Below are 72,089 nucleotides of genomic sequence, written 5' to 3'. Positions count from 1 at the left end.
CTAGCAATGGCTTTTTCTTTATCTTAACTAAAACTCAAGCTCCTTATCATGGCCCCTAAGTCCCTGCATGTTGGAGTCACTCCCCTGCCCTTCACCCTCCATTGGTACCATTTCTGGCACTTCCCTCCTTCCACCATGGACTTTTTGGTCCTCAATGGCACCCACTGCTTCCCCACCACAGGATTGTGTATTTGCTGTTCTTTCTGCTTAGAGCATTACTCCCACAACTGACATCTCAATTTTGATGGCCGCTCCTCAGCAAGGCCTTCACTGATTCAGTCAACAACAGCAGACCCCACTCCGTCATGTCCCATTAGGATGTGGCTCAGCTCATGGGTCATGTCCATCTTAATACAGATTAAACTAAAACAGTTGTTGGTGATGCTATTGCTTCCTTTTTTTTTTTTTTTTTTTTTTTTGAGATGGAATCTCGCTCTGTCACCTAGGCTGGAGGGCAGTGGTGCGATCTCAGCTCACTGAAACCTCTGCCTCCCGGGTTCAAGCAATTCCCCTGTTTCAGCCTCCTGATTAGCTGGGACTACAGGCACCTGCCACCACATCTGGCTAATTTTTTTTTTTTTTTTAGTAGAGACGGGGTTTCACCATGTTGGCCAGGATGGTCTCGATCCCCTGACCTCGTGATCTGCCTGCCTTGGCCTCCCAAAGTGCTGGGATTACAAGGGTGAGCCACCGCACCCAGCCTGCTTCTTCTAATATATACTTTCTACAGACTTTGAGACCCACAAGCACACTGATGTGTCTGCATAGGGACACAGTTGCAACCCAGGTGTCTGCGACGTCCCTGGCATTCAGTAGGCACGCGGTGTTTGTTGAGTGAGTGAATGGGCCTAAGACCTTATTGGTGCATGTTGAGAGTGGATAAAAACAAAGACAAATTGGCCTCTCTGGTAAGAAATGGATTTTTAGCACCAAGTAAAGGCCTGGGCATTGGCCCTTGTCATACGGGCAAGCTGTCATAAGTCTTTAAGAAATAGAGGATTGTCACCCGTGGGTGTCCACGGGTGGGAGCAGTAGAGAGAAGAAATACAGTCTCATGTCCAAATATCTCAACAGCCTCTGATCCACATCTAGAATGGAGAGGTAAGAGGCAGGGATGGGGTCAGCCAGCATGGAAACTGCTTTTTGCCATTTCAAAAATTCAAACTTCATTCCTCTGAGAAACCTCAAAAGACCCTTCCTGAATACAAACATGTCCTGATTTTGGTCAAAGGTGCTGACAACTTGCCCAACTTGAAGGCTCAGTGCTCTATCCTTTATGGGACGATGATGAAGGGCAAAAGGGACAGGAACAAAAATGCTTCCGCAAAGTAGGCATACTCTTTATATAAGACTGCCTTGTCCTGGCCAGGCACGGTGGCTCACACCTGTAATCCCAGCACTTTGGGAGGCTGGGTGGGTGGATCACCTGAGGTCAGGAGTTTGAGACCAGCCTGACCAACATGGAGAAACCCCATCTCTACTAAAAATACAAAATTAGCCGGGCATGATGGCGCACATCTGTAATCCCAGCTACTTGGGAAGCTGAGGCAGGAGAATCACTTGAACCCGGGTGGCAGAGGTTGCGGTGAGCTGAGATTGAGCCATTGCACTCCAACCTGGGTGACAAGAGTGAAGCTCCATCTCAAAAAAAAAAAAACTGCCTTGTCCATGAAATCAATATTTTCCTCATATAAGTCTTATTTAAAGAGCTGTTCATGATCCATTTCTCAAAATTAGATAGGAAAAAGTTCATGAAATGTATGCAGACCACCCGTGCTTGGTAAGACCATGGATGTGTGATCCTGAGCTTGTCTTGCCCACACCTTGGAATTCTCAGCTATGTTAGAAAGTAGGAGGGTTTAAAACAAAAATAAAAACATTCTTATCGAGTTATCGTGATGACAGACTGAGATAAATGTGCAATATGTGGTCATTTATGAAGAGTTATGTGTATATTCGTAACAGATCTCAGCTGAAACCAAACTGGGATTTCCACTCTGGCCAATGAAGGAGGGAGTGAGCAGGTGTCCCTGCGCAGGGTTTGGTTTTGTTTATTGTCTGGTGGAAAGAAGAAGGGATTTTGTAGCAAGTACCTGGAGGAGAGAGATGTCAAAATGAGGGTATAGCTCCCGACTTCTGCAGGGCAGATGAGCAGAGGTCCAGAGCAACAGCAACATTCTCTATGAAAATGTCTGGCAGCCCTGGGGACCACGTAACAAAACAGACAAGTATCGTGGAAAAGGCACTCCCCATACCCTCCATTTCAGCCAGAATTTCTACATTTAGGTCAGAGGTGTGCAGGGGATCCTAGGACCTGAAATGTCTGCTGCTTAGGGACACCAGGGCAGGAGCAGGAGTGGGGCCTGTGGACACCCACGGGTGGGAATGCTGATGGAGGTGAGGCTGGCAGGAGACAGGCCAAGTGCACCCTTAAAGCTCAATGAGACAGCATCCGACGAGCTGCAGAACTGGGAGTTTCATGTTATTTTTGTTTTGTAAGCATAGAGAAAGCTGCTTTGGGGAAGAAACAAAACACTCCTTAACCTGAATCCTGGCTAATCCAAAATCAATACATGTTGCACTATTACCCAACTCCAGATGACCCAGCAGCCTCAGAGCCTTGTTGTTATTGCCTCAGTGATAAAATTGACCAGGAAAACATGGTCATCTTTACCTTGTCCGTAGTACCCCCTCCCACTCCACTGCCCCAAGTCATTCAGGCATGTGCTCGCCTCTCTCAAACCCATGACAGACCCCCATGGTGAGCTTCCCCAACTTCAGACGCCACTGCTCCCGGAGACTTGTCCAGCCATCTCCAGCTGGGAAGTGATTTCTCCAGAAATATGTTGGCTCTTTGAATTCAACATGAAACAACTGGATATCTGTAAAGCCTCATGCATTCAGGCATAAATAGGATTTATTTCCTGAGGGACTCTATGGCAATGGAACTACTTGTGGTTCTGTCAGTGGTTGTCCACCACTGTTTTGCTATGTCTGTCTTGTCTGTCATTCCAGTGACCGGCTCCTGGAGCAATGGTAACCTGAGACACAGCTCTTGGTCCCTCTTCCAGCGTCATCATAGCTTGGGGGCACAGGAAGGATAAATAATAATTACAGCGCCACTATGTCAACAGGACGGTATTTTGTCTTGCTTGGTTTGTGTTTTGCTCATTCGCTGCTGAACCATCATTGGTTACTTGGGTGCACGAGGGAATGGAGGAACTGATGAACAGGAAAACAACAGGAACTGTCACTCAAGCAAAGCCTTCTGTACTGCTCTAAGAGCTGGAAACCTAAGGGAAGGCTTTGAGGGTAGAGAATCAAGAGTTGGATTTTTAACTAATGGCAGACATCGGCCCCAAATGAAAACTGACCAAGATCTTGCAAAGGGCATGCTTGATCTTAGGACAGATTTCAAGGCCAATGAGTTACAGAGAGGATCTTGAAGCCACAAAGCATCCCAAAGGGTCCTTTGTACTTCTGGGTAACAGGTATGAATATCTTCCAAACGAAATAAAATCCTCTAGATTTGTGATAGCTAATAAATGAATATTTCCAACATTTCTCAGTATTTCCATTGATTATGAAGCAAAATAGCTTATTTGCAATTATTAACATTTTATTCATTCAAAAAAAGTTTTTGTGTTACTATTGCACTTGATTCTGCCCATATTTTTCATTATTTACTATGTTGGATAAATTACTGATTTTCAGTTAATAAAAACTGCCCTAGACCTTCTGTAAAGCATAAAATAATCTCTGATTCCTAAATGCTTTGGGTATCAAAGCAGCCAGAATTCATCCTCCCTGGGAGACGTGGTGATGACAGAGGACGCTTCGGTTTCTGCCCTTGCCCTCATGGCCAGATGAGAATTTGCTTCCATTCTTAGCAGCCCGTTGGGCATGCACAACCCATGCCTGCTGCTCTTCCTCATCCCCCCAAGCCTTTCCTCAGATCTGATACAGACTTCCTGAGCTAGACCCTCTCCCAGGAAAGGGTCCCATCTCCTCTTCCCCTTCCCTGGTCATATGGAAACCTGAAGTCCCGCACTTCCAATGAGAGTAGTCCTGACTTGACACAATATTATTTTTTCATTAAAAATGAATTTTGGCCGGGCACAGTGGTGGCTGATGCCTGCAATCTCAGCACTTTGGGAAGCTGAGGTGGGCTGATCACCTGAGGTCGGGAGTTCAAGACCAGCCTGACCAACATGGAGAAACCCCGTCTCTACTAAAAATATAAAATTAGCCGGGCATGGTGGTGCATGCCTGTAATCCCAGCTACTTGGGAGGCTGAGGCAGGAGAATCACTTGAACCTGGGAAGCAGAGGTCACAGTGAGCCGAGATGGCACCCTTGCACTCCAGCCTGGGCAACAAGAGTGAAACTCAGTCTCAAAAAACAAAAAAAAAAAAGACTTTTAATCCTATTTTTTGAAAGCCACACTAGGGACACTGCATGTAAGAAAGAGCTCCGTTGTGAAAATGTCCTATCACCTCGTAACCTTGGCGAGCACACACTCCTACAGTCCTTCCTGTGGAAACGCAGGGGACACGGCATGGAGCCCTGGCTGGCTGCTCAGCTCAAGTGTCCCAGCCCAACCCCACCACACAGCAACTCTGCCGGCCGCTCCCCAGGAAGCTCTCCAGGTGTGACTGTTGGCTGTGCAGCACCGCTTGGGAGAAAATACCTTACACGTATAACCAAGTGAGAGTTAATTTTAGAATCATTTAAGAACGTTTACATTGGAACAGTTGTGTCTTGACCTGGGAACTAGAAAATGAGGCTGTCAGGCGCATGCTCCTCCGCAGGCCGTGTCACCAGCAAGGGTGTGGACACATCCTCCTCGCTAGACCATCAGCCACCTATGGCCGAGAGGTGGGTCTAACCTTCCCCACGTGTGGCCAAGACGATGTCACGTGTCCCTCCAGCCCTGGAGACCATATTTCCCAGCCTCCTGGGCGGCCGGGGGTCGGGGGAGTCCTGGGAAAGCTCTAGGAAATTGAACGTGAGCGGAAGTGACGCGCATCTCACTCAAGCCTGGCCCCAAAGCCTCCCGTGGAATCCTCCACACTGTTTTTCTCCTCTTCCACCTCCTGGATTCACAGAATCCAACTGAGAAACCCAGGGCCCGGGAGGATGGCAGGGCCACCTGATGGAAGGGCCGCAGATCTCTGAGTGATGGTGTAGGGTGCAGCACCCCACCTTGCCCGGCAGCCAGCCCTCATGGATGGGGATGCCAGCAAGAAAGAGCTTTGGGGCTGCAGGTGGAAGCTGATTTCCTGGACCAACACATCATAGCACCTGCCAAGCCCCTGCCAAGGACTCCAAAAACCTGTGTTGAATGAACAAAATCACCAAGTGAGGAGAACACGGAAAGATTTCCTGACAAAAGAGTTGAGAACTAAATGGCTCTGTGCCCAGATGTGGGTCCATAGGGCAAATGACCTCACTTAAGGTGTCAGGTATACAGCTCAGTTCCTGAAGCTGGATTGGTGACCAGGGGACCCAGCTACAGTCCCAGCAGGACCTGCTTCCACTAATCCCAGACACAAGAGACCTGGCGGACATTCTCAACCGTAAGCAAACAATGAAGTGGCCTGGAACCATGTGCCTCGCTCTGTGCTCACTCCACCCCGCCTGACCAGGGGGAGACGCAGACAGGAAGGCACAGGCTCACCTGCGGTCTTGCAAGAGCCAACCATAGGCTCTTTCCTCAGGGAGCAGGGCCCAGCAAGGGCGTGGCACTAAGCTTGCTCTAGTTGGCAAAACTCCACCAACCTTCAACACACACTGTCCTCACCTCACCTCCAGCCCAGTCAGCATAACCTTTAAACCACAAACTTTGTCAGAGGTTACACACACAGCACACAGGCCTGGCTTGCCAGGAAGGGACAGGCAGCAAGCCAGTGGCTTTTGCCAGCAGTCCCAGCCAAACCTTTGTGACAGGACACTGTAGAAAGTGACTCCTGGGACACAATAGATAGTATGGTAAGGGTACAAGTGAATTGATGCATTGAAGGGCTATTTTGAGTCCTGGGGGTGCAGAGATGGAGAGACCCCCTGAGAAGCTTGCAGCCGAGAGGGAAAACCTCACCAACAGACCATTGCAACTGGCACCAGTGAGCACCACCAGGCATGCATGTGCCCTGGGACATCAGAGCACAGAGGAAAGAACACACATAAGGTGGTCAGGGGAGGCTTCTGGAGAAGGTGCGGTTTGCACTGTGGGTGCCCTGCTAGCCTGACCTTGGGTCTCTGTTTTCCCACACAGCTGCAGGCTCTACCGCAATGCCGGGCTCTGCCTGAGAACGCTCCCTGCACACTCCACTCAGCCTAATCTCAGGGTGGGTTTGGGAATTGATTGAGAGCCACCCTGGGCAACAGAGCTAGTGATGGGGGGCGCTGCGGAGGTCAGAGGGTAATCTCCCCAGCTTCTTAGCCTCCAGAGGGGACAACACCAAAGCCGGTTCTGCACTTGCCCCCGAGGTCTCCAGGGACTGTGCCCCAGTGTCCAGTGGTGACAGCTCATCACATACAGCATGTACTTCCTACAATTGCCAGCACTTCCCGGAATAACTTCAAGAGGAAACCCTTGGAATCAAATGAAACCCTTGAATGGAACTTGTTGCAGGAACACAGGTTACGGAGGAGGGAACCCCCAGAAGAGAGTGAGAGTGTCAGATGTGGGTGGAGCCCCAGCGTACACAGTCCTCGCATATGGAACAGCATCTGGTATATGAGAAACAGCTCAGGGCTTCTCCACAGCCGGGGCTGTGTGGCTGAGAAGTAGGCAAAGGGCACGTCACAAAGAGGCTGGTGTGCACGCTGCCATTTCACCCATGTGTATTACGAAAGCATCCATCCAAAGATGTGTGCAAGGAGGCACATAGCAGCTTTGTTACTCACGATTGCCAGCTGGAAAGCATCCAGGCATCCATCAACAGCGCGGCACCCCCTCTGTATGCTGGAACACTCCTCAGCAATTAAAAGGAACCAACTGCAGATGCATGCAATCGGCCACACAGATGAATCGAGAAACCGGAAGCGTGCATACTCCACGATTCCGTTTATACGAATTCCCAGAAAAGGCAAAGCTAAGCTATGTTGATAAAATGCTGCCAGTGTTACCTTTGGGGAGTTGAAGGTGGGGATTAGCTGGGAAGGGGCAGAAGGGAACTTTCTAGGGCAATGGTGATGCTCTATATCTCTACAGAATTTGGATTATGGAAGCGGATGCATTTGCCTAAATACATCGGATTGTTCTGTTAATGTATGTTCATGTCATTGAATGACAATCTGACCCCTTCTCCCAAAAAAAGAACTATTAACAGATTCTGAAATCTAGTCAATAACATTCATGCTAAAGTGTTGGGGTGGCGTGTATTGATATCTGAAACTTCCATGCAATGCATTAAAAAAATGAGATGGACACGGGTGATAGGGTGGAGAGATGGAGAGGTGTGGCAGAGCAAAGATAGTAAAAGGTTAATCATGGGATCCAGGTGTCAGGAGGATGGGTGTTCACTGTACAATTATGTCAGCTTTTCTGCATGTTGTAAAGTGTTTACAATAAAATGTTGAGAGAAAAAAGGAAATAAGGTGCCGTGCCAATATCAAGACTGACACACATTGCAGCAGAGGCACGGGGGCTCCTAAGGGTGGGTGACACCATTACACGGATGTTGAGAAGGGCTAGGGAGGAACCAGATTGGTGTCATGCAAAATGGTTACGAACACAACAGTTAGCAAGCTGCCTTGCACTTCACTGAGGAGGAGCGTCAGTGAGATAGGTGTGGCTTCTGGAGACTCCCAAAATGCAGGGGTGCCAGGACCCAGGGGCGAGGAGTCAGGGTGACACCTGGTTCCTGGCTTGAGTTGCCCGTGGATGTGGCCTAGATCCTGAGCTTTAGATGGCGCAGCTCTGGGCGTCTACAGGACAGGGTGGCCTGCCCCTGAGCCTTCAGCCTCTGTTAGTGACTGTCCACTGGAAGTGCTTAAATACCCAGAACTTCGGAACTTAAATACCCAACACTCAGAGCCAAGCGCATGTCTTCTCCCTGACAGTCCCAGGAACGGCCTGGTGAGAAGGAGGTGGGGGGAGGGAGAACTGGTTGCCTACCTGTTGTACTGAGCTTGCCTTGCCCAGAGCTCCTCTGCAATGCCCTTGCCCTCCCACCAGCAGCACCCACTTTTCCTAAAGACCAGCTTCAACTGAGGACCTTACAAGTCTCGTGTCCACGCTCTGTGCTCCCCTTTCCTGTGGGTGGGGATTCCCTGAGGATGGGATGCTGCCCATCCTCAGTTAGGCCTCCATTATTACTTCAGGGGAGTCAGGCAGGCCACCAGCCACGGCTCATTCCAATGGGAGAACCTGGCCACCTACCCAAAGGTGCACCCACTAGCAGGCGGGCAGGCTGGAATCCAAGGCCAGTGTAGGTGGACTGTAGAACTTGGACTTTTTCTGCTACTTCCTTGTGATGGCAAGCAGTGGGAGGAAGAGGAAATACACGGCAATTTATTACTTGCAAATGAGAACTTCCCCAGGATACTGAAACCCAGGACAAGGGTGTGGTTTCAGATGCTCTGGGTGTTTTGTCATCTGTGTGATTTTTCCCTTTCACTGGCAAAGGTGAGAATGTGTCAATCAATTATACAATGCAAAAAAGAGTCACTGGGAGAATAAGACCCTTTTAAAAAACAATGGATTCGCATACTGGCACGATTTTCCAAAGTGGTATATTCAATTCTTTTAACATAAATGTTTTTCCAGCTCTCAGTGTGGAGGGCACCAGCTGCCCACGACCAAATGACTTCCCAAGTATACTCTGGTGAAATGCCTGCTGGACTCTCTGTCCCGGCTGACCCACACCGGAGCCTCCGCCCTGGCCAGTTGAAAGAATGTGCTGGAAGGAGCCATCAGACCGACCCACAGAACAGCTTGAACCTAGAGACTACATGTAGCAGGGGTTAGGGAAATCCCCAGCTTTAACAAAAGAAACTGAAGACAGTGAGCTACTCGAGGGCCCTGCAGAAGGATCACAGGCTGTGTCTGAAGACGGACATGCCTGAAAGGACCCTGGATGTCCCCATTCTGCTCAAGGAGACAACATGGCCCAACGCATGGATGCCTGGCTTCTGAATCCAGGCACTCTGGGTCCAGGTTTCAGTTCCCCGCCCTTACCAGCTCTGTGAGCACACCTCAGTTACCTCATCTGTGCCATGGGGACAGTAACTGCACTCCCCTGTGTGGTGGTAGAGACCCAGTGGACCCTACACATAAGGTGTGCTGCACGCAGCCTACTCTGAGACAGCGCCCAATGCATGCTGGTACCACTGTCCATGTCCCCACAGATGCGAAGCCATAGAGTCACAAAGCCAACAGGAATCCAATCCAAGTCTCTGGGGATATCCAAGCCTACAATTGTTCTAGCTTCATAATTGCCAAAACTGTTCCCATCCACGTTCTCTACTGCCTGTGAAAGAGGCCCCAGGGCAGCTATGAATATTGGCAGAAAAAAAAACCAACACATCACCAATTATAACCCTAATGACTTCTCTAAATAAACGAGGGGCTCAGTAATCCAGGGGTTGCAATACGGGTGTCCAAAAGAATGCAACCTTTGATTTTCATAGACGTGATGCTGTGCTCAAGGAGCCAGACTCAAACAGATGCACCCTGCATGTTGCAATGATATACCTTCTAAGATAGACCAAAGTCAGCTACGGTTTCAGAGATAAGGATGGTGACCAGGCTTGGAGGGTTAGCACCCAGAGGGAGCCTCTGGGGGCTGATATTGTCATTTCTTGGGCTGACAACACGTGGGTTCACCTTGGGAAAATTCACCATGTTGTTCTATCCTGGTGTGTGCCTTTTCCATGCGGAAGAGGTATTTCAATAAAAAGAGTTCCCCTAAAATGCAATGATCCCCATGTCATCACCTGGAGAAATACCCAGGAATGATCAGAGAGTAGAAACAGTGTATCACAAACAACAAGAAAAACATAATTAGTGCAAAAATTCTGTGGGCTAGTGCTGGAACAGCTATGCATATCATTTCAAATATCATTTCAAACATCAAAGAGCAGTGGGAAATGGCTCTCTGTCACTTTTATTAGGCAGCCTATGCACTTCCGAGCTGGCTCCCAATGCCCCTTCTCTGGGTTGCCAGCCCACACACTCCTTTCCCAGCCTCACCCCTCTACCCAAAAAAGGGGACACATGGTCCAGCCCCCTCAGTGCCTAGACTGCCTCCATGCCCATGTGACTGGTACCCCGCCTTGATGGTGGCAATATTTTTAAAAGAATTTAAAAGATTAAAATCTAGGTTTTGAAAACAAACAATTCACATGAAGCTATTAACTGTGGTTGCCACCAGGGTCAGCCTGGCGGAGATAAGAAGGAATGTTGACTTCTTCAATTAAAACAAAAAAGAGAGCCGAGGCGGGTGGATCACCTGAGGTTGGGAGTTCGCAACCAGCCTGACCAACATAGAGAAACCCCATCTCTACTAAAAATACAAAATTAGCCAGGCATGGTGCCACATGCCTGTAATCCCAGCTACTCAGGAGGCTGAGGTAGGAGAATCCCTTGAACCCAGGAGGTGGAGGTTGTGGTGAGCCAAGACCATGCCACTGCACTCCAGCCTGGACAACAAGAGCAAAACCCCCTGTCAAAAAAAAAAAAAAAAAAGAGAGAGAGGGAGAGAAAGAGATTTTTTTTAACTTTGTTTTTGCTATTTTTTTAACTACAGAAAAAGTCACTCATTACTTTAAATCGTATATACAGTGTGGATACATTTAAAAACTCAATGGTAACAGACTAATCAGAGCAACTCTGGAGAAATAGCTGGTTGTCCTGGCTTTTCAGTCAAGGACAAAACTTCTCCCATGGAACCTGGAGGGGCCACTCAGGGCAGAGCTCCAGGGGCTGCACAATTTCATAACTGAGCTCATCTTACATTAGTGCAATTCTCATTGTCTCAAAATGTTATGCGGGTGTTTCAGCATATTTGTTTATGTTTACATGGTCTTCCTCCAACTTGTTTGTAAGTTCCTGAGGCCAGATCCCAGGAGATGGTCTTTCCCAAGGGATCTCTGCTCTCTTGGATTCTCCCAACTTGTGACTACATTTCAGAAGGACCTTTAGCAAGAGTGTTGTAGGATAGAGACCCTAGACAAAGCTCTGTCTCTCTATGAAAACTGTCACAGGAACACTGGGGAGGCTGCTATTTTTCAGAGATGGCCATGCCTGTGTGTATATGTCTGGGTATATGTGCATATCTTATACCACATGCTCCCCTCACAATGTGACCAACACTCCTCCCCCTAGGGGGTCTTTGTCCCCACTCTTAAATCTGGGTAGTATATACGCACGAGGAGAGCCTGGCAGTGGAGATGCTGTGGGGAGGCCAAGGTGAGGTCATAAATAGCATGTAGCTTCCTTCAGGCTCTTTGAGGACTCATCCTGGGAACCCAGCCACCATGCTGTGAGGAAGTCCAACTAGCCATCCGGAGAGGAACTGAGGACCCAGTTGACAACCCACATACCTGTCAAGATGTAAGAATGAATTACCACCAGTCAGATGTCCCAGCTTGGGCCTCAGACATGGTAGAGCAAAGAGGAGCCATCCCCACCATGCAGTCTCCAAATTCCTGACCCACAGGATCCACTAGTAGTTTCTCACACTAAGTTTCCAGGTAGCTCACCACCAACCCAGTTACCAACAGCTCTTGTCACAGAAGGGAGGAAGCAGAGAGACGGCATCCTTGGAAAGACCTGTTTTTGACATTGACAGGCCTGAAACTTCCTCCCTGCACCCTGGCAATCCCTACTGGTGAGCAACATTGTGAGATTCAGGCAAATTTCAGCCAGTAGCTTTGATAATCTCTGGTTTACCCCACTAGTTCCTGAGAACTGTGCTGAAGTGTGATGGAAATTTGTTGCATTCTCAGTCCTCACAACCACCCCGAGAGCTGAGTACAACTCTCTCTGAAGAGAACAGTGTCCTAGAGAGTCCAGGTGACTGGTCCGCAATTACCAGCTCCCCTGGCAGAGGCCAGCTTCTGGGACTGCGGCATTGGCATAATCCCTCCTCCCAGAGCCTAGCCAGCTTCTTTAATGACTCTCTGCTGCCAGCTCCCACACACAGTCCTATTGTGGCCCAGGGACCAGGCAGCCCGGCCAGCTGAGAGCGGCAGCTGTTTCCCAGCTGTGGGCAGTAATGAAGTGTTGTACAACCTACATCTCCCCACTCCATAAAGCACATCTGGGGCCCACCCTTCTTTCAGGGACCCCCCTTGACACAGCTGCCTGGGAAATGGGGTCCAGCCACCCTGCCTGAGCAGATGGCCACAAGACGGGTGACGGGAAGGCTCTTTCCCAGAGCTGGTCTGGGCAGGCTCCGCCTTGTGGCTCAGCATCCCACGGGACTCTGGAGCTCAGATGGGGCCATGAGCTGCGCAGGTCACTCTGTACTACACAGCTTTGTCCAGTCCACACCCATCGAAGCCCATGTCCTCCTTGTCCTCAGCACACTGGGTTTAGCAGTCCCCTGGGCCAAGGGCAGGATCATGGGGAGGATGCAGGCTTTGAAACCTGATCACCTGGTTTGGAGTCCTGGATGCCATCCTCACTGTGTGACCTCAGTAATGCAACCTCACTGAGCTTCATTTTCCTATAAAGTGTAGCCAGTCTGTTCACCTGCAAGATGGATCTTCTGAAGCCTGTCCATGGGGCCACCAGAAGATTCAAGTGGACATTTATGTGGATTGCCCAGCACCCTTTCCAGTCTTGGGATGAGCACCTGTGTGCATGCCTGCGGTTGTGTGTGTGTGCATGCCTGCGGTTGTGTGTGTGTGCATGCCTGCGGTTGTGTGTGTATGCATGCCTGTGGTTTTGTGTGTGTGTGTGTGTGTGTGTGGTTTCTGTGTGTATGTGTTTTTGTGTGTTCATGTGTGTGCGTGTGCACGACTGTGGTTTGTGTGTGTGTTTGACATGTGTGTGTCAAATAGACCTGGTTTGTGTGTGTGTGCATGCCTGTGGTTTTGTGTATGTGTTTGTGTGTGTGTTTGTGTGTGTTTGTGTGTGTGTGCATGCCTGTGGTGGTTTTGTGTATGTGTTTGTGTGTGTGTTTGTGTGTGTGCATGACTGGTTTTGTGTGTGTGTGTCTGCATGCCTGTGGTTGTGTGCATGTGTTTGTGCAGTGTGCATGCACACACTGGGAGAGATGTGCTGCTATGACTCGGTGCCAATCATGAGTGTGGGCCTCTGCAAGACAGGGGTCCCCAGGTCCTACTGCCCCATGCTGGGCCCCAGGACACCCATTGCTCCTTTCTACCCAGCCCTAGGAAGACCACCAGCTACTTGGTTGGGCAGGGACTTTTAATGACTCTCTGTTTGAAGGAATTTTCCAGAGTCCCTCCTGACCTCCCCAGTGGCTAGGGGCCAAGACACCAGAGCTCCCAGTGACAAGGCACAGTCCTAGCCCATGTGGCCATAAGCCTCTGACTCTCTAGGGACCAAGGGGCTCTCCAGGGGATAGTGTCAACACCAGACGTGACTGTGAAGGTTTTCTTGGAGGCTGGGGCAGAGGAACAACCCTGGCATCTGAAGTTTGAGACATGCTTCTCTGAGTTTCCTGCAGCTGAAATTCCCATCTGTTCTCTGCTCAAGCCAATGGGGGAGGCCTGGGGAGATGGCACCGTACCTCCCAGGACTGTAGGTCAGTTCCTTTCCAGAGGGCGCCGCTCAGCCGTAGCACAGGTTTACGGAGTGACCAGTGGGGAATGGCTCTCTGTCACTTTAATTAGGCAGTCTTTGAGACCTTTTATTTCCTTCCTGTGGTTTCCTTTTCCTTTTTGCAGCTTTTTAAATGCCCACTTTTCTTTTAAAACCGGTTCTCTGAGCCCTGGAAACTGTAGAGATGGTTCCGAGAGTCAAGAACTCCTGGGACGTGGCACAACAGCATTTGCACACGTGTAAATGTGCATGTGTGCAGTTGTTTGTGTGTACATGTGTCTACTTGTGTGCATGTGTGTGCATATGTGTGTGCCTGTGTGTAGTTTTCTTGTGTGTGTATGTACACATAAGCATGTGTATATGTCCTGTGTTCATGGGCATGCATTTGTACATTTGTGCATGTGTGCGAATGTGCCCAGTGGTTGCACATGTATGAACATGTGTAATTGTTCATTCATGCATGTATGCGTGTGTATGTGTTTACAGTTGGCCATGTGTTTATGTTTGCACACCCACGTGCATCTCCTGGGAACAGAGCCCACAGCTTTCGTCACTTTCTCAAAGGAGCCGTGACCTTAGAGAAGGTTCTGCCCACTCTTCAAGAGTTGTTTACCTCAGTTAGTTATCTCTCTGTTCATCTTTTTACTTTTCCATGGGAAACAGGCAGCCCTGCGCCTTCAACAAAAATGATGCCGTTCAACTCCTTCTTCCCCCTCCAGACCCTTCCAGGACCCTTCTGGCCTTTGTCCTGGTTTAGCAGAGCCCTGGATTCCAAGGCGGCCAGCAGAAGCAGGTCAGCTGCTTCCGCCACCAACGCCTATCCAGAAAGCAACAAGCAGTGCCCAGGAGGTTGCCCCAGAAACCAGCTCGGGGACCCCGCATCCCTGCTGTCTTCAGGACGATTCCACACAATGCTCTGGAGGCAGCCATCCTCCTGTCCCATGCTGCCATGGCTGCTGGCTGCTGAGGAGGCCATGCCGGCACATCTCCAGCCCTGGCCCCTGGGGGCTCAGCTCTGCACAGAACGCCCTCCACAGACCACGTGGAGAGAGGCTCCACAGAGGCCAGCAGCAAATGGCCGGGACAGCAAAGACACAGCCAGTGTTTCTGGCCATGGTAGCAAACTGTGTTCTCAAACTATCTGTAGTGAAGGACTGGGAACTTTTTATCATTCTAGCCAATTCATTGCCAATGGTCACTTTTGCGAAATACATTTGGTGAAATGAATTGCTAGAAAAATGACCATGCGCTTGGATGTTGCTTCTACAACCTAGTGCTGTAAAAGTTTCTGCTCACTCTCGATTTCTGTGCTTACCTTAACATGGCCCAATAACAGTGGGCAGGCCTGCACCTGCCCACATGCCAGGCTTTGTGGAGTCCTCGTGTGAAACTCATGTGCCTCCCCAGACCCTAGGACTGGCAGAGTTGGGGTATTCACACTCCACTCTGAGAAACATCAGTTGAAGAATTCCTGAGTTAACTCCTGGCACTTCTGCCTGTTGTGGGCTCAAACCAAGTAAGTGTGATGGTGAATTTTGTCAACTTGCCTGTGCTAAGGAATGCCCATACAGCTGGTAAAACAAATATTTCTGGGTGTATCTGTTTGAAAATTTCCAGAAGAGATTAGCATTTGAATCAGTAGACTGACTAAAGAAGTGAGCCAATGCAGGTGGGCACCATCCAGTCTATGGAGGGCCCAGACAGAACAAAAGGCAGAGTACACTTAATGTGCTCTCTCTGCTTAAGCTGGGATATGCAGCTTCTCCTGCCCTTGGACGCCGTCACTGCCAGTTCTCAGGCCTGCAAACTTAGACTGGAATTACATCATCAGCTGGCCTGGACGTCTGGCTTGCAGATGGCAGATTGCGAGACTTCTCAGCCTCTATAATCACATAAGCCAATTCCCATGAGAAATCTCTGTATGTATGCACACACGGACATCAGATGGCCAAGGCCCACAGTGGGGGAGCAGGGCCCTGCCCAGTATCTGAGCCAGCAATGAGCCCTCCTGGGACAGGCTTCGGGGAGGGATTGCTCAGGTGTTGTGGTGGAGAAACGGTTTGTTGGGGGGAATTCCGGGAGTCAGCACATGCAGAGACCTGGAAGTACAAAAGGTCAAATCGTGTTAGGAAAGGTCAGGGCCCCAACACTGCTGCATCTTATGTGCGGTGCAGAGAAGGATTCTGGAGGTCCAGTGGGCAGCACAGCAGCCCCATGGGCTTGGAGTGAGTGGCCAGTCTGTTCTCTGCTCCCTCCAACAGCAAGAGAGGCCCGTGCAGTCAGCCCAGCCGGTCAGCTCTCTGCTGAAGACTGGGAAAGCAGGTGGTACCAAACCTACAATCTTGCCCTCTGAAGGGTCCCAGCCTCCCTCAGTTCTCGGATGAGGGGCCTGAGGCTGGCTGGCAAAACCCTGCCTTGTCTTCTCCCAAAGCCACATCTCCCAGTGCCTGTGGCATCCACAGCCTCTTCCCAAGCAAACCACCGAGAAAACAATAAAATCACATTGGCATTGGAAGCGAGCCAGACATCTGATTGCACGGGTGGCTCCCTCTCCCACTTGTAGCTGCAGATCCTGTATCTGTCAGGCTGGACCTGGGAGGGGCTGGCAGCCGGTCTGACCGTGACGGGCAGCTAGCCTTCCTCATGTGGCACCGAGACGGGGCCCTGCACCCCTGCAGCACTGAGTCTCTCTGATCAGACCCTGGGACTTCTTTGAGGTGACTGAGAAGCCCACAGGACAGGCATTGGTTCTCCATCCTTGGGAGTCAGGATGCTCCTCTGGCTGTGGCCTCCAGGCAGCGTGTCTCTTGCTCCATGACGGAACCAGCTCTTTGGGTGCATGCCGCCCTCCCATTCTCTCCTCTCCGTGATCCAGAGAGGTCTCACTGCCACCCTCCCCCGCTCTCATGGTGAAGCACCATGAGGACCAGACAAATCCTGGAGCTGTGTCCTTGGCCCAGGGCCACATAGCCCATTGGTTTGGCAGGGCCAGGGCTGGGGCCTCACCCGTGTTGAGAAGAGCTGTTTCTCCATCCCAGCTGAAAGAACCCAGGCTGACATTCATGTCACAGTTGAATGAAGCCTAGAGTGACTCTCCCCAGCAGCAACTTTCCATCGGTGCAGCTGACTCCACCCAGGCTCCCCACAATCCTTACACCTAGATCAGTGTGGACATGAGACAGAGGGTGCCCAGAGCCCCCATGTCCCCCAGGGGAGTGGACTGGTGTGAGACAGGCCTCACCTCCTCCCTAAGCACTTTCTCTGCAGGCAGTACATTAAACTACCATGATGGCACCCTCACTACTGAGATAAGGAAACTGAGGCTGAGCGTGTTTGTGGCCTACCACACTCCATTAACTTCCCGGGGTTCTGACACCAGGACTCAAGTTTCCTGATTTGCGTTTAAGTTGTCTATCCACAACTCAAGGGTGTATTTCTAGGAGTAAAAATAAAATAAATATAAATGTTTTCCTCTTGGGATAAGCACACATGTCAACGTGGTGTCCGGCCCTTCCCCCCTGAGACTGGGGTCTATATGCTTTCCCTGGAATCTGGGATGGCCTGCTGCTTCCACCAAGGGCATATGATAAAAACAATCCTTGGAGATTGGCCAAGGTAGAAAGGTAGAAGTTGGGCTTTTGTGCAGCGTCCCAGGGGCCACACGGCTTCCACCTTTTCCACCAACACCCATTCTGAAGTTCTGGGCCTCCAGAGAAGAAGTCTGCCTTGAGGCCCCCATGCTGTAAGGAAGCTCAAGCCACACAGAGGTGCTCCAGGCAGCTGCCCAGCTGAGCCCAGCCTTGCAGAGCTTCCAGCCCAGCCCTGAGCCTGCAGATAGAACACATCCAGGTGTTTGCATGCCCCAGCTATGGAGTCACCCTTCTGAGTGAGCTTTCCAGCAGCCCTGCCTGAATGCCGTGAAGCATGGGCTGGATAGTGACACTGGAACAGTGGATCCATCCTCAGCAGGGAGATTCAGGCCTGCATTTCTCCAGCAGGTGTGATCCACCATCACACACTCTCAGCAGCCAGGCCTAAGCTGAGGTGTGTAAGGGACTGTCCTGGGTGACGACTGAGGAGCGAGGGGATGATTCCAAACCTACCCCACTTCCTGCAAGGAGGCTAGAGTTGAGAAGATGGAAGCAAATTGATAAATCACCTGTCACCCCACCAGAGCCCCCAACCATGAAACTTTGGAATGAGACACATGGGTGGTGATCCTCATGCCCAGGACCAGGCTGGCCATGGTCAGTGAGCTTAGCCCCCGGTCAGCCCATACCCCGGCCCCACCCCGTGGTGGATGCCAGGAGCCTAGAGCTGGAGTCAAAGACACCAGAACAGCAGAGCTGGCGCCATTCCCGGGACAGGAGTAGGGCTATTTGTGGTGAGTCCCACAAATCGTGGTCCCCCTGAGGCTCTTAGACCACAGCAGAAGTAGAAGCCCTGCCAGGCCACTCTCTCCAAGGACACCAAAATTATCCTGTCACTCCTGGAGCTGCTGTAAACACTGTGAACCAGGGGAGAATCTCTTTGAAGTTCAAACCTTGCCTGCCCACAGAAAGGGACTCTCCAGCCAGGCAGCTCTTCTCAGGGCAATTAAGATGTTGTCTCCAGGTATCTGGGCAATTTGCAGGGTTCGCTGTGGCTTTTCCTGGCAGTCAGTTCTGGCGCCTGCCAGAAGGCTAAGTACAGCCGGGCAGTAGCCAGGAGGCCCAGGGCAGGCGCTGCAGCCGGGGAAGTCTGGGACTCCTGGGGGCAGCAGGGCCGGTTTGGAGGCTGCAGACGCTCCCTCCCGCCACAGGGCTGTCTCAGGCCAGCCGGGGCACACCTGAGCTCTGTGCTTTGATGTCCTGTCTTTGCAGACAGCTTTCTTAGCTCTCACTGAAACTGTTAGAAGTGATTCTTAGTGTGCCTTTTATCAGAGACCAGAGGAAGGAGTTGAAAGTGGGACTCTGGGGTTTTCAAAAGAATCTGCAAGACCGGGGAGGGGAAGAAAAACCGCCTGAAGCCCTGAAAGGAAGCAAACAAATGTCTATAGTCTCCCTGCGCCTCGAGGCCACGGTCCCAGGCCTGTGATGTGTGTGAGGGGAGGGGTGTGCTCAGAAAAGCTGCTGGGTTTACAGCTTGGGGTTTGGGTTGTGGTTTCACTTGGATCTTGTTAGAAATCTAATTATAAAAACCAAAGGGGCAGGTTCTCAAATCCCGGGCAACGGGGCGCCCATCACCCTAAGCCAGCTCTTCTGCCTGGGACCTCCCAGAGAGTGCCGCCTCCTGGGCTCTGCAGGTGAGGTGGGGAGGCCTCCAAATGAACAAAAATGCAAAAAGAGAGCAGACAGCCGCCGTGATACCAACCCACAGCTGGGACTGAGTCCCACCAAGCAAGCAGAGGCCTGGACTCCCTGAGGCCACAACGACCCGGACGGGTTTCTCAGGCAGAAGCTGCTGCCACAACCCTTGTGGGTCCAGCTGTTTTCACGGTGCTATTTGCCATAAAGGCTGTCTGTCTGCTGGTTTGGTAAGAGAGAAACCTTCTCAGCAGCCTCCAGGGTCACAGCAAAGCCCCTGGGTCACCAGGCAAGCCAGGCTCCCAAGGCCAGGGACATGTGAGGATGATGTGCTACCTGGCCAAGAATGAGGTATCCCAGGCCAGCTGCCTGCAGGTGTGGGGCAGATGAGGGGCACCACACTCCGCCCTCAGGAGCCACCACCCACGGCGCTGATGGACACGCTGGCCAGCAGCCTAGCTGGGTTTTATTGTGGTAAAATATGCGCAACATAAAATGTACTGTCTTAATTCATTTCTCAGCATACAGTTCAATGGCATTAAGAACATTCACATTGTTGTGCAACCATCACCACCCTCCATCTTCAAAACGTTTGCATCTTGCAAAACTGAAACTGTCCCCATTAGACAACTCCCCAGTCCCCAGTCCCAGCCCCTGGCAACCACCATCCCACTTTCTGCTTCTACGAATTTGATTACTCTAGCTACCTCAAATAAGTGGAATCATACAGTTTTTATCCTTTAGGCATCTGACTAAAGACAAAGGTATTTTTAAAGACATTTCAAGGCTGGGTGCAGTGGCTCATGCCTGTAATCCCAGCACTTTGGGAGGCCGAGGCAGGCGGATCACCTGAGGTCAGGAGTTTGAGACCAGCCTGGCCAACAGGATGATACCTCATCTCTACTAAAAATAGAAAAATTAGCTGGGTGTGGTGGCACACACCTGCAGTCCCAGCCACTCCAGAGGCTGAGGTTAGAGAATCACTTGAATCTGGAAGACAGAAGTTGCGGTGAGCCGAGATCTCACCACTGCACTCCAGTCTTGCAAGACTCCATCCCAAAAAATAAATAAATAAATATAAAAATAATGGCATTTCAATTGAATTGATGTCATCCATTTTACCCCTTTTATCCTTTATTTTTCAATTAATAAATAATACAAATAACTATTTCAGTGTACAGTTCTATGAGCTTTAGGACATGTATAGATTGTGTAGCCATGACCACAATTGGGATACAGAGATGTTCTATCCCCCAAGAAAACTCCCTGTACCTCCCCTTTATATTCACAACCCCCCCCCACCCCAACCACTTACAACTACCAATCTACTCATTGTCCCTAGGTCACCTTTTCAAGAATGTCATACACATGGATGCAGTAGCCTTTTGAGATTGCCTTCTTTCACGCTAATGCCTTGGAGGTTCAATCAAGTTGTCGCAGGGATCAATAGTTTATTCTTTCTTACCACTCAGTTGTGTGCCATGGTATGTCGGAGCGTTTGTGGGCCTGGCTTGCTTCACTTAACATAACATCCTTAAGATTCATCCATGTTGTGGCCGGGCGCGGTGGCTCACACCTGGAATCCCAGCACTTTGGGAGGCCGAGGCTGGTGGATCACGCGGTCAGGAGATCGAGACCATCCTGGCTAACACAGTGAAACGCCATTTCTACTAAAAATACAAAAAATTAGCCAGGCGCAGTGGCACACACCCATAATCTGAGCTGCTCAGGAAGCTGAGGCAGGAGAATCGCTTGAACCCTGGAGGCGGAGGTTGCAGTAAGCCGAGATCGCGCCACTGCACTCCAGCCTGGCAACAGTGCAGGACTCTGTCTCAAAAAAAAAAAAAAAAAAAGATTCATCCCTGTGTGTAGCATGGGACAGAACTTCATTACTTCTTACGGCTGAATTACACTCCATGTATGTTGTTTTAAATGTGCTGGGGATTTGTTTTAATCAGGTGTGATAAGAAATTCAGACACAGAAAAGACTGTCAGGAAGGAGAAAGTTAATATTCACAGACCCTGGACACAGGAGGCAGGGCACGCCACACCAGGCCACGCCACACCAGTCCACACCACACCAGGCCACGCCACACCAGGCCACGCCACACCAGGCCACACAAGGAAGCACCAGGGTGGGTCGGGGGTGGGGGCGGGGGCAGGGGTGGGGGCAGGAGCGGGGGTGTGGGCGGGGGCAGGGGATGCAGGCGTGGGCAGGAGCCTTTATTGGGGTTTCCGCAGGAAGGAACAAGCAAGGCAGGGTAAGCAGGCTTAGGGTTGCCTAGTTTGCATAATTTCAGCAGGCTCTAGGCTGCAGGGGCTGTCCCTAAATGTCCTGTACCTGCCCTGGGTTGATGAGTGCAGGGAGATAGTGCCCTGGAGTGTGAGAGCCCCATAGAGGAGGTAGTTGGGGTGGCTTGGGACTGGTTGGTTTGCTCATGAAAGGCGGGTCTGCAGGGGAACTTCCCTGGCAGTCAGCTAGTCCCTGGAACGAGCAGTCCCTCCAGGGTCAGCAGGGCCCCAGATGTCACAGCATCAGGAAATGGCAAAAATTAAAAACCTAATTAATACATATGTATAGACCACATGTTGTTTATCTACTCATCCATCGATTGCCTCTTGGGCTGTTTCTAACTTTTGGCTATTGCAAACAATGCTGCTAGCAACATTGACATAGCAGTGTCTGTCCAAGTCCCAAGCACCCTAGATATATTTCAAGGGCAGAGAGAACCTTTTTTTCCCCTGGAAAATGAGGAAGGAGGTAGCACCAAAATCAAGCGTTGAAATACAAAGTAGTGTTAACTCAATGAAGATGTTTAGGGCTAAGTTCTCACCCCCAGCTCCATTTTTTCCATCATTCTTGGCCGAAAGAATCAGAAACCCTGTTTGTAGACTAATAGCCACCATCCAGCCATCACCTCTTTCCTGAAGCAGAAAATGACCCAGGTCCAGCAGCATGGCTCTGATTACAGACAGGGAGTGAGCCATATCAGGTGCACTGAGAGCCCTTTGCCAACACAAAAAGCTACTCACAAGCCCAAAATACTGAGGCACGGTGACCTCTGAGGCCGGGTCCCCTTTGCTGCTCCACTGAGCTCCTGCCTGGCTACACCACCAGGGCCAGCACGTGGATCCCTGTCTCCAGGGTGAGGGCAGCACCTCCATGGCCCTTCTGGGCTTGACGGAGATATTAACGATGCAGTATCATCAGAAGTCAGAGAAACAATGACAGCTAATGACTAGGTCTTTCAAGGGAAGAAAATACTGGTCATTACTAGAACTCTTGATGACCAGTTTTTCAGATTTTTTCACTGTACTCTTTCTTGGGTTATTTTCAAAAACAGCTACCTATGCACAACAATGCATGTGATAACCATCTTCTAGAATTAAGGAGGAAAGGCACCTCTGACTCAAAATCAGCCCAAAGATCACTAAACCCTGCAGTTGCTGAGGTCAGCTGGAAGCTCTTCCTCCTCTAAGCCCCAGCTTCTCCTCGCTCAGACGCTAACCATGACTCTTGTGAATTTCTCAAGCAGCTTGGAGAAAATGAGAGAAAGAGAGGATGTGGGTGCCACTTTGGAGATGATCGAGGAAAACTGAAAGACAAGTTAAGTGCTTGGGCAGTGCCCTCAAGCCTAAGGGAAGCTCTCCTGCACGTGGTCACTGTGGCTGGAAGTCCATGTGGCCTTTGGGCTTCCACTTCCTCTCTGACTTTTCTGCATCCCTCAATAAACTTGGACTGATTTTGTTGTTGTTGTTGTTTTGGTTTGTTTGTTTGTTTGTTTTGCCCCTTCCCAGGACTTGCCAGCAAGAACAGCAAAAAGAGAAAGGAAAGTCTCAAATTCAGAAAAATTGAGTTAATTTGAAGAACATGGGTCTTGATAGTGTTCTTATTTATATTTCCAACTCATTGGTTTCAATCACTGTAATACTTGACATCATGGAGCCAAACAGAAACATTCCTCATTCATTCACTGGGCAAGTATGTATTAAGCATCTACAAGGAGCCACACTACTCCAGGTGGTAAGGATTCATCAGTGAGCAAGACAGAAAGGTTCCTGCTCTTCCTGAGCCTATCTACAAGGAAAGAGGAGTGCACCAAATGATGGAGTTTCAGGGAGGATTGTGAACGTCAAAGAATGATAAAGCAGAAGCAGGGTACGTGAGGTGGAGGCAGGACCTCCATGAGGCCCTGCAGGTCAGGCACAGGACGCTCCCCACTGAGGAAACCTCAAAAGGAGGCCAAAGTAGGGGAGCTGTCTGACAGAGTTCATCTAGGGTAGCCTCTGGGGCACAGAACAAGGTGAGAGCAGGGAAGAGTGTCCTGGAAGGACATCGGCAAGATCCCCAGCAGAGCATGTGGCAAGGTCTCTGAGTGAGGGAGGTATCCTCAGGGCTGGGCCAGGCTGAGGCTGCAGAGACAGTGCTGGGGCAGCTGCTCCCGGAAGCTGGCGTGTCCCTTTCAAGGGCTTCGTCTGTCACCAGTCCCATCCTTGCTGCTCTCGGCGACCCATGCACACGCACATTCTGCTGCCTGCTGGACGCGACTGGAAGGGACAAAGCTGGGAAAGCCAGGACCCACCCACAAATGAGCGATCAAATTAGAAGACAAAATGGACAGATTAAAGTGTGAACAAGGCCAAACCCTCCCTCCCAGCCGTGCAAACTCCACTTGGTTTTACCTCAAGGAGAAGGGTTTTGAAATAACATGCAGATAGAAAGGGGTATGTGTTCATAAGGAGATCTGTAACTTTAAATGCAAAGCAACATTTAAGAAAATGTAGTAGATTATCTTTTTCTCATGCAAAGTTCAAGCTGACAAGACCTTTGGGGGTGGAACAGTTGCATAAGCGCGGGATTAACTGTACTTGATGATAAATAAATGAATGACAACGAGTGAAGCAAGCCTAGTATATCCTGAGCAGCTACCAGCACCCCTATGCTTAAGACTTCGCTGAAACCCACCTTTTGGTTTTATTTGAGTCTTCCTTGATTTTCTGTCACTCCCACTATACACCTGAGTCTTCTGCCACCCATGGCCGGTGAGTCTCTTGGCGTACCCTCTGGGGCACCTTGGCATTCCAATCTTCTGTTTCCATGTCTGGCTTCCCCACACAGCTCAGCTCCCCTGGGTCTTCATCACAGCCTGGAGCTAACTTGGAACAAGAAGCACATAATAGCTCAATAAATATTTGCTGAAGAAGTGAATAAGTGGCAGCCCTCACCAGTGCTCTCTGGGTCAATGCTCACAGTCACCCTGACTGTGGGCATCATTGTTGTTTCCACATTTACAGATAAGAAAACGGTGACCCAGGGAGGTCGGATCACTTCCCCTGGACCAAACATCTGGATAGTAACAAAAGTAGGATTTAAACCTCAGTGTGACCAAATCCAGAGTCTTTGCCTTTGGCTCAGTCTATGCCTTTGCCTGCTGTTACTCTGAGAAAAACCTTGACTAAGTCTTAGAAGATTCAGAAAGATCCAGAGACAGTCCAGGGAGCCAGTTGCTCTCATTGTTTGGTGCTAATGAAAGCTCTTTCCTTGTAGAAGTGGCCAAGAGTAACAACGTTAGGGCCAAAGTTTTTATTCAATGGATAATCAGTGAGACCTGAGTTTTTTTCCGTCCCTATCACTCACATCATTGTGTCTCTGAGCGAGTAAACCACTCCATTTTTCAGGTACTCCTTTTCCTTCATTCAGTCATTCAACAAACACTTACCAAATGCCCATGATGCACCAAGTAATGCTTTGGGTGCCAGAGATGCAGAGATAAAAGTCCCTGGCTGCATGTCTTCAGAAAACTCACTGGCTAGCTAGGAGACAGGCCTGCAAATCAGCAATTATAACGGAGGTTTGCGCAAATTCTACACAAGGTGCAAAGGAACACAGGAAAGAGGACGTAAGGCTGCACAGCGTCCAGGAGTGGGGAAGAAAGGCTTTATGGAAGAGGGATCCCTTGAGCTCTCTAGCAAAGTCCGAGGCCTGGAAGCTCCCTTCCAGCTGACGGCACAGGAATTCTGGATGCTGAAGTGCCATAAATGGAGGACTTGGTGGGGGGGATTTCTCCTTGAGCCTTTTGTGCTTTAGGGGGTGCCCCAGTTAGTGGTCATGAGTGGGGCTTTGAAGGCAGTCTGGGTGGCCACTTCTCCCCAGTATGACCCTCCCTACACTTCATCTTCCTCACATGGGAAATGCAGTATCCCTAGCAAGTGCTTCGCTGCAAATAGCAAAACCCTAAAGAAGGTGGAGAACCATGTCCTGAAACAGGCAGGGACCAGCAGTGACTTACTGCCATGGGATGATGGGGAGAGGACACAGCCCCAGGTCTGAGCATCCTGGATGCTGGTCCTCTGCATCCAGCACGATTCACTCAGACACAGACCTACTGAGAGTGGTGGGGACCAGAGACCACGGCACTCAGAGCTCTCACAATGATGGAAGCCAATGGAAGAGTTTCTGTAAGGGTGCTGACCCTGCCTCTAGTGTAGGGACTAGTGTGGCTATAGGTCAATAGCTCTGTGGGAGCTGAGAGGGGACTGGCACACAGTGTACACCCAGCACCCTCCACCAGCCTCAAGTGCAAAGGGCTCAGGCTTCACTGCTGCCACCCAAATCTTTGTGGCACACAGGCCTGGGACCCCTCAGTAATTTGTGCCTCCTGGGGCCCAGGTCTTTGTAGGCCCCTTTCCCTGAGGGCAGGCAGAACCTGAGATCTGCATGTAACCAACAGTATATGGCAACCATTAAGGCAGTCCTCAGTTGTCATGAAAGTCCCAAATCAGCTGGTTTTGAGTTATCAAAAAGGAGATGATTCTGTGAGGACCTGACTTAATCAGATGAAAGTGCTCAAGAGCAGGATCAGGGCCCTTTCTAACATGAGAGACTCTCTCCCCATCACTGGCTTTGCAGAAGGAGCTGCCATGATGTGAGAGGGCCATGGGACAAGGACCTGAGAAGACCTAAGGAACCGAGATCAGCCCCTGCTGACAGCCAGCAAGAGTGTGGGGACCTCAGTCTGGCAGCAGGAGGAGGTGAACTCTGTCAACCACCTGAGTGACCTTGGAAGCAGATTCTTTCCCAGTTGAACCCCCAGCCTCCAGACGAGACCTCAGCCCTGTGGCACCTGTTTTGCAGCCTTGGGAGACCCTGAGCAGAGGACCGAGTCAAGCCTGCCTGGGCTCTTGACCTGTAGAAACTGTGGGTGCTGTTTTACCCTATTAAGTTTGTCTTGTAGCAGTAGAAAACTAACATCCCAGGGCCTTCTGGAAAAAATGTCATTGCAGCCTAGCTAGATTGGTATCATCCTGCACCACACCCAGGCTCTTTCTAGTTCATGTAACCCCTAAAACCGCCAGGTCCCAGTAAAGACTGGGAATTTTCAGGGATCTCTCTGGAATGTGCAGGGCCTCTGAAGACATCTAGATACCAACCTGGCCAACCCACACCTTGCCAGCCACTGCCATTTTACTGCCCAGTGTCACAGCAGATATGGCCCAAGTTGCATTCAGGCTTTTCCTCGTGGTTTGCAGGCTTGCTAGACTGTGCTGGACCAGAATGGATATTCCTGCAACCTCAAGCCTAGCTGGATGTTCCTACCACATCCTTCTCCATCCCTGCATGTCCCACTTAAAAGGGTTGCCAGGACCCCAGAGTCAGACCCAAGCCCTGCCCTCTCCTTTCTTCCCTGTGTTTGGTCTGTAAGAAGCCGCCTCATCCCACAGGATCTTTAGGTCCATTTCACTATAGTCAGAAATGTCTCTGAAGCACAAAGTAAGGCTGAATATCTACTAAACGGAATATGAGTTTTGTCTTTTGAGCATAAGCAAAGTGGATCTTGGCATGTTAAAAATGGACACCTACGAAGACTTCTGGACCCCTGCTGGGCTCACGGGTGGAGTCTTGACCACAAAATCTGGGCCAGATAATTATCCAGAGATGTCTAAACAGATTACCAAAGACAAGACCATCTCCAAAAGGAAAAGTAAGAAAGTTGACTCTGAGCAGCGGTGCTAAAGCCCAGGCTAGTGCCACTGACAAAGTGACAGAGGGCTTCAGTGCCCACGCTGGCCTGTTACTGGGCATATGCTGTTTAAGAAACCCTTACTTGTATGCTATGCCTCTGAAGAAGCTATCCGGCTTAGAAAATCACAAAAGGGAACCAAAGAAAAAATAGAAAACTAACAAAAAGTGACAGCGTTTTCCAATGGCTTCCCAACACTGGCTTTGCGGCAGCCAGGGAGGTTAATAGGTGGAGTTGCTTCTGCTCTTGCTGTTTCCATGAAAGTTTCTGGTGTTTCTGTATTGCACATTCTGTTTGTGAAATTTTAAAAACATAATGTCTAAAGTGACTATGACTAGAAGTGTTCTTCTTTACGGAAACTGAAATCACAACTGTCAAGGGAACGGGTATGCCTGGGAATGTCGACTTCCCCAGGGCCCTTGCAGGGGTGCCTGCAGCCCTCTCCACTGCTCCTGGCAGCCACGCAGCAGTGACCTCGTGTGCATTTGCCCTCCAGGTCCACCAGCTGCAGTGACCTCATCACAGGAACGCTGCACCACTCTGATCATTCAGCAGCCATCAATATCCAGGCAAGATCCTCTGCCAGCAAAGAGATGACAACTCGCTAAAGGCTCAGATAATCATTAGCATTTTTTAACAATAAAGTATTTTTTTATTCAGCTATGTATTTTTTTAGACTTAATACTATTCCACATTTAGTAGACTATAGTATAGTGTAAGCATAACTTTTTTTTTTTTTTAGTCAGAGTCTCGCTGCAATGCCCAGGCTAGAGTGCAATGGTGCGATCTCAGCTCACTGCAACTTCTACCTCCCAGGTTCAAGCGATTCTCCTGCCTCAGCATCCCAAGCAGCTGGGATTACAGGTGCCTGCCACCATGCCTGGCTAATTTTTGTATTTTTAGTAGAGACGGGGTTTCACCATGTTGGCCAGGCTGGTCTTGAACTCCCGAGCTCAAGTGATCCGGCCGCCTCAGTCTCTCGGAGTGCTGGGATTACAGACGTGAGCCACTGCACCCAGCAAACATACTTTTATATGCACTAGAAAACCAAAAAATCCTTGTGACCCACTCTATTGCAATATTCATTTTATCACAGTAATCTGGAACCAAACTCGCAATGTGTCCAAGGTATGCCTGCACAGTAAACTTGCACTATAAAAATATTTCTTAAAACTTTGGTATGTTCTTCTTCATTAAGACACTAAACAGCAGTAATCTATACACTACCCTACTGAAGTAGTGCTGAGCATACATGAACTATCAAGACGTTTGCCACAACCACACTGAAAAAACATTAGCTGTGCTTCTACCAGAGGTCAGAGGTGCCATCAATACCAGAGACAGAAAGGCTGAAGTGCAGTTAGATGTTAGTGAAAACCAAGATAGAATCTTTCCTCATATATGTTCACAAACCCCCTGGATTTTATCCGTGGTCTTGCAAGACCGTGTGGTGTCTTTTCCCATATCCCCAAGCAGGATGACATAGTCTGCAGCATTTGCTTCTGGGCCTGGTTCCCTGGAGACACCCAAGGCTGGCCATCCCATTGTGTGCATGCACCTTTGTCTGGATATGAGAAAGAAGGGGAAGAGGAGGAGAAGGAAGGAAATGAAGAGGGAAGAAGGAAAGAAGGGAAGAAAGAGAGAGAGTGAGAGAAGAGAGAAGAGACTGTGGATCCCTCCCCTCTCCGCTTCATCAACAAGGGGCCAAGAGGCAAGGACGGTAGGTTCAACTTGTCCGTGACCTTCAGATCCAGACAGACCCCAGGTACAGGGTCATCCCCCGACAGGCCACTGGGGCCCGACCTTCACCAAAGTGTGGGAAGGAAACTTCACAAAGCTCCTCTGCAGCCAGACATTCTTTTCCAAGCCCACCTGACAGTCTCTGCCCCAGGGCCAACTGCTGACATGGAGTGTCCTTGGTACGAGGCCCGCAACCCCATCTGAGCCCGCCTCCAAGCCTCCTCCACTCTGTGTAGAGCCAGCGAAAGGGAAGCTGAACAGAATGTGGACCACAGCCAGGGAAGGAGAGAAAAGCCCTTGGAAAGCACTAAATCACTCTCCTTGTTCCAAAAGCCCCAAGGACAGCAGAATTATCTGGAAAATGAATCCCAAAAAAATGATTCATGGAGGGGAAAAAGAATCTTTCCTTTGATTCTTCCTTCCATTTAAAATTTCTAGGCAAGTACACATTGCAGCCACATAATACACCCTTTCCCCATTAATAATCGTGATTTTCAGAAGAGAGGGTCATTTTTCCTGTTATTGTTGGTCACACCTGCCAGTAAACAAGCTGTGTGTACTGTGTGGGGGTCAGGGAAGAGCATTCAGACTCCAAAAGCCAGACCCCGCATGTCCATGACCTTGGGCTTGCCCAGCTGGACGGATTTCCATGCACTCCACATCTGGATTCCAAGAACAGACTGACATACAATGTTCCAGAGCAGACAGATGTGGATGAGGATGCCCCGTTGGAGAAAATACGGCCCATTCTCTCCCAAAGGCTTAATTTTTTAAAAGGAGGATAAATAATTACAAGCTACTTTTGCAATGTTTCTATAACCAAAGTGGGATTTGTAAATCTCTGAATTGTTCAAGCAGGCTTGTCCGCAACCCCCTGAGTCATGACAGGAAAGGAATTATTTATAGCCCAGGACAGTTTGTTTACATACTTGCCTAGTTCCTGGGCAGAGTCCTTCCTCCACCTGTACAGTAAAAGTTGCTCATCAAAAATAGAAAATTATTGCTTCCTTTTCAACTTTCCCTGAAAGCACCGAGAAGAGGAAGGGGGAACACAAAATATATTTACTAAAGGGTTCTTTCCTCTGCAACTAAAATCTTATCCAAATGTTTCTTCCGTAATCCCCAGAAGGAAAAAAATCCTGAGCCCTTTTGTAGAATCATTAGAGACAAAGTCCTGAGACTCCACACCTGATTGTCCCCAAGGCCCAGGGGGGTTTCTCAAACTGCCTGGGAGATGCTATGGGGGGCTGTGAGAATGTAAAGGAGCCCACCACCCAAGCTGGGGACCTTGAGACCAGTCTCTGTTTCATCCAGACCAGCCCTGCCTTCATCTGCTGGGCACAATGGGCATTTAGACTGCTTCTGCTGGTAAACCGGAGTTTGAAAGTGACAGAAATGGATGATCAAGCAGGCCTTTGGGGCTCTCAGATGAATGCACCATTCTGTCACTTTGTCCTGTATGGTTGCCATCCATACAGAGAGCCCAGGGCTGAGCAGCCTCCTGCCCAGCCTGCCAGAGATGCCGTATCCACGTTAGGGTGAGACTAGAGGCACTAGAGGCAGCAGGTGGGAAGGGGGAAAGCTGTCAGTTCCTTCCTGAGAGTTGTAATCTCCTTATGGAGAGAGACGACCCAGAGAGGGGGCTGGCAGAGTGGCATACAGCTGTGAACGTGCTGAGCTGGCAAGAAAGCAGCCACGCGGAAGGTGACACGGAGGGCGGAGAGCCTCAGCAACGCAGAAGAGGAAAAGCCAGAACAGCTCCTCCAGGACCAGGGCAACTGGACGTGCTCCAGGCAATGCAGGTAACGCTGGTAACGCTGCTGAGCGGGCACCAAAAGGCAAGAGCCGTGTTAGGGAAGAGATCAGGTTGGTCAGATACACCATAGGCTGCTGAAAGGGGGCTCCATTACTGAGTGTTAATCATAAGATTGGAGAGATTGTTGAGAAGTACTTCACACTTGAGGAAGACATCTTCAGAAGAAAATGAAAGAAAACGCGGGTGGGGAGAGAAATGAGGTTATTCTATGTATTTCCAACTGAGTAACATGGTATGTATGACACATATACAGATAGATGGTTGGATGGATCTGTGTGTGTGTGTGTGTGTGTGTGTATAACGAAAAAGATTGTCTCTCATATGAAGGTCTTGAACCAGGACCCACATGCACCACACTCAAATATTATACCATGAATTTCCACAGACTAAAATCTTTAAAGCACCAGCAACTGGAACTGTCTTAGACTAAAATAATTCAGCTTAGACAACAGAATTCAGCTACTTGCAATTAAATTAACTAGAAACATTTCTTGAGTCAAACTAGACATGGAGTTATTGACACAACTGGAGGGCAGAGCTCACCAAGGGCACTGAGCCTGGCCGCTGCTCAGCTCACCTAGGACCTCCCACACTGCCCACAGGCCGCACCACAGAGCGGCAGGAGACACGTGTTCCAATGTTGACCAAAAGGCAGGTGGAGGCCAGAGAGCGTGCTGCCCACTGACACAGGGCCCTGGCCACAGAGGGGGGGCAGAGCCACCAGCTCCGCTGCTCCACCACCCCCAGCTCACTGGGTAAACACACTCAAGCTGGAAGCCTGGGGTCCTGGCCTTCTCACGAGACTGCAGGAAGCAAGACGAACGAAGTTTACTAAAATCTAACATCCTACAGTATGTGGGATTTATTTTTTTTAAACACTATCCAGACTGGCTTTGTTCTCCCCACTGTTTAACTGTATTTAGTATACAACCTGTAAATAAAAATATACGTGGGCTAGCCCTGATCCGGGGTTTAGAGGCAGTATGATCTCTGCAACATCAGCAGCAGAACCACTGGGGAATCATGAAGATTCCTGACTCCTCCCTGCCCTGCATACACACTCACAGACACACACACCCCATTCACACACCAGACACACACCATACACACATCATTCACATATCATACACATACAAACCACGCACACTGTAAACCCACACACACCACACACAGCACACACCCCATTCACACACCAGACACACCATACACACATCATACACATACAAACCACAGACACTGTAAACCCACACACACCACACACAGCACACACCCCATTCACACACCAGACACACCATACACACATCATACACATACAAACCACAGACACTGTAAACCCACACACACCACACACAGCACACACCCCATTCACACACCAGACACACCATACACACATCATACACATATCATACACATACAAACCACGCACACTGTAAACCCACACACACCACACACAGTACACACCCCATTCACACACCAGACACACCATACACACATCATACACATACAAACCACAGACACTGTAAACCCACACACACCACACACAGCACACACCCCGCCTACACATACCGTACACACACCACTCACTATACATCTCACACACACTATATGCCATCCATACATGTCCCCCATAGCCCATACCACACACACCATACACACCACACAAACCCACACAAGCACACACCACACATATACACATACACACACAGCACAAATTACACACCACACACACGCACACGCACATATCCCATTCACACACCAGACACACACCATACACACATCATACACATCCATACGCACACTATAAACCCACAAGCACCACACACAGCACACACCCCGTCTACACACACTACGCACGCACCACTCACTACACATCTTACACACACTATATGCCATCCACACATGCCCCCCACACCACATACTACACATACCATATACACCATACAAATCCACACAGGCACACACCACACACACATACACACACCATATATATACACATACATCCCACACACACACATACACACAGCACAAATTACACACACACCACACACAGTATACACCCACACACATACACACAGCACAAACTACGAACACACACTCACAACTACACACATTACACACACCACAAAAACTATACACCCCACACAGTATACACACCCCCCACACACATACACACAACACAAACTACACAACACGCCACAGAAACACAGAAACACACATTATACACACTATACAAGCTATACATCCCCCACACACCACACATTATACAGCACACACACACACACACACACGAGTCCTGTATTAGAATTGTTAGGAAGTGGGGCATAGTAACCTGCATTTTAACAACCAATCCTGAAGTTTGAGGCACAGCTTTTATATGAGCCAGACTTCAAACCTTTAAACCCCTTTGATTGGTGGGCAGGCGGAGGGCAGCTTTAGTGGGTAACAGCAAAGTGTGTCGTGCACAGCACCCGATGTGGACCAGCATCCCATGCCATTTTCATGACAGCCCTAGAAGCTGCGGATTGTCACTGTGAATCTCAAACCCTGCAGGTTTGCAAACGTGCACAATCCTCCTATCTCAGGAATGCCTATGGTTCCTGAAGAAAAAAATACATACATGTAGCTAATCTTGTCAATTCCGGAGGCCAAAAAAAACAATGTCCTGCAGTCATGAGGTCATGGCCCTTCTTGTGGTGAGCTCATCGGTCCCAAGCGCCAGGAGGGCTCTCCAAGCACTATCTGAGCCTTACAACACCCTTGGGCAGCCCCACCTGGCCCTGCACTGCCTCTTTCCCTTCTTGCAACAAAAAATTCAATGTCAAGGCAAAGACTGATAATGAGGATGATGTAATTAAAACTCCCCAGGACCAGACTCTCCACCCTGACTTTTCTAAAGGTCTATTCATCCCATCAATATCTTAGAAGGATGGGCCACATTCCTCCTTCCCAGTCTGCGGAAACTATGGGGACAGGCCCAGGGGTGAGCTGAGAGCTCGCTCGCCCAATGGAAAGGGCCTCTGCTCTGTCCCCCTCCTCTTCAGTTTTCTTTGGAGACAAGAGGCTGTTTTTCCTTTGAAAGGAGGAGGCTTAGTAAGAGTGGGATGAGGAGGGTGTCTTCCAGGGATGAAGCTTTGCTGTGGTCCAGGAATTGTGGGAGCCAACATGTCCTGTTTCCCCAAATTATTGCTGGAAGGGGCTGCAGGGCCCCAGGAGACACCCAACACCCTCCTACAGCCTTCTCCGGCAGGTCCAAGGCAACTTCTTCTCCCTTCTTCCGCTCCTTGGCCTTCTGGAGGAGTTTGAAGAGTCCTTCACCATGTCCTCTGGGGAGCACATGAAGACGATGACTTTTTAAGGCAGTGTCTCTTCTATTCACCTTGACTTTGGCAGCACTGATTTTTCAACACCCATCTCAATGTATATATACCTTCCTGTTTAATTTAATACAAATTAGCTCACCAAACTCCACCCTGGAGTAATTCACCAAAGTCACAAATTCACTTGAAAGAAATGTATCCAAGGGGTCTGTGGATGGAAGTCAAAGAGTCTGAGAACTTGAATGGGGAAAGAATTCCATCTTTATTTCCAACCAACCTCTAATTGGAATTTAGCCTTGTCTTCACTATGAGTGTGAGTACCTTCACGGTAGGATTTGGGATAGCTATGATTTTGTTACCACAGAAGCCACAATTATTTGAGCAGCTTGATAAAATTGTTGCAGATGTCATAAAACTTTATTTATGTATTTATGTAGAGACAGGGTCTTGCTTTGTCACCTAGGCTGAGTGCAGTGGTGCAATCTCAGTTTATTGCAGCCTCCACCTCCTGGGTTCAAGAATTCTACCGCCTCAGCCACCTGAGTAGCTAGGACCAGAGGCACGGGCTACCATGCCTGGCTAATTGTTGGGGTTTTTTTGTATTTTGTAGAGACGGGGTTTTTACCATGTTGCCCAGGCTGGTCTAGAACTCCTGGGCTCAAGAGATCCACCCGCCTCCTAAAGACTGGGATTACAGGCATGAGCCACCACATCCGGCCAAAATTTTGTATACTCTACCAATCCTTACAGACATTCATCTTTAGCTAAAAATAAAACAAAATAAAATAAAATAAAATAAAATAAAATATTAAAAAGACAATAATTCTGGTTTTTCCTCCTGGAAAAAATCACTAGAAAATCTATGTGTGTCTACGGTGGAAGCTTCAGGAGGACCGGGCTTTGCTGATGCTGCTTCATTGATTACTGTGTTCCCAGCATCTAGACTAGTACTGTGCATGGTAGGTGTTTAATTAAGCACAGTACTTACTGAATTTAAAACACTAGGTAAACTAGTAAGTGCTTACAAATCTATGGGTTTTATTGACTTTTTAAACTGCAAAAGTAATGCATGCTTGTAAAACATCGAACGTTAAATTTACAGAGCAAAAAAGATGTCCTCCTTGTAATAACCCCGCCTCCCTCCCCTCCACACCCCCCCCGCCTCCCTCCCCTCCACACCCCCTCCGCCTCCCCCCACTCCACACCCCCTCCGCCTCCCTCCCCTCCACACCCCCTCCGCCTCCCTCCCCTCCACACCCCCTCCGCCTCCCTCCCCTCCACACCCCCTCTGCCAGCCTTCGGTCACTCCTATTAGCACTCTGGTGTGAATCCTCTCAGATCTTTCCCACTTACTTAAAATGTGTGGGTTGGGGAGGGTGGCTTTTTGGTTTTTGTGAATAAATGTATAACGAGGTGACCGACTGAATATGTAATTTGTATTTTGCCTTTCTTTTTTCCTGCTTTTAGCAAGAGAAACCCTGGAGTTTTCAAGCAAAAGCTTTTCATGACTAGGGTGGAGGTATGAGAATAAAATATATAGCCACACACTTGTTTCAGCTTTTTGTGCTTAAGGTCTCCGGAAGAAAGAAATTGCCAGGAGATGGGGCTGGCCTGAAAGCAGCGTATAACATAAACGGGTTTTTATGTTCTGAAGATTCAGCCCATGATGGGAATGAAGCTACGTGTCTCAGACAGGGATGGAATCTAGAGTCTAGGTCCCATGGCTGAGAGGTAGAAGAGAGAGCCTTAGGCTACATGCCCTGGTTGAGGTCATCAGGGAGAAGAGGTAGGGAGATGAGAGGAAAGAATCCCCTCCCCTACAACCTTCAAGTGGCAGGAACCTGGAAGCCCCAAGAGCCAAATAGCCTAACCTAGTCCCAGGCCTGCAGGTGAGCCTATTGATAAGGTTTGGCTGTGTCCCCACCCAAATCTCACCTTCAGTCGTAATAATCCCCACATGTCAAGGGTGGGGCCAGGTGGAGGTAATTGAATCATGGGGGCGGTTTCCCCCATACTGTTCTCAGTAGTGAATAAGCCTCACCAGATCTGATGGTTTTATAAATGGGAGTTCCCCTGCACAAGCTCTCTCGCCTGCCGCCATCTAAGATGTGACTTTGCTCCTCATTCACCTTCCACCATGATTGTGAGGCCTCCCCGGCAATGTGGAACTGTGAGTCAATTAAACCTCTTTCTTTTATAAATTACCTATTCTTGCTTGGTGTGGTGGCTCACATCTGTAATCCCAGCACTTTGGGAGGCTGAGGCAGGTGGATCATGAGGTCAGGAGATCGAGACCATCCTGGCTAACATGGTGAAATGCCGTCTGTATTAAAAATACAAAAAATTAGCCGGGCGTGGTGGCGGGCGCCTGTAGTCCCAGCTACTTGGGAGGCTGAGGCAGGATAATGGCGTGAACCCGGGAGGTGGAGCTTGCAGTGAGCCGAGATCACCCCACTGTACTTCATCCTGGGCAACAGAGCAAGACTCTGTCTCAATAAATAAATAAATAAATAAATAGGTGAATAAATAACCTATTCTTGGCTATGTCTTTATTAGCAGTGTGAGAACAGACTAATACACCTATTAAGGAGAAGTGGAGTCACAAGCCCTTCCCAGAACATCTGGGGCAGGAAGCCGGGCAAGGCAAACATAGCCCTTGACACTAAGCTTGCCAAGCTGCAGGAGACGGCTGCAAGGGAACAGACACTGGGCTCCACCCCTGCCTGGCAGTGGAAAGGCAGAGAATCTCCTGTTTGGATTGCATAACCCCTGGGGTGTTTGGGTGATTGGGGGAGTAAGGAAACATCCTGAGAAGGATACAGGACCTCCCATTAGTCTGTATCTGCGGACCAGCCCGGCCAACGTGTATCTGGGGACCAACCCGGCCAACATGGTGAAACACTGTCTCTACTAAAAATAAAAGAATTAGCTGGGCATGGTGACACGTGCCTGTAGTCCCAGCTACTCAGGAGACTGAGGCAGGAGAATTGCTTGAACCCGGGAGGCAGAGGTTGCAGTGAGCTGAGATCGTACCACTGCACTCCAGCCTGGGCAACAGAGCAAGACTCTGTCTCAAAAAAAAAAAAAAAAAAAAGTTTATCCTAGCTATCTTCCCACACCATCACATATACAGACACCTCAATACTCTAACCAATGAATAGAATTCTAGACTTTGTATATGCCATAATTTATTTATCAATCCTTCATTGACATTCAGTTATGGGTTTTCCCCAATTATTTCCCATTATAGACCAGGCTGCAGTAAAATTGCTTGAACGTGGGTTTTTACAATCAGATTCAATTCTTTCTAAAAGCTGGAATCCTGCGTGGAATGACAAGGCAAACAAGGTGGGCAGAGTTCCAAATGTGTTGACTCTTGACAAATTGCCCTCCGCAAACAGTATGTGAAAGTGACCACTTGAGCAAGCATTCTGTTATTGCAGTGATGTTGTAGATTAACTTGGGGGGAATGCGGTATAGTCTTTTACCGAAGAGTCTCCTGCATTTCCCTTTGTTCAAGTCTTCTTTTAGATCTTTCAGTAAAGGTTTTTAGGGTCCCATATATAGGTGTATTCGTTTCACTAGGGGTACCATAGCAAAGTCCCACAGACTGGGTGGCTTAAACAGAAGAAATGTAAGGTCTCACGGTTCTGGAAGCCAGAAGTCTGAGATCCAGGTGTCAGGAGGGCTGGCTCCTCCCCGGGCTATGAGGGAGAAGCAACCCCAGGCCTCTCTCTCAACTTCTGGAGATGTGCGGAAGTCTCTGGTGTTCCTTGGCTTGTAGAAGAATCACCCAATGTCTTCCTTTATCTCTACATGGGTTCTCCCTCTGTGCTGGTGTGTGTCCAAGTTTCCCCTGTTTATAAGGTTACCAGCCATGTTGGGCTAGGGGGCCCTGCCTACTCCAGTATGACCTCATCTTAACTTAGCTAATTAAATACAACTGACAGGACTCCACTTCCACAGTCTGAGGTATTGGGGACTAGGATTTCAACATCTGTACGTGATGGAGGCACAATTCAATCCATAACAATAGATATCACATGTGTCTTTTTTTTTTTTTTTTTTTTTGAGACAGAGTCTCTGTCATCCAGGCTGGAGTGCAGTGGCGCGATCTTGGCTCACTGCAACCTCCGCCTCCCGGGTTCAAGTGATTCTCCTGCCTCAGCCTCCAGAGTAACTGAGATTACAGGCACCTGCCACCATGCCTGGCTAATTTTTGTATTTTTGGTAGAGACAGGATTTCACCATGTTGGTCAGGCTGGTCTCGAACTCCTGACCTCATGATCTGCATGCCTCAGCCTCCCAAAGTGCTGGGATTACAGGCGTCAGCTACCGTGCTCAGCCTCACATGTGTCTTTTTATGTGTATTACAAAATATTGTAAGTTTTCAATAATAATATGAATAGTATTGTTAAAATTACATCTTCCTGTTGCTGAAATTTAGAAAAATGCTTACATTTTATAAATTTACTTTGGATCTGACTGCAAAATTATGTCATATTAATTCAAATAAATTTGATTATCTTGTATTTTCTACATGCAAATAAATAATTAAAATTGTGTCTCCTACTTTTAAATATTTATGTCTTTTTCCCTGTTCTTGCAGTGATCTTAAGACAATGTAAAACACCTAAATTTGTTGTCAGTATCTGTATTTTTTCTGACAATAAGAGAAATGTTTCCAAAATGTCATTATTAAATATGGTACTTACTATATGTCTATTTTATGCACTTTTTAAAATATTTACATTTCAAAGTTTATCCACACAGAGATTAGAAACTGTGTGTGTGTGTGTGTGTGTGTGTGTGTGTGTGTGTGTGTGTGTGTGTGGTGTTTAGCTTCTAAACAGATGGAATTCTAGGTAATCCAGCAAGGACCTGGCCATTCCACTGGAGGCCTACCATGTCAGAGTCTCTGGGTGTGTTTCCTCTTGGATGAGATTCTTCAGATAAGAATTCTCCAGTCTCCTTCAAGGGGGCAGGTACATGCCTAGCCCTGTGTATGGGAGCCAAGCAGAATGGAGAAGATCTGTCCCTGCACTGGGAAGACTTTCTACTCACTTTGCCCACCTGTGTCTGGGGTTTCCTAGTGCAGAGTCTTGTCATTCCATTTCTGCTGAGAATACATCTCCGACTCCTGCTGGTGTGGCTGGGATGGTTGCATGGCCATATTCATGAGTAAGATTAGGAAATTACTTTCTTTTTTGTTCTATTCAATCTTAAGTGTGTTTCTCCCTTTGTGGAATTACATGCAAAGATTTTTGGGGTTTTGTTTTGTTTTTTTCCTTTTAATCCCCTGAAAAATACTTCAAATATCGTGGGAATTGGCCACCACTTCAAGGTTACATTAGTCTATAAAACTGTGTGTGATGTCTTTTATGGAAGTAGAACTTGGACATTTTTATTTCTTCTGTAATGTTTGGTACCCTCAGAATTCTTCTCATTCTTGAGGCAGTGTGATTGTGCTTTCTGAGAAAATCATCAATTCTATGTGGATCTCCAAATTTACTGATTTAAAAAGGACATCTTAACCTCTCATAATTGGACTTTTTTTTTTTTTTTTTTTGAGACAGTCTGGCTCTTGTCACCCAGGCTGGAGTGCAGTGGCGCTATCTCAGCCTACTGCAACCTCTGCCTCCCAGGTTCAAGCAATTTTGCTGCCTCAGCCTCCTGAGTAGCTGGGATTACAGGCACCCACCACCACACCTGGCTAATTTTTGTACTTTTAGTGGAGACAGGGTTTCGCCATGTTGGCCAGGCTAGTCTTGAACTCCTGACCTCAAGTGATCCGCTCACCTCAGCCTCCCAAAGTGCTGGGATTACAGGCGTGAGCCACCGCACCTGGCCTATAATTGGACCCTTCCCACCTCCAAGGCTGTATTCTCCCTTTCCTACTTGATCAGGCTTATGAGGCAGGTTGTGTGTGCTTGTGTAAGTGCTGGGGGAGGGACGGGTTACCAGACTGAGGATTCATGGACCTTATCTACTGGGTTTCTTTCATACTTACATGACATTTCAAAGACTACTACATTTGTTTTTCTTGTTTCTTTCCTTTAGGCTTACTTTGCTTTTTATCTAGCTTCATGGGTTAAATACTTCATTCAAATCTTTTGAATCATATATGGTTTCTATGAAATGATTTTAGGTTGTAATTTTTTCTCCCAGAGTCACCTGGCTGTATACAATCAGCTCTGATTGTTCTGCCCTTCCTGTTCACATCGAAACACGGTGCCTTTAGCTTTGATTTCCTCTCCTATACAAAAGTAACCTCGAATCTTTTGCAAATCCAACTGGAGGAAAACGAAGCCAGGATTGCGGCGCCTCTGGGCTGTCTGCTCTTGCTTAAACCAGTTTAAATCCAAGCAGTACTCATAGAAGAGGACATCAGGAACACAAAAGAGAGCCTCAGGGGGCCTAACTCAACAGCACCAGGCAGAGGACCAAACCAGGCCAAATCAAGACAAAGCCAGACAGCCCTTGACAGCGGCTCTCGGCCACTCAGTAGGGAAAAGCCCTCCCTGGGCAGCAGAATCAGATGAGCACCCTTCTGGCAGGCTGGGGGCACAGCACGCTGAGTGACAGTGGAGTGAGAGTCGCCCAGCAGAGCAGGGAAGTAGTGGGAGCCGGCAGCCAGGGCAGCTGCCTGCTGTTTGCAGGGCCCCGCAGCACAAGGGTCCCTGGAGTGGACTGGCTGAGAACCACAACCGTCTTCCTCGACCTCATGAGAGGGCCTCTAGTCCAGATAACTCTGACAACGTCTCCGAATTGTTTAATGTTGTTTTGGGGTTACAGATGGTTTCCAGGGCACTTCCAAACACATATAATTTTAGATTGATTTAGAAGCTAAAAAATATGGTATGGAAAATGCAATCACACTCTTCTCCCTTCCCCACTGGTCTTTGCATCCTAACACCTCCTAAACCCCCAGATTTACGACCCTCTCTCCATCATCTCACTGGCTTATCATGATGGTCATTCTGCAATCAGGCCTTTCTTTATTTCTTCTCTGGAAGGAACTCCTGGGGGCTATCCTGCGTTTAATGCCCAGACAGCTCTGCAGGTCTGAAAGTCACGCAGATCATAACCTTTGGGCCCTATTCCACCATCTTCCCCAGCCCACCCCACCTCACCCCATCTGTCTTGCAAGCCCCATCAGCCTATCAAATTTTATGACCCGTTCTTCACTCTGCTTAGTGTCTGTCGACCCAGGTTGCTAAACAATTTTACACAGCTGTGCAGCCAGACCAGAAGTCGGCAGTTTCATATCTGTCTGCAATGAAGTTGGCTTGATGAAGTGGTTTCTTGGATTGCTCCATTTAGGATTTCTTAAATCAGCTGGGTCTGATGCTGCAGATTTAGTAGACATCCAAGGGGAGACCAGAGCAGTGGGCCCCGCATGGCCCTTACACACACTGGCCCTGGACACCCTCAGACTCCACTTGGCCGGGGAAACCCGAAACTCCCTTTTTGCAACAGGTGGGACCACAACCATGGCTGTCAGGAAACTAGTTAGGAGTAATTCACGGACTGTATCTGTCGGCCCTTGGGCCTCTAAATGTGAGGAAATCTGATAGCTGCTGGAACCAGCGTCTGCCCAGGTTGCTCCAGCATGCCCTACCAGGGAGGCCAGACGCCTCATGCACATCTGTCCTGCCAGGAAACTCCTGAGGAGGGCCGAGGTTTAGGGATCCACAGTGCCCTTAGTCTGCCCAGGGGGAAGGGGCCATCCCCAGAGACCTACAGACCACAAAAAATGCATTGTATGTGTGCACCCATGCTCACAGCCGTGTAACTCACGGCGGATGACAGGTGGAAGCAACACAAGTGTCCATCACCTGATGAATGGATGAACAAAATGTGGTCTAGCCACACCATGGAGTATTACTCCACCCCAAAAGGAAAGAAATTCTGACACATGCTACCACAGGGATGAACCCTGAGGACATGATGCTCAGTGAAACGAGCAGATCACAAAAAGTCAAATGCTCTCTGACTCTACTTACCTGAGGCACCTAAGGGAGTCAGATTCACAGAGATGGGAAATGGAATGGTGGTTTCCAAAAATGGAACAGGGGATAGCTGCTTAGTGGGTATAGTTTTGTAAGACAGATAAGTTCTGGAGATTGGCCTCACAACAATGGGAGTGTCCTTCACAGTACTGAACTGTACACTTAAAAATGGTTAAGATAGTAAATTTTGTTGTGTGCTTTTCACTACAATTTAAAAAAGAAAAAATACACGGCGAATGTATGAGATGATCCATATTATACTTGCCATCAACAGTACTTGAAGTTCTTCAGCTCTCGGACTGCACACACCAAGAATCCCACCTTGATAAGTCCAGATACTGCTGGTGTGGAATTCAGCAACACAGAATACCTTTCAGCTGGTATTTCAAAGTGTCTGTCCCTGAACTTGCAGGTAACAGTGATTCAAGACCTGAGCTCTGCCTCCCACAGGGGGCTGAGATGCATCAGCCCAAAGCCCCGTAGCCAGGAAGGGCTTTCCTCCCGCTCCCTTGTGAAGATGAAAATGCTTGTAAGATGCTGGGGGTCAGGGCAAGATAATGCTGCCTTCTAAGCCCAGGCGTTTGCTTTAGTGGCCCTGAGGTGTGGGGAGATGCCCTCAGCCACTTCCTTTCCTCTAATGATGTGGGTTAAGTACACCGAGCTAAGCAGCTCCAGTGACTGCCAGGGAGCAGCAGCGAACCAAGCACCAGAAATACCAGCACTTAGCACCAAGCAGCCCTCAGAACCTGCTTCAGGCTCCAGCTTCCTGCGGGTGGGTGGGATGAACGTTAGGCAGCAGACCTGGATAGGGTAAGGGGCACGTGGCTCGCCTCCTCATTGTACTTTACTTCTTGACAAGGACTCTAAAAGCACAAGACTGGGGACCTATTGCTGGAAGAAAACCACCCCCAAACACCTAGAGACCCAAAATGTAGTGTCTTAAAATAACCACCATTTTTATTTTGTTCATACATCTGCAATTTAAGCAGTGCCCAGCAAGGACAGCTCGCCTCCGCCCTCAGAGCATCAGCTGCGGTGGCTAGGAGATGGGAAGCTCTGCAGGATCACTCACTGATGTGTTGGGCAGTTGATGCTGGCTTGGCTGGGACCTCGGCTGTCGTGGCCTCTCCGTGTGGCTGCTGGGCTTCCTCCCAGCATGGCAGCTAAGGTCCAAGAACAAGGGTCTTGAGAGTCAGGCAGAAGCTGTGTCATCTTTTCTAATCAAACCTCAAACTCACACATGGTCATTTCCACCACTGAAGCCAGCCCGTATTCAAGGGAGGAGGGTTAGACTCTATTTCGGGATGACAAGAGTGTCCAAGAATTTGCAAGATATGCTTTTAAACCACCGTTCTTGGCAGGTTACTTGTCACTGACTACGAGCTGGTCTCCGTGTGCCTTAGTTTCCCTGTGTGCAGGTCATCCTGGGGCTTACACAGCTGACGTAGACAAGCCTCTCAGCACCATGCTTATCCATCAGGGGATATTTGCTATGGATCATGCAACCCCGCAGATGGAGAGGCTGGTTAGCATGATTGCCATTTTATAAAAGAGGAAGATAGAGCACAGTGAGATGTAGAGAGTTGTTTGAGTACACCAAGCTTGCTAGGGAAAAGATCAAAACCAGAAAATCATCTCCCCAGCCAGCTGAAGGAGTTTCCCAAAGTTCCTGAAAGCAGATAAAGGCTTTTGCTCTTTTTGTGGAGAAAACCATTGCCAAGAGGGTACCGGAGAAGAGTCACAGCAGGAGGCCTGCGCTGGAGCAGAGGGTCTGTGCGCCAGGAAGCCAGGGGGCACGGCTTCAGCTGGAAGATATTGGGAAATATGAAATATGAAGGAGCCAATATGAAATGCTGAAGAGGCCATTTTTTTGCAACCTTTTACATTTTGTTAATGATTTTTACACACCAGGCAGTGACCCTAATGCCCCTGAGGATTTGGAGAGGGCCAGATAGTGATAGCCAGCCCTGAAGTTGCAGACGAGGAATGTAGGAGAAAAGCAGCCCTTCTGCTGCTCTCAACTCAGGTCCCCATACCCCGGCTCGAGCTGGTCTCACGATGTCCACCGTTGCCTCTCGGGCCTTCAGGGACCGCCTAGTACAGCTTTCTCCCTCCTAGAATCTGCAAACCACCTTTGAGGAACGTGGCCCCTGCCATGCTCAGAAACAACCTAGGCATGGGATTCTCTTCCCTACTAGCTAATGGAACGTCCACAAAGCCCAGTACAGTGGCCTCAGCCATGTGCCCCAGGGCCTTGGCTTCAGAGAGGTCTCAGGGCTCCTGTCTTCCGTGGAGTTGCAGCCTTGGCACCTCTGGAAGTGGAGGAGACCAGGATCACTCTGGTGGCTCTGCCTAGTGACTCACCCTGGTGTCCTGGTGTCCCCCGAGGACACCTCTCCACTTGTCAATCACTGCCCTGAACACCCTGGCTGAAGGCAAGTCTCAGAGGTGAGTCAGTTACCTTCACTGAAGCGGGGTGAGTGTGGCCTCATGCTGACCAAACTCTTTCTGATTGTTCTGTGTCCCTAAAATAATTGCCCACAACACTTCCCCAGGGCCAAACCCCTGCCTTTAGAGGCCTTCCTGAGTCCAAGTCCCCAACCCACCTAGTAGGTTGTACACGTGCTCTTTGGGAGGGAAAGTAATGAGTTACTGGCTCATTCTTTTGGGGGGATTACATCATTCCATTAGCTAGTAGGGAAGAGTGTATTCCCCACCAAGTCTTAGCAGCCTACCCTACCTCAGATGCTCTTCTGACTGTGAACTTACCACTCAACCTTAAGTGGGGGAACCCAGGTCCTGCCACCAACCTGGGGGAACCTCTATCCCTGCCTCCCTCAACAGGGTTCAGCAGACATGGCCTGCCGTGCCTGCCAAGGCATTAGCCTGGCTCACTCCCTCAAAACACTTGCTCTGAGAGAACAGCTGCCATGTTGTGAGGAAGCCCAGGGCTCACAGAGGCACAGGGAGGGGCTTTCTGTGGCACAGCCCTGGCTGAGCTCCCAGCCATGGCCAGCACCAACTTACAGCCAGGAGAGGGAGCCCTCTTGGATGTGATGCCTTGTGAAGCCTCCACAGCTACTGCCACAGGTATGGGGAAGGCTCCATTCCCCCAAAAAAAATGGAACAAAGAAGCATAGACTTTCTGCCCCAAAAACTGCAGAGGAGGGGTCTCCATGGGGGCCTCTTATGTCTTAGACCCTGTGGCAGTTTCTGAAATGGCTCACAATAATTCCTAGCTCTAAGAATTCATACCTTTACCATGTGTGCATGCATCTAGGCATATTTTGTGTGACCATGTATGTGAGGGAGGTATGTATGTGTGTATGTATGTGTGTGTGTATATATGTGTGTGTGTGTGTGTCTATGTGTATGTGTGCAGGTATGTAAGTGTATAATTATGCATGTGTGGGTGTGTGGGTGTCTATGTGTATATGAATGTGTGTGGTGTGTGTATATGTGTATGGATGTACATGGGAATGTGCATATATAGGTATGTGTATGAGTGTATCTGTGAGACTATGTGTGTGTGTGAGTATATGTATGTGGGTATGTGTGCATGTGTGTTTGTGTGTAGATGAGTAAATGTGTATATATGAATGAGTATGTATGCAAATATGTGTATGTGTGTATGAGTGTATGTGTTTGTGAGAGTGTGTGTATGAATGCATATGAGTGTATGTGTGTGCAGCTATGAATATGTGTGTACATGTGAGTGTATGCGAGTATGTACGTGTGTTTGTGTGTGGGCATGTATGTGTGTGCACATAAGCTGGACCTAGTGAATGACAAATAAATAAAATGAATAAACATTAATAAAATATGACAAACCTGGCAGGATGTCATTTCCAAGGTCACCTTGTAAAAGACTGAGTTTAATCTTGCTTTCACTATCTTTTGCTTTCTCAGCTCATTTTGATGAAGCAAGCTGTCACGCTAGAAGGTCCCATGTGGCAAGGAACTGAAACCCTCTGTTCAACAGCCTATGAGCCAGCAGCCACATGAGTTAGTTTGGAAGCAGATCCCTCCCCAGTCGAGCCTTGAGATGACAGAGCTGTGACTGACACCTTGGCTGTAGCCTGTACCAGACACTGAAGCAGAGGATCCAGTTAAGTTTTGCTCAGATTCCTGAGCTACAGGATCATAGATATGACTGTTTTAAGATACAGTGTTTTGGGTTAATATGTTATATAGCAATAGATAATTAAGACAGATTTTAGTATCAATGTAATGTGGCAATAAAAAATGCCTGAGGCCAGGCCCGGTGGCTCATGCCTGTAATTCCAGCACTTCAGGAGGCTGAGACATGCAGATCACGAGGTCAGGAGTTCGAGACCAGCATGACAAAACCCGGTCTCTACTAAAAACACAAAAATTAGCTGGATGTGGTGGTGCACACCTGTAATCCCAGCTAGTCAGGAGGCTGAGCAGGAAAATCACTTGAACTCAGGAGGCAGAGGTTGCAGTGAGCCAAGTTTGTGCCGTTGCACTCCAGCCTGGGCAACAGAGAGAGACTCTGTCTCAAAAAAAAAAAAAAAAAAAAAAAAAAAGCCTGAAAATGCAGAAGTGGCTGCAAAACTGGACAGTGGATGAATGTGAATGGATTTTCAGGTGTGTGATACAGAAAACCTAAATTGCTTTGGACAAATTGTTAGCAGAAACCTCAGCTTTGAGAACACTGCCAGTGAAGGTTCAAGAGGAAGTGAGGGATATGTTACAGGAAATTGAAGGAAAGGGATTCTCATCACATAGTGGCAAAAGGTTTAGCTACACTGCTGCTTGCAGTTATGTGGAGTGCAGAACTTGGACCTAGCAAACTGTGTAGTCTAGATAAGAACTTCAAGGAAAATGTTGAAGGCATTACCTGGTTCTTCTTGCTGCTTATAATAACATGTGAGAGGGGAACGCAAAACTGAAGAAAGAACTGTTAGAAAGACTTGATGACACAGAAAATTCTCATCCTTTGCAAATAGCAAAAGATGCTAAAATTAAGAATATCTAAGCAACATTCAAAATTGTCTAGAAATAAAGGCAAGATGTGATTGTGCAATCTTTTGTTAAAATATCAGAACAGTTGTAATATCAGAGTACTACTGAGACACATGAAAGGCCCTTTTAAAAAATCATGTACCCACAATTCCTCTTAAATGAGTCATGGGGTCTATAAAAAGCCTCAGGTATTGTCCCTAATCTTTCTCAGCAGGAGTCCAAAGTAGAGAAGAACATATCTCAAAGAGATAGGTAACTGTGGCTTTGAAGCCACAGCTTAATTTATCTAATGAAGTGGGTTCCAGCGAGATTCATAGAAAACCCACAAATTGTTTGAAAAAATTACATCAGCAAAAACACTTCCACCTTTAACTAAAAGGGACAGAGCCAGGGCAAGCAAAATGAAAAGAGTCAATTGGACCTCAACGTTTGACTGTCAGGAAGGGGGCTGAGAGAACTAACTGCTCAGAGGCAAACATCTTTTGTCTTCCATAAAAAAGTAAGTATACTAAAAGGACAAAAGTAAGAGCCCAGAGGGTGGAGCCAAGAGCCACAGAGAATGATTCCCAGGCCTTGAGAACTAATCAAAAAAATTCCAATGTTTGCCCAGCTGTACTTCAGAATTGCTGTGGATCAGTGCCTCCTGTGTGCCTCCCATTTCCCCTTTTATAACAGAAAAGATTATACTGTTTATCCCATGCCTGTCCCTCCATTGCATGTAGAGTGAGTGAAGGGAAGGTAACTTGTGTCTTGAGTTCATGAGTATAAGACTGAAAAGTGCTGTACTTGAAGATCTGTACTTAGGCCACCTCATCTAAGGAGCCTCATTCATCCCCTGGACTTGATTTAAATGATGAGATTTTTGACTTTGAGCTAGTGCTGTAATGTAATGAGACTTGGGGGGGACCTTGTGGGACATAAATTATTAAGAGCCAGGGAACAGCCTAAGTTAGGCAGCTCCTGAAATGGTTCCCAGTGGTCTCCACCTCGTAGAGTTTACACTCTAATGATCCTTTCTCTTTGGGGAGGTAGCAGGGTGAACCTGGTGAGTAGCTTCTAATGAACAAAATACAGCAAAGGGCATGGGAGGCCACTTTCAAGATAGGGCCATGAAACACTGTGACTTTCCTCATGCTTGAGCTTGCTCTCCTTCACATGCTCACTTTGTTGAAGCAAGCTGTCATGCTGAAGAAATCCACAGGGCAAGAAGCCAAGGACAGCCTCCAACCAACAGCCAATGAGGAGCCAAGGCCCTCTGTCCAACAGGCAAGGAGTTGCTGAACCTGCTTGTAAGGATGCAGTATGCAATGGACTGAATGTTTGCATTCCCCAAAATTCACACATTGAAATCTTAAGGCCAATGTGATCATTTTAGGAGGTAGAGTCTTTGGGAAGTGATTAGGTCATAAGAGGGGAGCCTTTATGAATGGGATTAAATGTCTTCATGAAAGAAGCCTCAGAAAGCTTTCTCATTTCTTCTGTCATGAGAGGACACAGAGACAACATGGCCGTCTATGAACCAGGAAGTGGGGCCTCAACATACACTGAATCTTCCAGCACCGTGACCTTAGACTTACAGCCTCCAGAACTGTAAGAAATAAATGTCTGTTGTTTAAGCCACCATGTCTGCGCTACTTTTTGTTATGGCAGCCTAAACTGACTGAGATAGAGCTTCCTCTGTTCACACTTTAAAATGACTACAACAGGCCAGGCACGGTGGCTCGCACCTATAATCCCAGCACTTTGGGAGGCCAAAGCGGGTGGATCACCTGAGGTCGGGAGTTCAAGACCAGGCTGACCAACATGGAGAAATCCTGTCTCTATCGAAAATGCAAAATTAACTGGGCATGGTGGCACATGCCTGTAATCCCAGCTACTCAGGAGGCTGAGGCAGGATAATCGCCTGAACCCAGGAAGCAGAAGTTGCGGTGAGCCGAGATTGTGCCATTGCACTCCAGCCTGGGCAACAAGAGGAAAGCTCCATCTCAAAAAAAAAAAAAAGACTACCACATCACTGGTCAACACTATATATAAGGGACCCTGAAGCAGGGGACCCAGGTAAGCCTGTGCACCATTGTACATGGCCAGATCCCTGACTTGCAGAAACTGGGTGGTAATAAGTGCTGCTGTTTCAAACCATTGTGTTTTGGAGTATAATTAGTTAAGCAGCAATAGGTGACTAAAACATCCCACTTTCCAGGGGAATAGGGGATTTTCTGGGTACAAGGGACCAGTCTCACCTGTGACCCCCAGGAATCCACATCACTGGAAATGCTTATTTGAAATGAGGTTCAAGGGTTGGTCCTGACCTTCCCAGACTAGGACCAAGATGGTTCTTACGCATACTGCTGCTTGTGAATGGAGGCGAGGGCGATGGCCTCTTATTCCCCATAACTCCCCATCGCTCCTGTAAGGGCTTCTGTTACCACGACACCTTGGATCTACACCTCTGTCATGCCTCCCTGGTCCCTGAGAGTAATGCCACTGTCGCTAGGGATCTCAGAGCCCATGCATGTGTCCACTAGCAGAGAGGGGCCACCGCACCTGCACATTGACCCCTCAGCCAGACTGAACCTGGCAGGCTCCGGCTTCCCCAGGATGAGTGTAGGAGAATTAACGCTGTGGGGGTCTTTACGAGGTGAGAGATGCCCGGCAGGGAATTCCCTCCCTCCCCTGCCCCACTGCCAGGCTGTTCTGAAGCCCAATTGTTTTCTCGACCCATCTGAAATGCCCCACAAGAGGCACAGGTGCCTGTGGCCATGTGGCTGCTTGTCCTCCTAGGACACCCCACCCTGCCCCCACCCCTCACCCTGCTTCCCTGGGCTTCCGCTCCCCACGGTAATCACAGCAGCCTTTGCCTCAGGCTCTGTTTTCAAGCTGAAGATAGCACTTCAAAAAAGCCAGATGAGGCTCTAGGCCAGGCCAAGTTGGAGGCACCAACTGTGATCCGGCAGCGGCAGCGGGAGCGGGAGCAGCCACCAGAGTCTCCCCCGCTTCATGAGGCTCCTGGAATGCCCCAGCAGGAGTAAAGGCCCTGCATTCCCTAGACAGGGGTGGAGCAAAGGGGCTTTTCTCAGTGCTCAATGTGAGTCCCCAGCAACCAGCAAAGAGGGGATGGCCATGTAGCAAAAATTGACAGAGGGGACCCAATGCCCAGGGCCACCCAGGGAACCGTCGAGTTCTCCCAAGAGCTGCCTGCTCACCTTCTATGAGGCATGGGCATGGAGCTATGCTTCTGCCCCACCTGTGCTCCAACCGTAGCTCTGGCTGGGGAGGGAGGAGGGAGCCCAGGGACTTTGTGACACTTTTTTTCACCGTAAACTTCCTTAAACAAACAACATTTTGCCACGAGCCAGTATTAATTGAACCCGCATGCCAGTGTTCTCAGTGGCTGCCCATATGTGTATGTGTGTATAGAGATATGTAGGTGTGCATATGTGTGCATATACATGTTACTGCATACTTGTATATCATGTGTACATGTGTGTTCTGTGGTGTGCTTGTATGTGCATATGTGTATGCGTGTATACGCATTGTGTGCATGTATGCGTATGTGTGCGTGTAGTCTATGTGCATGCATGTATATATGTGCGTATGCACATAGGTGTGTGTGGATGTGGCTGAATGTGTGCATGTATGAGGGTGTGTGAATGGGTGCGTAGGTGCATGCCTGTATGTGGGGGTTATGCATGTGTGTGGGTGTGTAGTGTATGTGGATGTGCATACATATGCATATGTGGGGTGTATTGTGGATGTGCATGTGCGTGTGCATACATGTGTGCATGGGAGTGTATGTACATGGGTGTGTAGTGAGTGGCGTGTGTGCGCATATGTGTGTGTGTGTACAGAGGTGTTGGTCTAGTCCTCGCCAGCATGCTGAGCCGTCGCTCAGGGCTAGCAGTCACTGCTAGGCTATGTGTCCTGCACTGAATCCTCACACACAAACAATGCTCCCAATTAACAGATGAGAAATCCAAGGCACAAGGAGGTGAAGTCCCTCACCCAGGCCATGGGGACAGCTATACGGCTTGTGTGGTGACACAGACCTGTGTTGAGATCCCCGGCCTGCCACAGGCTGGCCAAATGGCTCACCTTTCCTCTGCCTCTCCTCGGTAAAGTGAGGACAAACTGCTCACCATGTGGGACCTGTGGGGAATCCGAGAGTTCTCGTGTCGCGGGAAGCTTGCCTGGTGTCTGGGAGAGCAAGTGCCCATCCTTGTTCACTCACGGGCACTTCCACACCTACTCTGTGCCCGGCACCACGCTGGTGCCATAAAACTGGCTCCTAGAAGCAGAGTTCAAGCATGGATTCATGTGATTTTTAAAGGGTTTCTTCCTGGATAGCACAAATGGAGGGAGAGATGCGGGGCAGGGAAGGGGAAGAGGCCAGGGTGCAAGTTCAGTAAGAGCCCCAGCCCCTACCTGATCTCACCTGCAGCATCGATCAGCAGTGAAGGTCTAAGCTGTGACGCGGTTGTTTAAGCTGCCTTGAACGGTCCATGGTGCTCATTGCAGAGGCCCTAGCAGATGAGGACAACCTCAGGCTCCCAGAGCAAAGGGAAAGCGAGGCCTCTCACCCTCCCCACCGGGGCTCCCCCGACCGGGCACTCCGTCTCCCCAGGAAGGAGTGTGGGGAAACAGCCCTGTCTACACTGGAGACAACCCACTTTCAGAAGCCCCTGTCCAATACTTTTACCCTTGATTTTTCAGCCCGGAGCATTTTATAGGAAATATAATCCACATGGCATTGAGTCACTGGGCCCAAGCTCAGCAAAAGTTGTTTTGTAAGAAATGTTTTCTATCCACCAGAGGCCTCTTTTCTTAGAAACAGGAAGTCATTTTTAGCCAAGAATAAACAGGCCTGGCACTAAGCAGGTTAGTTTTTCACATAAAGCCCGACGGACTTTGTGGACTTCTTAGTCATAGATCGGATTTCCTTTTCGGACTCTTTTCTGTTGACTCTTGACTGTTGAATAAGATGAGTTTGCACTGGACCTACTGCCCACGGGACCCCCACCAAGCCGCCATGAGAACATGGTGTGCATGGCCCAAGGCAGCAGCAGAGACCACGTGACTTCAGCAGGCCCAATGACACTAACAGCTGCCATTGACGAGGGTACCAGTACTTGGTGGCAGCATGCTGTAATCGTAAAGAAAATGAGCTGTAGATTTCTGAGCACATCTCTCAACCTCTCTAAAGGTCACAACCCATGTCTATAAAGAAATGTTGACAACCAACTGACAGGCTTGTTGTAAGAATTCAAAAAACCAGTGTCAATGTGCACACCCATCTCAGTGTAATGCCTGGCATGGAGCACATGCACGATAAAGGGTAAGTAATGTCACTACTGGAGGTCACATGAGATTCACCAACAGAGAGAACGGGGGTGGGAAGGGCGCTCTTTCACATTTGTTTTAATCCCTAGAACCCAGTGCTGTTACTGGCATGTGGTAGGAATGTCATTTACTATGCGTTGAATGAAAAGAATGAATGGGGATACAGATGCAGTCTGCCCCTAAATACTTGACAGCAATCCTGGCTACTTAGGCTTCTCCTTCCAAACGTATTGGTTCTTCAGCTAAGACAGCAGAAGAGGTGATTTAGTCTATGATTGTTACACTCGGCCACAAGTGAACACAGAAATAGTCCAGAGTGTCACAGGTCCAGGGCAAAGGACTAACATGGACAGTTATGGTCATGAGAAAGGTGGGTCTCAGAGGTGGTCTCGGTGATCAGATGGCAATGAAGTTCTAGATGCATTGAGACAAGCTCTAGACAGTAGCATGCAGTTCAACAACTTGTACCAGCATCCCCAGCCTCTGGCACTCATGTTTCTGCTCCTGGGGCCTCCACAGGTGCAACAAGCTAGCGGTTTGCTTGGACCTCTGCCTCATCTTTCTTCCTTTGTGCTTCAGTATGCGCATTCGCTTCTTTCTCCACTCCACTGTCACAGCGCAGAGGTTTCCAAGAAGATGCACTAAGGCTGAGAGGCGTATTGCTTTGAGATTAATCAGATAGAGTTTATTTCCCTGTCAAACTCAACAGAAAACTTTCATGGGTTTTTTCCCACTTTAGCATAGATGTTTCAGGTGATGGAACCCAACTGTGGGTTATTTAGACAAAGCCCTTGCTTCTAATCCATTGGAGGGGGGGAGGGGGAGAGAGAGAGAGAGAGAAAGAAAGAAAGAAAGAAAGAAAGAAAGAAAGAAAGAAAGAAAGAAAGAAAGAAAGAAAGAAAGAAAGAGAAAGAAAGGAAAAGAGAAAGAAAGAGGGAAGGAGGGAAGGAAGGAAGGGAGGGAGGGAAGGAGGGAGGGAGGAAGGAAGGAAGGAAGGAAAGGAAGGACAGAAGGAAAGGAAGGAAAGAAGGAAGGAAGGAAGGACAGAAGGAAAGGAAGGGAAAGAAAGGAAAGAAATGGAAGCAGTGACCTCAGGTGAGTCTGAAGAGGCAGGTTGCATTTGCCGAAGATGGTTGAACAACATCTAGCATCCCACTGTCTCTTCCACAGTGTGGCCTTGCCAGTCCCTGTCAAGGGCCTCATCTCTCCCAGTTGAATCTGGGCCAACTTCTGTGACTTTGTCAACCAATTTAAGCTCTGATTATTCCAAGCCCAGGCTATTAGAGGCCTTGCAACTCCTTATCAACTCTTGGGACCTGGCCCTTGGGCTGCTCCCTCTTGGGACCTGGCCACCATGCTGGGAGAGGCTGAGTGGAGAGGGCTCATATGGGCACTCCTGAGATTCCAGACCGAGAGGACTGCTGAAAGCCAACATCTTTGGCCAGACACAAAGACGAAGGCACCATCCTGGACATTCGCTCAGCAGAGGCTTCAGAGACTCCAGGTCTGGGCACTGTCTGATTGGATCCAAAACCTCACCATTGTGAGGATGGTGTGGCCAAGCCCAATCTACCTACAGCACCATAGGAGAGAATAACAAATTGTTGTTCTAAGCCACTGAGCTTTGAGGTGCTTTTAAATGCAGCCATAGTCAGCCAGAACAGTGAAGAGGGTGTCAACAGGACAACGAGTCAGTGAGAGGACAGGACTTCAGGAGTGATGGGAGCAGGGAAGGTCTCTAAAGAGGCACCGTGTAGCCAAAATGCAGGTGACCAGGAGCCGGGCATGCAAAGGTGAGGAGAAGCGTGCAGGAGCAGTATGGCAGAGCTGCTCAGGCAGCATGAGCTGGCCTGGGGTCGGGTGGGCAGCTGGGGAGACAGTGAGCAGGTCAGAAGGGGCCAGGGGAGCTGCCCATGTGGACAGCAGCAGGGAGTTGACCGGGAGGCATTAGAAGCAGTGGCAAGCCCGCGAAAGGCTTTAAGCAGGAGACCTTGTGGCCTGATGTGCCCAGTGGGGAATGGATTAGGCCTGGAGGGTAAGGAAGGAGCTGGGAGGCCACCCGGGTGCAGAGTGGGGAAGTGGTGGTGGCACCTCATGTCAATGACCAGTGTCCCCTGAACTGGCTGCTCAGGGGCTCATCTCTCTTGATGACAGGCCTCTGGATGGGGGCACTGGGCAGGACCCCATACTGTTCCCCATGCAAGGCTGACCCCACCAGTCTGTGCCAGCCTATGGCGACTGCTTCCCTAGGAGGAGGGACAAAGTTATGTTCTTTGATCAGCACCAAGCAACGATGTTCTGGCTCATTTTAAGGGGACCCAAAAGGCTCACTGGTGAGGCTCTTCCATGGAGGGGAGCAAAGCACAGAGGCTTCCAGAATGGCGAAGCTGAGCTCTCACTGGTGGCCTGACTACCAAACGCTGCTAGCACTGACTTCAAACTCAAATCACTTCAATAAAATGCCAGGGAGAACTCTTTCTAGAACAGTGGCTTTCGAACTTCTCTCTGGCTCCATAAAGAAATCCACGTTACTTTGGGAGGCCAAGGTGGGCAGATCACGAGGTCAGGAGTTCAAGACCAGCCTGGCCAACATGGTGAAACCCCATCTCTACTAAAAATACAAAAATTAGCTGGATATGGTGGCACAAGTCTGTAATCCTAGCTATTCGGGAGGCTGAGATGAGATAATTGCTTGAACCAGGACCCGGGATGCAGAGGTTGCTGAGAGCCGAGACAGAGAGAGACTCCGAGAGAGGGGGAGAGAGAGAGAGAGAGAAAGAAAGGAAGGAAGAAAGGCATGTTGCCTGTCAGCCAGCACCTCTAGACACGGCCGACCGCCAAGGACGGAAGGCTCACAATGCGGGCTTCCCATGGGCAGAATGCACTGGTGTTCCTCTGCTCTGCTCTCCTACACATTAAAAAAAACAAAAACAAAAACACTGGTCACTTCCCACTAATGGCTCTGAACCAAAAGTTTAAAATCCTGTTCCTGAAGCCCGCAGTGATGAGAAGGATGGAAGACCCGGCCTTCAGGGAGGCACCTGGCCCACACTGCGGCTCTCACCTCCCTCCGTGCCTGTGCCTCACCATCGGGCCAGATAAGCACCCCCTGGTTTAGGCCCCAGGAAAAACAAGGAGATGGAGATGTTCTTCCTCCAGTGATCAAGCTAGTGTCATCTAACCCAAAGAGGAGAACAGGAGGGCGGGACTTCCAGAGACCAGCCCCAGCCCCCAGCCCTCCATCACAGAACTGGTACCAGGTAGAACCCCCCAAACAATCCACACCCCTCCCAGCTCTGCCTTTCATGATTCAACCCTTCCCTGGGGAAATTTAACATGTGAAAATGGGCATTTCACCCCACACAATCCAGATGCAAATACAAGGGGGCACTGAAGACAAATTTTCAATGTAGCAACTGGGGTTAAATTTGTCAACAAAAACTAACTGCAGCCTAGATTTATAGTCAGTGCTTTCCCCGAGATCTTCCCTGGGGACCATTCAGCAAATGCATGTCTGCCAAATGCTTTTCAAATCTTCTCCAAGGTGTAATGTTCTGTTGCTTCTCAGATGACTTTTTAAAAAATTTTAAAACAATGCAATTTCTTGCGACCAAACCTTATATAAGAATGATTTTTTAATTTCAAAAATAATCAAGTTATATCTCTGAAAATTCTATTTCATTTTACAAGGAAGGAAACATCTTTTTAGCAACATAACACACATATATATGTTAAATTTTTCAAACACTCCTTTCCTAGCTGTTTGGCTTACCTATTCACATTTGTACAACTAACCTATTTTCATAATTATTAACACTCACTAAGTATTTTCCACTCACTAAAGGCTATAGACCTTCATTTCACTAAGTTTGCAGTAGCCTTTAAAGAAAGATGAACCTGGCCGGGCATGGTGGCTCACACCAGTAATCACAACACTGGGAGGTCAAGACAGGCGGTTCACGAGGTCAGGAGATCAAGATCTTCCTGGCCAACATGGTGAAACCCCATGTCTACTAATAATACAAAAATTAGCTGGGTGTGGTGGCACATGCCTGTAATTCCAGCTACTCGGGAGGCTGAGGCAGGAGAATTGCTTGAACCCGGACGGCGGAGATTGCAGTGAGGTAAGGTCACGCGACCACACTCCAGCCTGGTGACAGAGTGAGACTCCAAGAAAGAAAGAAAGAAAGGAAAGAAAGAAAGAAAGAGAGAAAAAAAGAAAGAAGGACAGAAAGAAAGAAAGAAAGAAAGAAAGAAAGAAAGAAAGAAAGAAAGAAAGAAAGAAAGAAAGAAAGAAAGAAAGAAAGAAAGAAAAGAAAAGAAAGAGAGAGAAAGAAAGAAAGAAAGAAGGAAGGAAAGAAGAAAGAAAGAAAGAAAGAAAGAAAGAAAGAAAGAAAGAAAGAAAGAAAGAAAGAAAGAAAGAAAAGAAAAGAAAGAGAGAGAAAGAAAGAAAGAAGGAAGGAAAGAAGAAAGAAAGAAAGAAAGAAAGAGAAAGAAAGAAAGAAAGAAAGAAAGAAAGAAAGAAAGAAAGAAAGAAAGAAAGAAAGAAAGAAAGAAAGAAAGAGAAAGAAAGAAAGAAGGGAGGGAGGGAGGGAGGGAGGGAGAGAGGAGGGAGAAGAAGAAGAAAAAGAAGAAGAAGAAGGAGGAGGAGGAGGAGAAGAAGAAGGAGGAGAAGGAGAAGGAGAAGGAGAAGAAGAAGAAGAAGAAGAAGAAGAAGAAGAAGAAGAAGAAGAAGAAGAAGAAGGAGGAGGAGGAGGAGGAGGAGGAGGAGGAGGAGGAGGAGGAGGAGGAGGAGGAGGAGGAGGAGGAGGAGGAGGAGAAGAAGGAGAAGAAGAAGGAGAAGAAGAGGAAGGAAGGAAGGAAGGAAGGAAGGAAGGAAGGAAGGAAGGAAGGAAGGAAGGAAGGAAACTCAGAGAATCAAGACATTTATGATTACAGGAAATCTATCCCAAAAACCATACTACACACACCAAGCTCAGTTCCTCTTCCCACATATGGGCAAAATGAAGAACTGTTCAATGAATCTTCCCCACTTAACAGGGGACATTTGAAGTTATTTTCAAAGTTTTGCTTTACACAAAAAGTGATATCACTGAGGACTAAACGCTGACTGTTTTTCTTCTTTTGCCCAAATTCCTACTTAAGGGGCCTGGAGAGTCACACTCTACAAACCATAAAGTCTCATCAGAGGGATTTTATTTAACCCTATATAATGTGGTGGCTTACTTTCCAACCCGACTTGGCATAACATCACATAACAAGGAAGGAAATCAAAATATTTTAACTCCAAATATATTTTGTTGCCATATCTTGAAATTGCCCTGCAAAGTCACCTCTTGTGGGGAAAAATCTACGTTCTATAGAGAATGCCCTTTCCCTTTTCCAGACCTTCTTCCTGATCCAAGAGAGAGTCAACTAAGAGTCTGGCACCTTTTTCAGTCTGATAAGAAACATTCACAATCTATTCTCTCTGAAGCCTGCTACCCTGGAGGTTTTATCTGCATAATGAGAACCTTGGTCTCCACAATCTCTTATCTTAACCCAGACAATTCCTTTCTATTCTAATGACAATTAGAAAACTTTTAAATCTACCTATAACTGGAAGGACTTCTCACTTCCCCCAACCCCTTCAAGTTGTCTTGCCTTTCTAGACCAAACCAATGTACATCTCAAATGAATTTGATTGATGTCTCATGTCTCTCAAAAATGTGTAAAACCAGCCGGTGCAGTGGTTCACACCTGTAATCCCAGCACTTTGGGAGGCTGAGGTGGGCAGATCACCTGAGGTCAGGAGTTGGAGACCAGCCTGACCCACATGGAGAAATCCTGTCTCTGCTAAAAATGGAAAATTAGCCAGGTGTGGTGGCACATGCCTGCAATCCCAGCTACTCGGTAGGCTGAGGCAGGAGAATCGCTTGAACCCGGGAGGTGGAGGTTGCAGTGAGCCGAGATAGAGCCATTGCACTCCAGTCTGGGCAGTAAGAGCAAAGCTCAGTCTCAAAACAAACAAACCAACAAAAAATGTAAAACCAAGCTGTGCCCCAACCACCTTGGGCACAAGTTCTCAGGATCTCCTGAGGGCCATGTCACAGGCCACAGTCACTCATATTTGGCTCAGAATAAATCTCTTCAAATATTTTGCAGAGTTGAACTCTTTTCCTCAACGTCATTTTGCGCAAGTCTCTCTAGAGGTAACTAGGGGTCAAACTGCATTTGTTACTTTGATGGAGAATGCCAAATGGCCTTTCTCAGATGGTGCATCATTTTAAACTCCCATTTTAAATATCAGTGGGTAGTGACCAGTGTTTTTGTTTAAACTATTTATACTAAGCAATATGTGGGAATGCCTATTTCCCTAAACTAGTGTTATCACATTTTTAAAACATTTCTGGAACTTCTGCAACGTTTGTTTTTTTTTCATTGCTCTTTTTATTAACTTTTTATTGAAGTATATCGTACATACTGAGGCATGCACAAAGTGAACCCATTCACGTAACATTCTTGATTCCTTTCAGACACTGTTTCTCCTAGTCACAGGGCAGGTGTGTGCTCAGCTTCAGTGGAAACTGCCGAACAGCCCCGAGATTGGCTGTACCAGTGTGTACCCCGCACCAGCAGTGGGTGGGGGCTGGCTGCTCCACACCCCCACCAACACTGGCCCTTGTCAGTTGTAGGATTTTTTTCACTTTGGCCAATTTTGTGGCTGTACATGAGGATATCACCTTGTGGTTTTCCCTGGTGACTAATGAAGCTGAACACCTCCTTTTGCTCATGAACATTTGGATTTCCTTTTCTGGGCAGTGCCAATGCGTCACATTGATTTTTTTTTTTTGTCATGTCTTATTGATTTGTAAGAGCTCTTTGTATATTTTGATTATGAGTTCTTTGTCAGATTTATATATTGCAATTATCTCCTTCCATTCTGAGGTTGCCTTTTAAGTCTTGTAAAGTTATCCTCGGAGGAACAGAAATGCTCAATCTTGGTGGAGTCCTACTTACCAACATTTCCCCTTTTTGCACCTTTTGTGTCCTAATTAAGAAATATTTGCCTGCTCCAAGGTCATAAAAATATTATATTTTTCAAAGCTGTATTGTTCGTGCCTTTTGCATTTAGAAGTGCAATTCATTCTGAGTTTGAAAGGAGGTGGGAGTCAGAAGAAATATTTTCTATGTGGATAGAAATTTTATTCCTCATTTATCGAGGGAAGAAAATGTTCCCTCTGTACTATGGTATCTTTTTTGCATAAATCAAGCATCCATACAAATAACCATACATAACTGTTCCTAGACCCTATATTTTGTGAACTAAAAATAAAATTCTAAACCCCTTAATGACTGAACAAACCCCGTCTTGGCCAAGGAGACCCCATGGAACTAATTTCCATGATGGGACAGGCAGTCAGACACGCCTCATTAAACTCTCTTCCTTTTGGGGTTTAGACAAAACAACTGACCAGCACTAATGTTGAAATAGAGATCGTAAGACTCACAGAACAGACTGTTTGTGGCAATAAAGTACCAAATTATAAACAGGACCTAAGCCCATGCCAGACAAGGGTTAAGTCACATACTCCTCCACTTAAAGAAAGAACTGGTCGGGCGCAGTGGCTCAAGCCTGTAATCCCAGCACTTTGGCAGGCCAAGGCAGGTGGATCACAAGGTCAGCAGATTGAGACCATGCTGGCTAACACAGTGAAATCCCGTCTCTACTAAAAATACAAAAAATTAGCCAGGCACAGTGGCACGCACCTGTAGTCCCAGCTACTCGGGAGGCTGAGGCAGGAGAATTGCTTGGGGAGGCGGAGGTTGTAGTGAGCCAAGATCGCGCCACTGCACACTCCAGCCTGGGTGACAAAGTGAGACTCTGAAGAAAGAAAAGAAAGAAAGAAAGAAAGAGAGAGAGAGAGAGAGAAAGAGAGAGAGAGGAAGGAAGGAAGGAAGGAAGGAAGGAAGGAAGGAAGGAAGGAAGGAAGGAAGGAAGGAAGGAAGGAAGGAAGGAAGGAAGGAAGGAAGGAAGGAAGGAAGGAAGGAAGGAAGGAAGGAAGGAAGGAAGGAAGGAGAAAGAAAGAGAGAGAGAGAGAAAGAAAGAAAGACAAAAAGAAAGAAAGAAAGAAAGAAAGAAAGAAAGAGAGAGAGAGAAAGAGAGAGAGAGGAAAGAAGGAGAAAGGAAGGAAGGAAGGAAGGAAGGAAGGAAGGAAGGAGAGAGAAAGAAAGAGAGAGAGAGAAAGAAAGAAAGAAAGAAAGAGAGAGAGAAAAGAAAAGAAAAAAGAATGAACTAGGTTGCAACTGCCACAAGGTTTTTCTCTTTCTCTAGCAGCTAAACAAGCTCTGGCCTTGAGATAAGCAGTATTAAAGCAATTACAACTCATCCAGCTCACAGAGGCTGAATAACTGAACGCCTGTTCCACCAGCCACAACTACACTACCGGCTCTGGCTGGTTTACAGAGGCTATGCACTTGAATCCTTTCATGTCCTGAAAAGACCTTTTGAGGTATAGGGCCTGATTGTAATACATTTAAGTGTTCAGTCTCAACCCCAAGGTAGACATGAGTCATATGTTACATACATGTCAGTTCTGCACACGTGCATGAGGACCACCTCATGAATACTCCTAGCTCCTCCTATAACTTGTTGAATATGCATGTGTATCCAACCCATTTCGCACAAAGCTCCTGCCCTAATCTGTCCTTCAGAGTGCCTGTCTCTGGCCTTGGCCGAAGGCAAGCTTCGTGGCCTACGGGATGGCCACACTGATGGCTGTAACCATCAGGTCTCCTTTCCAAACTTAGAGATTGTGTGATTTTTAAGTTAGAAATGTCTTTTTTTACATTGATCTCTTCATTCGTGTGCAAACATCACACCGTCTTAATTCCTCTAGATTTCTAACAGATCTTTCCTTTGGATAGAGTGAGTCGTCATTTTATTCTTCTTCCACAAAGAGTTTGGATTTCTTACATTTTAAAATCAGTTTGTCAATTTTCACCACCAACAAAAAAGCCTGCTCTTAGCTGGGAGTGGTGGCAGGTGCCTGTGATCCCAGCTACTCGGGAGGCTGAGGCAGGAGAATTGCTTGAATCTGGGAGGCGGAGGTTGCAGTGAGCTGAGATCGTGGCACTGCACTCCAGCCTGGGCCACAGAGTGAAACTCTGTCTCAAAAACAAAAAACAAACAAACAAACAAACAAAAAAACCCTGCTCTTTAAATTTTTCAATATAGCTCTTACACATTTCATGCGCTTAAAAGCTGTTTGTGTTCCCTTGTCTGAAAACTTTTACTAATATATTTTAATCCTTTTGGACTATTGGTCTTTTTGTTATTGATTTATAGGAGTTCTTTATAAATTAAGAAAATTAGCTCCTTGTCTACGATATGAGTTGCAAATATTTTCCCATGTTTCCATTTGTCTTTAGACTTGGAAATGCGTTGCCCACATTATTTTATTTTTATGTGTGTCAATCTTTCCCAGGTTTTTGTGTCTTTCTTAGAAAGGCCTTCCTTACTCCAAGGTTATCATTACAACTGTTTAAAAACATGCATTCGTACTGAGACGAGAGCAGCTGTTTTGCCAGAATGATGGAATGTGTGAAGATTCCTTCTGTTATGTATTTCCTCTAGTATTGCTATCACATATGGGGATACTATTTTAGAATAAATGCCATGGCCAAAGCATGGTATTGGTGCTTCTGAAATGTTCTAGAGCCATGTTACTAGCTATGGCATGGACCCCCCACGCCTTGATGATGACTAGGCCTAAAGACCCTTCACCTACAGAGGCCACTCATGGTATTGAGAGGTGCCTTAGCAACCGATAATCATTATTGTACCTTTTCTTAAATTTGACAAAGTAAAGGATTTGAACCGCAGTGCGTTCAGACTGCCAGCAGTTCACATTCTACCCCCATCTTAGCGGTGGGAGCGGGGGTGGGGGGGATGTAAATTATAATTCTGTGTTCTTTCTCATAGCAGGTCCCCCAGTATCAGGCCCCCAAAACCCGGACTTACTACAGTATCTACCTAGGAAGCACCAAATAGCATCTTGCATTGATACCACGCTCTTAGAAGAGTCCAGCTGCTGGATACAAGCTGGAGAGGGACCGTGGAGAAGATAAGGCTGAAGTGGGAAAGGAAGAGGGAGTGAGGGTTTGGAACGGGACGGTGCTGGAGGAAATTCGGTAATAAATTACCTGAGGACAACTTGAACCCAAAGCACTGTCTTTCAGAAGTCTACCAGGTCAGCCTAAATCCAAAATCACTCCTGTAGCAGGCAGCAGAATCAGGGAATGGAAATTAGCAGAAAACAGAGCTAATTCTGGCTCAACACCTGGACCAATTCAACCTGAGTGGTCACCCTCGGAAGAAACCCTTACTGGCCTCCACTGCCTGGGGGGCCAGCTGAATCTCCAAACTGGCTAATGCAGATGGAGGTGGCCTCAGCCACAGGGCATCAGCAGCCAGGCCTGGACGCCCCCACACAGAGCAGCCCTGAGCTCACCCACGCCAGGCACTGGGCAGTCAGACTGCCCTGGGGACTGCAGAGTCAAGCTCCCCTATCCGCCCCTGGCCCCACATGGCCCCTCACAGCCCATCAGGGACTCTCCCAACGTTTGTGTAGCAACCTTATCAGGGTTTTTCCAAGAAAGGCTCCTTCAGCTTTGCCTGGGGAAATTACAGAGCAGTGGGTGGGAGGTGGACGGGGGGGCCACTTCCAAACAGCCTTGCGTGTTCTGCAACAAGCCTCTCACCGCTTCCTGCTTTTCTCAGCGTTACAGAAAATGCCTCTCTAATTTCGGCTGTGGCTCCAACAGTAACTCAGAAAGAAGGCAAGACACTGACTGGACAAGTAGCTGCAGGGCTCTTAGAGGTGTGCACTCCATTTACAAATTCCTATTTAAAAAGAATTTGCATGTGAATGAGGTTCAGGGCAGATACAAATCAACCTTAAAATAGTTGAGGGCCACTAGCTCAGGGCTCCAGGTCACCAGGCGGATGGAAATACTCAGCCCCCTCCATTCCTGAAGGTTCCTAATGAAACTTAAGAAGTCTAGGTCTTTCTTCCCCGCTTTCAAAAGATGTGAAAAGCCTCACAACATTGGAGAGTCCCTAAGGCTAGCAAATGTGAATGTCAGTGTAAACTGCAGGTGTTGAGTTTATCTTAGTTTATCTTGTATCATCTGCAAGCCTGGTTTCTAAAGGTCAGTTTTCTGACAGAGGAGGTGAGTCTTTGTTTTCTAACCAGAGACATTCAATGAATTCTTTTTTAAGTTCTCTTGCCCATTTAACATGCAAATGCTACAGAATAATTTGCCATATTGTAAATTGTGAGGTAGGGGCAAGAAGCAGGGATTATTTCTGGATCGAGGGATTGTTGCAGTCTCACTGTCAATGAAGAGGCGCCAAGGGATCAACACACACTCACATCCCTGTATTTTCTGCATTTTATTTTATTTTATTTTACTATTTTTAAATTTGATTTTATATTTTTGAGACAGGGGCTTGCTCTGTCGCCCAGGCTGAAGTGCAGTGCCATGATCTCGGCTCACTGTGACCTCCACCTCCCAGGTTCAAGTGATTCTCGTGTCTCAGCCTCCCGAATAGATGGGAGTACAGGCACGCGCTACCGTGCCTGGCTAATTTTTGTGTTTTTGGTAGAGATGAGTTTTCGCCATTTTGCCCAGGCTGGTCTTGAACGCCTGAGCTCAAGCGATTCTCCCGCCTCAGCCTCCCAAAGTGCTGGGATTACAGGCATGAGCCACTGTTCCCGACCCCTGTATTTTGTTTCTTTAAGAGACAAGAAAGAGCTAGAGGTGGACACTCAGACCTTACATGGCAATTCTCCTGGCCTCTTGTGTGCAAATCACCAGACAGAACTCTCTGGAGAGGGATGCGGGTACACCAGGGCCCTTCCAGCTAATAAAGAAAGCTGAAAATAAGAGACATGAACAAACACACTAGAGAGAATGGTGCAACATGAAGACACCTTGGCTGCAACTGAAGAAGGTGATGTATGTCCACGGGAGGACAGAGAAGGGCAGGGGGCTGCACGTCCCCTGGAAAGGGCTGTGGAGTAGGTGAGGCTAGAGTGGGATTGGGAGAAGAGGAGTGAGGGTTGAGGGTTTGGAAATGGTTGGTCCTGGAGGGAATTGGGTAACAGGATGACCTGAACCCAAAGCATTGAATGTGCCAGAGAAAGAGGAAGACTGAGTGAATTCAAAGCAGGCAAAGTGAGCACATCAAAGCGAAAAGAAGTGACTGAACATAGCTCAAGTCCCAGCGGCCAAGGGGCCACTGTCCTACTGGGACTGGATTGTCACTGAGAGAGGAGAGAAAGTATGGACTTTGGGACTATGACCCTTGGCTTCCGTCAGGAGTGAGCATCTGAAGCAAACAATGCCTCTAAGGGAGATGGTAGCCACTAAGTTGGTGACATGTTCTACGTCAGACTAGGAGAGCCTGGCGGGCAGGCCTGAGAAAAAATTCAAGCTGATAAGTCACTAGGCAGATGTTCTAAGAATCCAGGGCCTGTTGCTGGAATGAGCTGGAAATTTCTCATGAGACCCACATGCAAAAGTTGACCTCCTGTTTTACCAAAATGGAAAATGTGCCTTGCTCCCATAAATGCTTTAGCGGGGGACATCTCTGACCTTTTTCATTCAACTGACCATGAGTTCATGACACAGGGACATTTTTGCCAAGCACTGCTGAAGCCACCCATACATATGGCCCCTCACGGTACAGAGTTTGCCATGAAGAGATGAAAATCGGTGCCAAGGGAAGTCAGAAAACACGGAGGGACTTCCCCTACTCCAAATTACATCCAGGATTACAAAGGTGGCTTTTGTCTCTATCAAGAGGAGCATCCATGGAGACTAGAACCCTGCTACTCAAAGTGTGGCCTGTAGACCAGCAGCCTCTCCCAGGAGCTGGGTAGCAAGCCAAACCCTCAGGCCCCACCCCAGCCCTGCTGCGTCAGAGCCCTCATTCCTGCCAGCTTCCCAAAAGACTATAGCATCCCCATTTAATCCGGAACATAATTGACCCGGAGCGATACCCAAGCTCTTTCTGCCTGGGAAGAGAGCAGGAATCAAACAGGGGGTTTTAATCCTGGTCTGCACCCCTCCTGAGTCCCAGATAGCGTGGCACAAGCAGCCCAGCCTTGCCCATCCCTGGGAGCCTCCAAAGAGACTCTGAGCTGGGCAGTCACTGACCAAGGCTGTGTCCATCAACTGTCCCATGGCTCTTCCCAACAATGAGCTCAGTTAAAAACCCTGAAGTCAGGCCAGGCGCAGTGGCTCACGCCTGTAGTCCCAGTACTTTGAGAGGTCAAGGCGGGTGGATCACGAGGTCAGGAGTTCAAGACCAGCCTGGCCAACATGGTAAAACCCCATCTCTACTAAAAATACAAAAATTAACCAGGCTTGGTGGCACATGACTGTAATCCCAGCTACTCAGGAGGCTGAGGCAGGAGAATCGCTTGAACCCAGGAGGCGGAGGTTGCAGCAAGCTGAGACTGTGCAACTGCACTCCAGCCTGGGCAATAAGAGCGAAACTCCATCTCACACACACACACACAAAAAAAACCTGAAGTCAAGGGAGCTGCCCTGGGCTGAGGTCCTTGGACTGCCATGGGCTCTCCCTGCCCACACCTGCTCACTGCCCCTCTCCCCTCACTGTGGAGGCCGGCAGCTGCCCAGGCTCACCCGAGTCTGAGCCTGGGCAGTTACTAATGTAAAATGATGGCTCATCTGGGCTGTGAAGGGCAGGTGGTTGCAGGCAGCTGTGTGGGTTACCCTTGTGTATGCAGTGCCGTTGCTGCCTGTGTTCCAGACACAGAGGAGAGGAGCTCATCGGTCATTCCATGGTGACCCAGTCCCCTGTGATAGGAATCCCACAGCAGCAGGCACAGCTAACACCCCACTCTTAGGGTGCAGAACACGGCTCCTGATGCCCTGTGGAATTTGACGAAGGCACCTTAAAATAAAATGTGTCATCTCAAAGGAATTTTCTCCAAATTTGGGACCGTAGGCCCCGGCTCTCAATCTCCAAAGATTCTGAAAATTCAGACTAGTCTCTCTGATTTCCTGCTCTTTTTAAAATAATAGAATCCAGATTGGCATAACCCCTTAAACCAGCCAGGATTTTTGACAAGATTTTTTGTTTGTTTGTTTCTTTGTTTGTTTTTGAGACGGAGTCTCGCTCTCTCGCCCAGGCTGGAGTGCAGTGGCGCGGTCTCTGCTCACTGCAAGCTCCGCCTCCCGGGTTCACGCCATTCTCCTGCCTCAGCCTCCTGAGTAGCTGGGACTACCGGTGCCCGCCACCTCGCCCAGCTAATTTTTTGTATTTTTTAGTAGAGAAGGGGTTTCACCGTGTTAGCCAGGATAGTCTTGATTTTCTGACCTTGTGATCCACCCGCCTCAGTCTCCCAAAGTGCTGGGATTACAGGCATGATCCACCGCGCCCGGCCTTTGATCAGTTTTAAAATACACTCAATTATTCTAAAAAGTGCCAAATATACAAATTTTTACGTCTGCAGAGTCCAATAAAACTTCACTCACCTGACTGTTTAGAATGTGAGCATCAGTGCGAATGGCAGGGTGAGAATCTATTACAGCTTCTCCTGCCTGCATTCTGGAAGTGCAGTGGGCCTCTGCATGGGCATGGACTCAGGTCCCGAATGCTGCAGTCCATGAAGACCTGCGCTGTACGCAGGGAAAGACCATGACAAACTTGATTAGGGTGGGTCTGTGGGTACCAGGTCCTTCCTTTATGGTCTCCCCGAAGTCCCCACTCCTGAAAATGAGTTCAGGGATACCTGGGAACTGCGTCCACACCAAATAAGCCCAACAAAACTGCTAGCCCTCCCACAGCAGAAACATTTCTCAGAGCACATGAGTCAGTAAGCACAGTCGCCACTGTTTATCAGATGCTTAGAGCAGGTCAGTCATTGTTCCGGACTGTCATTGACAGAAGTCATTTTCAAAGCACCACCCAGGAACATGTAAAAATGCAAATTCCAGGTCCCATCCCAGACCTGCTGAATCAGGATCTCCTGGGCTGAGACCCAGCAACCTGGCTTTTAAGAAACCTCTGAATGGTTGTGGTTCTTGCTAAAGTTTAAAGACCACCAGCCTTCATCATCCCATCTCTGTGATTCGAGTGTTTTATTGCAGAGCACAGAAAAGTGGGAGATATGAAAAGTCAAAAAGCTCAGTGCAACTGTATGAGTCAGGGCTCTCCAGAGGAAAATAGCCAGCGAAGTGTGTATAGAGAGAGAATCTAGAGCACTTTGCTCACATGAATACAGAGACTGGCAGAGATGGTGGGCCACAGGCTGGAGCTCCAGGAGAGCTGACACTGCGGGCATCTGAAGGCTGTCTGCCAGTGGTACAGAGAAGTCCAAAGCAACTGTCTCCTCCTGGGCAAGATCAGCCTTTTGCTCTATTCAGGTCTTCAATGAACTGATGAGGCCCACACGGGAGGACAATCTGCTTTCCTCACAGTTCACTGATTTAAAATTACCTTCACAGAAACACCCAGGAGAATGTTTGACCAAATATCTTGGCACCCCATGGCCCAGCCAAGTTGACACATACAATCCACCATCACACAGGTCCACATACCCGGCCAGTAGGGAAGCCAGGATGGCAAGCCCGCCAGGCCTGGTACCCTAGCAGCTGCTGCTAGTGACACCACCAGCTCATCCAAGCAGGCCTTTCATGTCCAGGTCACTGTGGTGGTGAAGAAGGCACAGCAGAGTGGAAAGGGCCCAAGCTTTGCCCACAGTAGAACCTGGACTTCAGTCCTCTCTGCCACATGCCGTCAGTATGATCAAGCATACTGGCTATTCTCTGAGCATCAGTCTTCCCCATTGTGAAATGGGCCTGCACCCTCTGCACCTAGAGGAAGGGGAAATGTCAGCAGCTTTCATCAGCACCCAGGAAGTGGAGGGGAGTTCCTTTCCATCCCAGTTTTCTGCACTGAATGTCGCTTTTCACAGGAGCAGCTGGTAGGTTAGAGAAATGACTGCCTTGCTGGCACCACTAGGGAGGGCATAGGCATTGCCAACCTAAGTGACATGCAAATTTCACCAGGGACCTCGTGGGGTGACCAAGCTTTCCAGAATTTAAACTATAGCCACTTTATCAGGTCTTCTTTTAGTAGAACCTAGAACCAGAGACCATCTAAAGGTATGGCGCTTGCCTCAGGGCTACAGCCTGTCAAGGTCCCAGGTGTCATGTTTAAAAGTGACAGAGACAGCTGAGTGTGGTGGCTCATGCTTGTAATCCCAGTACTTTGGTAGTCTGAGGCAGGTGGATCATGAGGTGAAGAGATCGAGACCATCCTGGCCAACATGGTGAAACCCCATCTCTACTAAAAATACAAAAAATTAGCTGGGCATGGTGGCGCGCACTTGTAGTCCCAGCTACTCAGGAGGCTGAGGCAGGAGGATCGCTTGAACCTGGGAGGTGGAGGTTGCAGTGAGCCAAGATGGCACCACTGCACTCCAGCCTGGCAGCAGAGCAAGACTCCGTCTCAAAAAACAACAACAACAAAAAACAAAAGTGACAGAGACTATAGGTCACAAAGGATCAAAATAGGACTGAACGTCCAAATGGAACTAAAACCTGGTGAATTCTTTTTTAAGTCAATTAAGTTGCAATTAATTTAATTTTCCAGTGCCCTGTTACAGGTAGTTATAAACTCAAATTAGCTTCAACTGGGTCAAAATACTTGCAGACAATTTAACAACTAGCAGAGGTTTGAGAAACTATAGCATTTACCCTCAGGGGCAAGACGTTCATAAGACAGTCCTGCTATCCTCAGCCCAGGAGCCTAATCCCACTATAGCCAAGAACAAAAGGGATCTGGATTCGGAGCCACTCCGAATTGCTTCGCATTTGCATTAATTTGCATATCACCTTCCAGCAGCTCCCACCCCAGCTGAATCAAAGGAACCATGGAGTGCTGCATTCTTAAAATTAAGCTGCAGGCTGTGTCTCTGGCATGATATGTCTGCAGATTTTCAGGTTGATTACATGGATCACATCAGTTTAGCAAAGTGAACACGGGGAGACAATACCTTTGCTGGGAGCTGCAGAACTTCCAGGGCTGTCCCACAGCAGGGAGCAGCTGCAGGCTGGGTGGGCTTCAACCCCTTCAGGGCAGAGCTGGCTCCATAGCCGGCCCCTGATCCCACCCTTTGGGGCCTCCACCCCCTCCCATATCCCCCTTGTAACTGGAATGGGTAATCTCATTGGCTGCAGAGCCCGGGGATTTACATAAGAACACCTTATTCCAAAGCCATCATTTGCCCTACCGTCTGAATCCTAACATCTCAGAGACACTTAGCAAAATCAAGCTTTCCTAAAAATAGATGCTCCACATTAGATGGCACATATTAGCCCTCATTAAGCCTCTTACTGAGAAAGCCCTTAAACCTTTTTATACAAGTTCCGCCTATCCAACCTCCCTTTCACTGTTCAAGCCTGAGCCAATAGACCCCGAAATCGCTTTTCCTATTCCCCGTCTCTGCAGCTCCCAGATGCCCCGGTGTGAAGCAGGACACACAATGAGGGCCGCAGGGGCAGGGAGAACATTTTAGAGCTTCTCTTAATATTTTTTTTCATCTCTTACATGGATGAAGAGTATGTTCAAAACAAGGTTTACTGATGGAGTACAGGATCCACTAGAGACAAACTGGGGAGCCTGTGCAAGGTGTGGCACCTCGGTGCCTCAGCCTCCACACCTGCTGCCTCGCAGAACCTTCCAGCCATGGCTCCTTAGCATCGCTGACTTTCCACGACACATTTCCATTGCTCATCTTCATCAAGGTTCATCTTCATAAAAGTGTAATGGTGCTTTCCATTCACTCCAGCCGTTCTCCTTATTTGCATTACACTGGGAGAGGGGGTGGTTTGTTCCGGGGTAGGCCCTGCAGCACCAAGGGCTAGAGCTCTGTCTCCAGCTTCATGCCCGGTGGTGAGACCCTGAGCAGGAGCTCAAACTCTAGTGCATCACCACCCAAGCTAGACCACGGGGCAACTAACTACCTAGAAGGGTATTGTGCCAATTACATGTGAAGTACTCAACATAATGTCCAAGTAGGCACTCAGTGACCCCTGGATGTTATCAAGATCACTTTACAGAAAACGTGTTTTCAAAATGTGTGCCCCACTAGGTTCCAGGTATGAATGTGCCCATCTGTGCATCCATTGATGAATATGTCAATTGATCTATGTATTTGTCTAAATGCATAGATCAATCGATCTATATATTGGGATATGTCAGAGCCTCTTCTTATTTGTTCCGTAGGGATTTCTAGTTACAACTTGGGAGGAAGGTCAGGGGACTGTTCCATTCTGGATGCCCATGTGTGGGTAGGGCACCCCTCATGGCCCCATGATCCATGATAAAGGACTTTCTGACTTTTCCCCTCTTCATCCAGTTTCTGCATTGGTAGGTAGGTTTCCTCTGGGTGAGCTCACAAGGGACACCAAAGAAGACTTGAGCAGTTCTTCATCCAAGGTTGTCATTTGGCAAACTCCCCCCACATAGCAGCACATTCCTTCAGCAGCCCTGTGCCCTTGTAAGGACCCGCCGTCCTCTGAGCATGCTCCTGTGATAAGCCTTTCGTACCTCGGGCTGGCAGACAGCCCAGTGGAGTCGTCCACTTCTTCCCCACCTCAGAATCCTCTCCTTCCAGCCTCCCTGTAGGAGTCCCCTTCCCTCTCATGCTGCTTCCCTGGACATAGCCCTCCTGCCTAAGCAAACAGCATTGCCCAAGCCCTGTCATGCAATGGTAGAGAAAGGATGGAAAGGGCATTCTCTACTCTCAGAAACAGTTCGCCCTTCTACCTCTAAGAACACGAAGGAAAAGGCGACTGATGTACCTCCTACGGCTATATTGGATGGTTCGCTTTTTACCCCAAATTCACACCAGAGTGCACCCAGCTATCTTATGCCCCTACTAGCACAGCTTTAGTCTCCCAACTGGGGGTGCACCATATGAGCACCGTGCCTAGCACACATCTCTGTCTTCTGCATTTTCATGCTGGCCCCTTGGAGGCTGGGGAGGAGGAGAGAGAGCCAGAGAGATGGAGGTACGGCAGTAGCCACGAGCCTGCTTCAGTGCACATGTGCCACTGTAGCTGCCGGTCCCTCTCTTTTTCTCACTCCACCTTTCTCTCTCCATGCAGTCTTTATTGTTCCTAAGTTCTCCATTCATCTCCAAAGCACATTCTTGGCCTTGTACTCCCCTTGTCTGCCCCTGCTTCATGTCCCCACCCAAATGTCTTCTATCTTATCATCTCCATCTTACTCAACCTCATGCTGTTTTTTGTTTCTACATTTTCTCTCATTTTAAAAAATCCAACCACCTTTAATATTTACTCACCCCCCAAAGATTTTCAGTGTCACCCCCTCTCCATTAATTGTAGGCCATCATCTTGTACCACCATTCATTTTATTCCTCTATTTTTTTTCCCACTGTGTTGACTAGCACTTGCCAAAGAACACCACCTTCATCTGAAGATGGCCCAGCAGACATCCTGGATGACTTTTCAAGCACTTTTTTTTTTAATGTACAGAGCTGACCCAGTAACTTCACCAAACTTCACCTCTGACATTTTAGTCTTCCACGTTTTGTTTTGTTTTGTTTTGTTGAGATGGAGTCTCATTCTTGTTGCCCAGGCTGGAGTGCAATGGGGCAATCTCAGCTCATTGCAACCTCCGCTTCCCGGGTTCAATCAATTCTCCTGCCTCAGCCTCCCGAGTAGCTGAGATTACAAGCACAAGCCACCACGCCCAGCTAATTTTGTATTTTTAGTAGAGACGG

General features: G+C 48.3%; 1 long non-coding RNA gene across 2 annotated transcripts; it reads right to left on the bottom strand.

The window, feature by feature from the left end:
• Positions 1–42,863: 42,863 nt before the first annotated feature.
• On the bottom strand, positions 42,864–69,450 carry LOC123569083 (uncharacterized). 2 transcript variants are annotated; one of them, XR_010581636.1, is made up of 3 exons: positions 69,336–69,450; positions 66,811–66,954; positions 42,864–43,094 (listed from the first exon to the last, which is right to left on the bottom strand). It is a non-coding gene; the product is annotated as an uncharacterized lncRNA (long non-coding RNA). The 2 variants fall into 2 exon arrangements; XR_010581635.1 differs by lacking the exon at positions 69,336–69,450 and adding an exon at positions 67,876–68,035.
• Between the last annotated feature and the right edge of the window lie 2,639 nt (positions 69,451–72,089).

This window comes from Macaca fascicularis, chromosome 15, assembly GCF_037993035.2.
Source record: "Macaca fascicularis isolate 582-1 chromosome 15, T2T-MFA8v1.1".
In the NCBI taxonomy this organism is placed as follows: domain Eukaryota; kingdom Metazoa; phylum Chordata; class Mammalia; order Primates; family Cercopithecidae; genus Macaca; species Macaca fascicularis.
This window is presented reverse-complemented; position numbering and strand designations above follow the sequence as displayed.